The 62,169-nt window shown below is 33.9% G+C and overlaps 3 protein-coding genes across 3 annotated transcripts in view; 2 read left to right on the forward strand and 1 right to left on the reverse strand.

Annotated features, from left to right (window-relative positions):
- Positions 1–2,510, forward strand: part of Smp_164340 (afadin (af-6 protein), putative) — a gene marked incomplete at its 5' end in the record, with an annotated part of 78,555 nt that extends 76,045 nt beyond the window's left edge. The window contains one exon of the mRNA XM_018795298.1: positions 2,220–2,510. Within this exon, the coding sequence (XP_018646961.1) occupies positions 2,220–2,372 (153 nt within the window). The 3' untranslated portion in view covers positions 2,373–2,510. The remainder of the gene's footprint in view (positions 1–2,219) is intronic.
- Positions 2,511–13,836: 11,326 nt separating this feature from the next.
- On the forward strand, positions 13,837–28,588 carry Smp_164330 (hypothetical protein; the record flags this gene model as incomplete). Its single annotated transcript, XM_018795320.1, has 7 exons — positions 13,837–13,878; positions 16,798–16,863; positions 19,136–19,336; positions 20,724–20,816; positions 22,654–22,739; positions 25,752–25,821; positions 28,196–28,588. 7 exons carry the CDS (start codon positions 13,837–13,839, stop codon positions 28,586–28,588), a joined length of 951 nt encoding a protein of 316 aa, XP_018646963.1.
- Positions 28,589–38,985: 10,397 nt separating this feature from the next.
- On the reverse strand, positions 38,986–50,661 carry Smp_164320 (hypothetical protein; the record flags this gene model as incomplete). The annotated part of the gene is made up of 6 exons (XM_018795331.1): positions 38,986–39,074; positions 39,154–39,211; positions 40,640–40,691; positions 42,059–42,133; positions 46,032–46,321; positions 50,620–50,661. The coding sequence occupies 6 exons, from the start codon at positions 50,659–50,661 to the stop codon at positions 38,986–38,988; spliced, it is 606 nt and encodes a 201-aa protein (XP_018646964.1).
- Between the last annotated feature and the right edge of the window lie 11,508 nt (positions 50,662–62,169).

A 62,169-nucleotide genomic window follows, 5' to 3' on the forward strand; every position in this document is an offset into this window, starting at 1 on the left:
TTTGCACTCCTGATAGTTAAATATATTTTATGTTTAGTTAATTTCTGTTTTGCAAAAGTGATCTCTAAGTTATTAGGATCAATAATGGAAATAGGTTAGACAACCATTGTAAACTAGGAGGTACTAAATAGCTGCTTCATCCTAGAAAGAAACTCCTCACTGCTTTATGATTTCAAGTGGCTGTCTTAGGTCCGTTTATAGTCTTACTAATAATGAACAATGTCCACAAACCTCCATCCCAATAACCGATGTGTTAATTTATGGTTTCTTTCTTACCAATTTTCTCACTATTTCCAACTCGTATATATTATTTGTACAAAATTGTTGGAGAAATGTTTTCTTTCTTATTTCAACGAAAAATTCATTCTCGCTGTGCGTACAACTACTCATCTACTGAGAAGCCGTGACCAGTAGAGTCCAATCCGTGTCAATTGTGAAACATTTATCCACATCAGACATTGGATGAAGGGTTGCTCAAGATCACGGGTCGAGTTAAGTTAAACATTAACACAAATGGATCCCGGCTCAGTGATTTAGAGGTCGAGAGTTCGCGCGCAAAACGGAGGGTCCCGCGTTCGAGTTCCGAATACGGAATCGTGGATCTGCACTCCTGGATAGTCTCATACTAAGACAAAACGGACATCCAGTGTTTCCAGATATTCAGTGGTGGTCTAACTAAGATTATTTCATGATTACAATGGAATTCAACAACCTCCACATACCTCTACTGGCATCTATTTGTAAATATAAAAATACAGATCAGGCATAACAAAATAAATAATGAAATACTTTCAGTACTGATCTTGATTAGATCGACTCGTGATTTCAACTATGAAAATACTACACTCTCCACAAATCCTCATGCTGATGATTAAATTTTAGTCTATTCCTTTGACTACTTATTTTTGTTTTAGTACAGAGATCCTATTTTGTAAGTAATATATTTGCTCGTATCAAGATTCTAAGATTTTTTCGTTTGGAAAATTACAGAGCCAAGATATTATATAATTTGAAATGGATTCTTTTGTTAAGCAAATAGAAGAAGGAAATACAGAGTTCACTTCTTCCGAGGGACTTCTATGTTTGTTCAAGTAAAACGCATGAATATCCTGATATTAATAATTTCCTGAACATCCATTGATTTAACATGTCCAACAAAATTAGGGAATTCACTTGGTATTGTTTACTTCAATTTTTCCAATGCTGTTTGGGACTGCCATTGATCAGTCTGTTATTGACATATGTGTATCCTGTGCGGATTGTCTTGATACTGCCTTAAGTCACAAACATTATAAACAGAGATGGATGATGGCTATCAGTGGAATCAAAATTTGTAGGTGATATAGTCAAGTTATTATTCCATCCCAATTTACAATTAAGTTAAAAACCTATTCTGGCTGCCGGATATTCAATCTTTACTCTCAATGTTGTCCAATCTACATGTTTACATATGCTGTTTGATTTCCAAAGTGTTAATCATAAACTACGTAGAAACTGACAAATATGAATTTCATTTCAAGTTCCCACAAAATATTGGCACAATGAGATGAAGTTGTCATGATAAATGTCACAGTGGTAGATGTAATTACAATATCTGTGGTAGTAGAAACCATTGAGAAATATGAATCGAGAAGACAGAATAATTTTAAAACTCATATGGCCACACGTATATAGCCTCTGCCAGGAAAGTCCTACTCAATGCCTTCTCACACCACAGGTGTTGTTTACGAAATTGAGAGGAAGAAAAGCGAATGTCTGGTGCTTTAACTGGGTTGGTGGACACGGAAAGTTCACCTAGGAGAGCTGGAAAACCCTGATTCCAAACCAATGGTGCACATGGGTTCCAGTATCCTGAGGAGACAACTGGCGTATGAACTAATCGCTGGTCACCAGCTACCATGGGACTGCATCTCCTTACGATGCTCCACTGCCTTGTTGATTAGATCTTTAGGTCAAAGGCTCCGACTTGGCCCCCTAAAAAACTATCGGTTTCAGTTTAGGCACCTGGGTAGTATCACAGCCCTCACACAAATCAAATGAGATTTGTGTGGCGCATATATATCTGGTGCTTTATTGTACCAGTATTTATGTGTTTAAATAAAATAAGATAAAATACTAGGATTCTAAACTGAATAGAAAGAGTGATTTCTAGAACCCTCTTCACAAATCTTATAATTTAATTAATTTTCTTTCTATTTTATTCTCTCTATATATTTTAGGTAACAGTAAAACCTCCACCTAATGCAGAATTATTACCATTTAAAGAGAAAATGCGTTTATTTGCTCAACAAATTGGTGAAGATCTACCAAAAGAGCGTATTAAAGCATCTAGTCGTCAAAGAGAATTACAATCAGCTAATAATTTACATTAATCTAATTAATCATTCTCCTAAATTGTTTGTTTGTTTGTTTATTTTCATTGGATTCATTTTAATTCATTTAGATTTTTATCAGAATTAGTAAATTGTAGAATTTTTTTTAATTTTTAATTCTTCTATTTTGTCCTCCCCTCCCCTCAACATCACCACCACCACCTTTCTCTATGCCTTTAAATGCATATCAATCAATATAGTTTATAAAATGTAAAAACCCATACTGTATAACCTTTGGTTTTAAAAAAAAAAATTACTGATAATAATCTCTTCATTAAACTCATTCATTATTTTATCTTCCGTAACTATCATGGTAACTATTATCGTTACTATTATTATTATTACTAATGTTACAATTGTATGCTCATGCATTTCGTTGACTATTATTATTATGATTATTATTGTTACTCGTGTTTCTGTTGATACTCATTCCTCCTGATGATTTGTATTCCTGCCCAATTTTTTTCAAAAAATTTATCTCTTCCATAAGATCTTATTCCCTTACTCCGTTGTTGTTTTGTTTTTTACATCATCTCATATGTTATTATCTTGATCACACAAACAACCTCAATTTAAAGATGAGCTCGTTGTAATTTTTTAAAAAAAATAATCAGTTTTTTTTTAAAAAAATTAAAGATTACAATATGACTTTCCAGTGGCCTTGAAAGAGAAAATTTTGATTGGTTGAGAGACTTATCAAAATACAGCAGCAATTATTTTATGATTCGTTTTTGTCTCTCCCTCTCTCTCCATTTATCCGACCTTAAGTTTACAAGGTCAATGATTTGATTCATTTAAATAATTTCATATTTAATGAGAGAGGATTGTTCAATTTTTTGATCCGTTTTTTTTCTTCTTCTACAGAAAACAAATTCATTATGAATATTATATTTTATTTTTTGGCTTTTGTTTAATAAATACAATCTACCTTACTGGTATTGATGATCAAACTGAACTCCAAATTGTACTGATTAAACATTTTGTTTTTGTATGATTTTTAAAAAAAAGAAGCTTTATGGGTATTACATTTGATGGATAGATAGATAGATGGATGAATGGTTAAATCATTTTGAGATTGATGAGAACTGGATAAACCTATTTGTAATGAATACCCATTTTTCAATTTCTTTCCATTTGCCTTTTTTTGATATTAAAGATAATAATTCAAATAAATAAAACAATTGTAAATGTAATTACTGTTTGTTTTATGGAGGTTTTACAAAACAATGATTCATATATGCTTGCAGGTGGATTTTTCTAAGACTGCGTTATTTTGTGGAGGCTAATAGTTTGGATATAGGGCAAAACAGTTATAATGTACTGTTAGATACCTTCAGTTTTGATATCCGTAAGATTGAACACTATAACCTCCATCTATTTTTCGTAGCTCTAAATAATTTATAGGACGTTTTATTGAAGAGATCAAGCAAATAGAAATTGCGTTGATATATGCAGAAATGAAGAATATTTTGTTATGTAAAGAGTGAGTCACAATTGGAATCCTATTGTCAATATCAACACAACAACCTAGATACATCCAGTTAACGAGTTCCAACTACGACGAAAAGCATGTCGTGAATCCGACTTCTAGCTGCCATCCTATTTTGGTTGAAAAACAGTTATTTTTTATCTTTAGGAAATAAATTTTCTCCGCATTTTGACATAAACCTAATTCAGTAGATACTGATTAGTTTTTCACATCAGTTTAACGACTCAGTAAGAGAGAGTAATTGTATCGTCACTCAATCGGTCAGAATGTAGGAATGTCAAATCAAATAGAATAAAATTGTTAATGTTGATAGGATTCAAATAGAATGTTAACTTGGATTTGTATATATGGTAAGTGAACATTTTAAGATCTGTGATCAGAATAAATATGGGTCAGATAGGGTGATCATTTTATTCTGTGACTGAATCCTCCACCAACTCCTCAATAAACACTTCTTAGAATCAAACTTAGAATATAGAAGCTCTCAAGGAAGCATGTTAAAACTTTGCATAACTCAGTCTTTCTTACTTTGATTCTTAATATTAGAAATTAATATCTTTTCCAGTTGAAAAGTCACTCATGAATTAGTATTGTATACCGGGATGAAATTGAGTATCAAGAGTTCTATGAAGTTAACTCAATAATTATTTTTACTATTAGGGGTTTCAGATGTTGTTGAATTTTGTAGTTTACTTATAAGTTTACTTAGCCGTTAAAAACGGGAAAACTCTGAACAGCTCTATCTCATCTTAGGATGGAACTACTTACCGGTATACAATAACCTCACCAAGGGGTCACAACTAGACATACAAACATCCACGAAGGCTAAAAGACATGATTTCGATCCCAAATGAGGTCATGGACTCTGTCATCGTTGCATGTTCCCATACTATGATGTGTGCTACAGATGTCGGTAGATATTAATAGCATGTATCATCGATCGAAAGTGAAATGCCTGGCAGTAGAAGATTAAGAAGATTGAAGAAAAGAGAACGAGAACAGTGAATGATTAGTGTGGAAATAAAAAAACAATAAAGTCTGAGACGATTGATTGATATTTTGCAAATAATGTATTTATTATATGGTTCTCAGATTTCGCTATAATATTCTGTATTGTTGTATTCAAATACATTCGATTGTCCCCACTTGTGTTCTTGTTCACTACAATACTACGTCGAGATTACTGTCCATTGTTTTTCAGTGGTTACCTGACTAAGATCATCTCTTGATGTAAAGTATAATAACTATTTCCCTCCCTTTTATTTTGAGTATCTATTATTCTTTATACTAGTAAAACAACATTATCTTATTAATTACAATCTTATGCCATAAATATTAATTTGGTTGTCATTCGAGATTTTTGTGCATTTACATTGCACCTCAGATACAAGTATATACACATATACATACATAGACATGAAATGAGTTATATATAAACAGTATAATGATAAATTTCTTCCCCTTTTTACATTTTACCATAAAGAATAATTCATGAAATAAATACCTTTTGTTATTTGCTAGATGAAGGGAATAGAATTGTTTGAATAAAGTCTATATCTAATCCCTCTTTTTATGTTGTCCTAGCAACAGACATATATATATATATACCTCTATATATAAATATTTTAATTTTAACGTCTAGTGGAAAATAATCAATCAGACGGTACAGTAAGTTCTATTAATAAGGTGATGTTTTGTGAGATAAGAATGTTTTTATTATCATTATAACATAAATCTTAATTGAACAAATAGACTCAACTTATTTTCATTGTAGAATATCATGAGTCAATTGAAGCTAGACCATCGAATCTCGCGAGGTGGTATCGTGGATGCTCACTGCTGAGGAGTTCCACAATAGGACGAAACGGACGTCCAGTGCTTCTAGGTTTTAGATGGTGGTCTAGCTTCAATGGACTCATGATTTCAATTATATAAAATATATATTCAATTACCAGTTTAAGGTTTGTTTATATTAGGGTTCAATTTTTGTAATTGGTCAATCTAATTCACATATAGTATTAAACTGATCTTGAATGGTAAAAGATCTAAAACTACTTTAATCAGTGAAAGATGGATGAAAACTTGCATTTGGATTGTATTATTATTCACTTTTAAGTGTAATCAAGTGTCAAATATGTATGTATCATAATGCATTATTGTACTACATTAGCTGAATAATCAAATAGAAATTGATACAGTTGTTTCATTCTAGATTAAGTCACTACAATTGTAAATGATATTTCATCTATTTCGAAAGTTATATATTGGTCCTATTCTGGTGTCGGTTACTTATATCCACAAAAGTAATATATAATGATGGTCAAGCATAGAATGTTTTTAAGTAGAAGATCAATAAGGAAAGAACCGGGACGGAACGCAATTGGTATGAAAATGCATGTACAATGAAATCAAAGAAGATGGACTGATATTTGCAGAAGGAACAATCAAGATTGAGACAATTGAGTAATAGTTTGCAAATTAACTATTTACTGTATGGTTATCAGATTTTAGTGAGACAGTATGTAATTTTGTCCTAAAATACATTTGATTGTTCCCATTTATGTATTCTTGTTCACTACACTATCTATGTTCAAATTATAGGAATACTATGCTATATTAGTTTTAAAATGGAATGAAATATTCATTAAAGTCTTCAATCTGTTTTACTGAATATTTTGTAAGTAAATTCATTTAGTACTGTTTGTTTGAATCATGCCATTGATGTTTTTAGGACTGCAACCTGTCAGTCTGTAATTGGCATATATGAACACTGTGCGTATTACCTCGATATTGCCTTAATTCACAAGCATGATAAGCAAAGATGGATAGTGGCTAGCAATGGAATCCAGGAAACACGTTTCGTCCTATATGGGACTCATTATCTGGATGTTCCTGCATCTAACAGTTGATGTTCACTCTGGGACTCAGTAGCTGAGTAGATAACGTGATGGCGTTCGAAGCGAAATGTACTCGGTTCGAGTTCCAGATTGAACATCAACTCTGAGATGCAAATACATCTAGCTGACGTGTCCGAAATAAGACGAAACGTGCATCATGGATTTTACTGCTAGCCACTATCTACTTTTGCTTATTCTGTAAGTAATTTTCACATTTTAATAATAAATAATTTTTGTCATCATGATTGATGAAGATGATGATTTACAACCCAATTATCTACTCTTTGAAATTATGTAATTCTTTGAGTTGGATAGTTTAATTGGGGTAATTAGATTGTTATTTCAGATGACAATAACATCAACTACTGCTTTATGTTTAATGTACAGTATTTTTTTGTCTTGTAATTTTTAGACAAATAACAAACAAATATTCATTTACAAATATGGAACATTCTACTTGGAATCCAATAATCCATATTGACAACTATCGTATTGTTGAGTAAGTTAATTGTAAATGGTGATCTAACCAAAATAAGTACATAATTTTAAACTGTGAAAATTTCACAAATTCTATATATTGATAATAATATTATGTTTAATAGTTGAGTTCATGGGTCAATTAAAGCTAGATCATCATGGAAAACCTAGGAGCACTGGATGGCTGTTTCGTCCTAGTATGAGACTCCTCAGCAGCGAGCACCCACGATTCCGCACGCACAACAAGAACTCAAAACCAATTAGTCTCGAGAGCGAACGCCTAACTTCTAGACCACTGAGCCGGCTGGAACGAGCTGAGCTGGCTGACGAGTCTCAAATAGAACAAAATGGGCGTCCTGAATTTCATTTGTTCCAAATTACTTTGTATATTTTGGATACTTTTAACAAATAGTTGTTTTATGGTATTTGTACATAGTCTTTAATGTAAGTTATAGTTTAGACGTGCAATTCATTGCTGTCCACAAATTACGAGATAATCAACGATTAGTCCACTACTCAGTCCTACATACGGAGATTTATAAACTGTTGTTCATTTTTGTAACCTTATATGTGATATACATATAAACACGCGATTTATGAATCTGAATAGTGAAACTATACACGTAACCGTTTACCTAATTATCTTTACTAATTACTTCCTTCCATTCATTACAATACACCTACATACACTTCCAACGATCTGCTATGTATGTGAGAAAGGACTAAGAATAACTAGGAAGTTGTAATTAGCAGATCCAATGAAGTTCACACAAATCATGGATATATATAAATACGGGTGGGACTATAACTTATGGACGACCTTTGAGCAACATCCATCTACTTTCTAGGGTTAAGTGATGGTTACAGATTAGTGTGAAGAATTAGAATTAGGATTTGCAGTTGAACTTTAGGGTTAGAAATTATATTTAATGTTTTCATCACAAACTAACATCAATTATCATGCTGAAACGGTATTTAGCCAAATGAGTAGATGAATCTTGCGTCAAAATCTAAGACCTACTATCTTTAATCTGATTGGTTTGTCCATAAATTATAGTCTCGTCATGAATACGTTCTTTTCACTTAAACAAAGACATATAATCTGACTTTGATAAGTAATATATTCAATATCCTTCAGTAGTATATCTTGTTGAAAATCTCATACTTGTCATTTAATCTTGAATGAACGAATGAACATAGATATATGATGTATCCGAATTCACTTAAACTGTTAATTTCAGATAAAAAAAAGTTGAAAACCATTAGTCAGTCATTCAAAACGTAGAACTTCGTACGTACGTACATCAGTTCGAGTTACCATATCACATTAACACACAGGTGAAGTCGTCCATTCAAATCCCATAGTGGTAGAAGTAGTAAGAATACAAGCAGTAATCGTAAAGATTAGGGTTTGAAGATGTTATTCAAGGAGTATAATACAGTGAAATTTGGAAAGAAATAAAAGAAAAGGACACAAATAATTCAGAAGATTAGAATTTGGGAGAACACAAAGAGTGGATGTACCTTCGCCATTGCAAATGATTTTGAGCCATGTCATTCAAGGTGTCTAACCATCGGTTGATATCATCTCGCGAATCCCAACCAGGTAGTCTACACCTACCAACGTGGCTCAGTCCACTTGTCAGTGACTTCATGGATTTGTGCCACATTTTGGTCCAGCCACCCCCAGCTTTCCTCCAACCTACTCCTACACCATAAAACATTGCACGTCGGGGCAGTCGGTGGTTGGGCATACGTAACACGTGTCCCTGCCATCTCAACTGACCAAGTTTCACTACTTCATTAATCGATTTACCATCCTTACCTAGTACCCGTTTCCTAACAACTGCATTACTTACCCATTACTTACCATTAGATCAAGTATTAACCGTTGAATTCTTTCTCCTTCTTCCTCTTCTTTTCTTTTTCCTAAAGTGATCAACAAATTTCAGATTATGAAAATATATTCATGGCAACCTATTTAATTAAACAAGAAAATTATTATGATAAATTATCATCTCAATCAAAATATGAATTATTAGACAATATTAATGATAATAATGATTCTTCTAATGTAGAAACATTAATTCGACAATTTCAATCCAAGTCCAACAATAATAATAATAACAGTAATAATAATAATAGTAATAGTAACAACAGTAATAATAGTAATGGTAATAATAATAACAATACTAATGATGGTAATAGTAATAATAATAAGACCAATGGTAATAATGGTTGTAGTAATGATAATAACAATATTAATTGTAGTAATAGTAATAACAGTAATAATAATAGTAGTAATAATAAGAGTAATAGTAATGGTAGTTATAATAATAACGGTAATAACAGTAATAGTTATAATAATAGTAATAGTCATAATAGTATTAATAATAATAGTAATAATGGCAATAGTAATAATAATGGTAACAATAATAATGGTATTAGTAATAATAATAGTAATAATAGTAACAGTAATAGTAATAATGGTAATAATAATAATAACAGTAATGATAATAGTAATAATAGTAATAGTAATAGTAGTAATAATAATATGGATCCTCTTCAATTAATCAATAATAATCAGCTGACTATATCCAATATTTGGCAACAATATTTATTACTTAATAAAATACGAAAATGTTTATTATATAAAAAAGAAAAAAATTTTATTCATGATGATAATGAAACGAAATTAATTAGTAACAATAAAGAAAAACATTTTTTTATTTTATATTCAACAAATCAAAAAATCAATAATAAAAATGAAAAATTAAAAAATCATTATTATTTTACGAAAAAATTAAAACAATTAGAAATAATATTGAATGAATTATCGTTAGATAGATATACACAGAAATATATTGAAGTAAGTTATGTAATGGGGGGGTTGTTAATGAAGATGTTTTTTTAGTAATTTTTTATAATATAGTTGAAATCATGAGTCAATAGAGGGGGGGAGTCCCATAATAGGATGAAACGGCGATCTAGTGCTTCCAAGTTTTCCATTGTAGTGGTCTAGCTTCAACTGATTTATGATTCCAACCACCAAGGAAAACCTGGAAGCACTGGACGGCCGTTTCGTCCTATTGTGGGACTCCTCAGCAGTACGCATCCACGATGTATATGTACCCAAATTCACTTGTTACGAAAGTTTTATAAGCCCTGATAAATGGATAGCTGACGAAATCTCGGTTAAGTTTTACAAGTATACATTCGTTTTCTAATCAATAGGACAAGTATAGTGAAAAGTAGTTTGTTCTGTTCTATTTTTGTCACAATGAAATGTGATATTCTAATTTATGGTTGTGAAATAATGTTATAAAACATAAAGGATATTTATAGTTCACTAATATGGAATTATAAACTGCTTAAAAGCAACGCGCGTCCTGGATTCCACTGCTAGCAACTATCCACCTTTGCTTATAATGCTTGTGAATTGAGGCTATATCGAGGCAATACGCACAATATACACATATGCCAATTAGAGACTGACCAGTTGCAGTCCTAAACATCAATGGCATGATTCAAACAAACAATACTAAGTGAATTTAAAAACTTCACCCCATTGCACAAGCAAGTGGCTATCAGGACTCGGTAGATGAGTAGGTAACGCGATGGCGTTTGAAGCGAAAGGTACTGAGTCGAGTCCCAGATTGAACATTAACTGTGAGATGCAGGTACATTCAGCTGACGAGTCTGAAATGGGACGAAACTGGATTCCACTGCTAGCCACTATCCATCTTTGCTTACAATGCTTACATATTTTGGGAACAACGAATTAGCAATAGTGAGGTTAGATGCAACATGCTAGATAAAGATGGCAAACCGATTGATAAAGTCGTACATTTTCGTCGACCTAAATAGTTGGGAAACTTATTGCGTATCCGAAACTTATTTTTATCTTAAAAAAGCAATATTTCTTGATATGAAATTCGGACTGAAAGAGAACTAAGGGTGATGAAAACAAGACCAAGCATCAGCCCATACAATCATTGACTTTTGGATTAAACTGCTTAAGGAGGTATATGACTCGGTCCCGTGTTTTACCTTATCATACCCTGAGACTCTTAGGTCATATATTCCTGCTCACGTTGTTTTGGGACATGACAATTATGAATTAAACAATACAAATCACTAGGTTGCTAGCTATTCAAACTGTTGTTATATCTCCTTATTTTCTAACTTTAAACATTACGCAACCCAGTATATTTACTTGTTTATTACTCAATATAATCGGGTCTCATTTTAATTCTATGAATCCAATTTTTTGTCAACTTGAAATTCATCAGTAAAAATATACATAACTTAACTAGGTGTCAGTATTTTAGAATGATAAAATTTCAAGATAGCTTTCACAATAAATCTACTATAATCTGAAGAGGCGAGGCGAGGCGAGGTCGTGGATGTTCACTGCTGAGGAGCTCCATAATGGGACGAAACGGCCGTCCAGTGCTTCTAGGTTTCCCTTGGTGGAAAACAAGTGAAAATGAAATGACAACGAATTACAGTTTTCTCTTAGATTTCAGATTTCACAATAATATGAAACCATAGATTTGCATGAAATTAGATCCAACAATATTTTACTGATATAACTTGACTGGTAACGTATAAACTAATGTTATATATATATATCCGATTTCAGTAAGATTCTCATTTTATGCCGTCGGTAATAACTGTCTAATGTTCCTTGAGTCTTGATGCTTCACCAATTGATATCAATCTGCACTGGTGTATATATATATATATATATATATATATATATATATATATACATCCTAATAAGTGCTTGATTATACTTATTGTTAATTTAGGGGTTGCAACGTGTTGATTTAAAATGTGAAAAACTTGAATATATGATGAAAACAATGAAAGATACCCTTAGCTTAAAAATGGCTACTTATCAGAAGCATAAAAGTGAGTTGAAGTTTGAATAGTTCTATTTTTTTTTGTCATACTTGAGAAGAATTATCACTGATATACTGTGAATACTGTTCAATGACAATTTAAAAAAAGAAAGTCCTGAGTTGGAATCCCACATGCGGGATCGTGTATGTGCACTGTTGAGGAGTTTCATACTATGACGTAACGGCCGCTACAAGGTATAATGTATAAATTGTTCACTGAGAACCATTTCCCATATGTTACTAAATTGTATCATAAGACCCTTGAAAAAAAATGTATATATCGACTAAATCAATTATTTCCTTGAAAAAGCTTGAACCAGATTGCCAGGCGAAACGTTGAATTTACTTCAAATTCATTCGCTGAGATTTTACAAATATATTATTCCTATTTTAATGTCTTACATCAACTCGGCGCCCAAATACTGTGAAACTATTGGCTCTAATTTAGACGAAAGTTCTTATAAGTTTCTATATAATTTACAAATTTCACGCTGTTTTTCTGACATGTTTCTATTGAATCAATAAAGGAACTAAGAAGTGAACCAAACATTTTCAGGATAATTTTTAGCTTGAAAATTATAACACCGTCTACTTCTAGATTTTTTCTAAAGCTATTTCTATCGAGACGCTTCCCAAGAACTACTATGAAGCCTTCAGAGGCCCTAAAGGAGCCAGAGAGTTTCTATCCAATCAGAAACCAACTACAGAAAAAGAACCCATCAATGTCATTCTTCGAAATCCTATTTCAAGTAATAAATATTTGATGCAATAACTAACAAAATATTGATATCTCATAACTGAGCACACCTTCTAATGAATTGACACACAAATTTTTAGCGTATTTTCACAAATTTATCTGGCGAGACTAACATTTATGGACGAGCCAATCAGAAGCGTCTGAGGGATTCCAAGGTCACGGCGCCAATTTCAGTACCTGATGCTCATGTACGATCAGTTCATAGAGGATTTTATAGAAGACTTGACAATTAAGCGGCTACAATAAATGGGACTACTAAGAAGTTCCTTTATTTGTAATTGCGGTAATCAATTTACTCGTAGAGCTTGTGCAGACTATCGTGATGTTGTCCTTCGATGTAATATATGTTGAAGGAAAACGTTTGCTAGAATAGGAACCGTTATCGCTCGATCTAGATTGAGACTAAGGCATATTATAATAATTGCCGCGAACTGTATAATAAAAGCACCAGTAACATTGGCTGCAATAATCGCAGATGCTACTGAGGCTTCGGCTGTTCAGTGGTATGAGTATTGTAGGGACATATCCACAATAAAAATGATAAGCTTATACAACCGTAGTACACACAAACAATATTGAAGCTATGTGGTCGAGGCTGAGATGGTTTTTGTGACCTTATCATGGATCCAGTGACCGACTATTATGGAGCCATATGGATGGGTTCCTCTACCTTATGCATTACGATTTTAGAACCTTTGAAACTCTTTCTAACGTTGAATAGTTTTGGACCATATAAAATAAGTGTACCCACTCTAATTCTTTGGTGTTGTATAATATATTTTTACTCTATACTAAATGTCTTCTGATTGACTAATATTTCTCAAGGTCATTTGAGATTCGTTCAAAGGTCGTCGTCCATAAATTATAGTCTCGTCATTTATCTTGTTTTACAGAAAAACTTGATAATGAAATTATCAAAAAATGTAGAAATTTCTCAATGAAGGAGTTCAAAGATATTTCAAAGGAAACTACATTATCTGTAAGTTTCTATGTTTTCATTACGATGTCACTAACAAAAACTTCGTTCCTAAAAAGAAACATGTCCTTGATAGTAACCTCAGTAAAAGGATAATGGATCACTTCAACATCTTACTAATTAAGACATATTCATTTTTATAAAGATCTTACTGTCACCTGACCACAAGTCAATTGATATCATACATAACAAATAGCAAAGGTAATGTAAACTTTGAATCTATACTGAAAATGATTCAAAAAAGATGCTTTCCAAAATATAAATCAACCAACGGAAACCCAGACAAACTCACTGAAAGAACAAGTAATATAAACAATCTCATGCAACCGATCAATAACACTACTTATTACTTGATTAACTAACTGACCACCGCACCTCCTTACGATATAATCACCAGCTAAAATAAAAACAATACACTTACTCAACCTGTGAACGACCAATTGAATAATAACTAAATCACACTTACTTACTTACGCCTGTTACCCCTCATCGAGGAGCATAGGCTGCTCACCAGCATTCTCCATCCAACTCTGTCCTGGGCAATCCTTTCCAGTTCTTTCCAGCTGTTATTCATCCTTTTAATATCTGTTTCTATTTCCCGGCGTAATGTGTATAACTCCCCCTGTAGCTCTTCTAGAGTTACTGTCGGTCCCAAGCCCGGGTAAAGGAGGAGGGTTGGGCATGGGTTTGGCGAACCCATCCTGTAGAAAAACTAACTCGCTAAAAAAAACGCTAATCAGAAAAAATAATTCAAATAACTAAATCATACTCACCTGAAATGATTACCACAAAAATCTATGATATTTTACTACAATTAGATAAAGCTACAATCATTACAAACTAAAGTACAAAATAAATCACACACTGAATTAAAACATGATCTTGTGTTTTATTCCATCTTAACTGCTCTCAATCTTCCAATCATAAAACTGTGAAGTTTAGGTGACTGGTAGAAAGTATCATTTACCTTTGACTCAATTGATATGATTATGTATATATAAGGTTACAAAGTGGTTCAAACGACCGTGAATAACAAGGAGGTTTTCGTTTATTTAGCTTCCATGTTTAATATCGATGAATCACCGATGTCTCTAAGTAGAGATCCAGATATATGAAACAAGTGAAAGAGAAGTATTAGGAAATTAGTATGAAATTATATCCGTTTTAAATTTACAATCAGCATGTATAATTAAAATACTCTTTGTAACAAATATTTGTTTTCGAACTCCTTATAATTATAGCGATACAGGAGAGCAAACTGTTTATATATTGGTGAGGGAGTCTTAACTACCAGTAGGTACTGTAGCTGAATGTGATACGACTTCAGAACTGCTGTCATTTATAGGACAAGACGATAATTAAATTCGTTTTAATATGCATTTGCTTGGGCTATTGTTTCCTCAAAACCCGTTTCCTGGTGGTGATTCGGCCTACATGACCAGGTAAAGTATAGGTATGCCTAAAGTGGATGTCCACGATCATCATCCGAAGCATTTCGATGGAAACAGTTGTACTGTGTTTGAAAATATGCTTCTTCATCATATTCACCATTGCAATAGCTTTTGATAACAAGCTTGTTACATTTAAGCAGCACTATTAGTATAACCACACTCATCCAGTCGATATCTTTCAAGATCCACAAGTGTCACAGGCTCCATTCAATTGTTGCATCTTACATATAGGCTACTATATTATAAATAAAAATCCTGTAGAGTAGTAGCATCGTTTGTGGTCCGATATGCTAGGAAGCCTAAAGTATATTTCGCTATTACAGTTTGCCATGCTGACCTACTGACTAAGATTGTTATTGTCCGGAAGTTACCAATTAGTGATCTCACTGATACGGATAGATCTACAAATACATTTGATAAAATAACTGTGGGTTATAATGTATTTGATTATTCAAATGACTTGACCTGTGTATACAGCAAGAAAGTGCGATTAGATTTTTTACTACCATGATGACTGGGTGTTAGTTAAAATAACCTTTAATAACCTTTTTTTAATCTCCCCTCTTTCTTCGTCTACCAATATTTATCTCCTGAACAATCTCATTGGTGTCCGCGTATTTCTTTCATTTTATTTCTTAGCATACTGATTGATTTCGTAATCACTCATTAATTCCATTATCTTTACATAACCTCCTTTTTCTTTAATATGAGTACTAGTAAATATAACATTCATTATGCTCTGTATTACTTCTTTTCAACATATAGATAAACACATCAATCTTAATTCTATTTATTTATACATTTTGTGACTTAAATTCACTTCGTATTGTTTACTTCAATCTTTCGATTGATGTTTTGGACTGAAATCGATCAGTCTGTTATTGTCGTATGTGCATACTATGCGTATTGCCTCGATATTGCCTTAATTTACAAGCATTACAAGCAAAGATGGATAGTGGCTAACAATATCAAGGCAATACGCACAGTATACACATATGCCAATTACAGACTGACCAGTTGCAGTCCTAAACATCAATGGGAATATTCAGACAAACAATACTAAGTGAATTTAAAAACTTCACCCCATTGCACAAGCAAGTGGCTATCAGGACTCAGTAGCTGAGTGGATAACGTGATGGCGTTTGAAGCGAAAGGTACTGAGTCGAGTCCCAGATTGAACATCAACTGTGAGATGCAGGTACATTCAGCTGACGAGTCTGAAATAGGACGAAACGCGCATCAAACTGGATTCCACTGCTAGCCACTATCCATCTTTGCTTAACATGCTTGTGAATTTAGGCTATATTGAGGCAATACGCACAGTATGTACATATACCAATTATAGACTGACCAGTTGCAGTCCTAAACATCAATGGGAATATTCAAACAAACAGTACTAAGTGTATTTGTCTTTAGGTTGTGTAAATTTACATAATTAAAACATCTACTCTATTTTCTTAATCAATTCCAGTCGGATGTGGGGAAACAATTCACAAATTCACTCAAAACAATCTTGGGACGTAAACAATATTTCCAAGTAAGTTGATAACTTCAAAAATTACTATTTAACTTCTTATTTACATTGCTTAATAATCTGTTCTTATCTTATAACTGAAAGTAAATTGTTTAGCTCTTCAATGATACAAGAAACCATAATTATAGCTGACTCTATCATGGAATGTAATGACAGGTCTATATTCGATAGAATTGTCTCATATTTGTATTAGGAAGATGCATAAAAGTTCTCGAAAATACACTGAGAAGCAACTTATTCATTCATCATTCAATAAACATTTTGCCAGAAACATCTACAAAGTGAAAAGTCATAGTTCTGATTGGATCATTACCCACATTTCTACTATGTTTAGTAGCGTTCCAGAAATTTCCGGAAAACCAAGGTCATCTAAAATACTCTAGATTTTCTGTAAATAAACGAACCCTGGAGTAAAACGTTTTTTCCATATTTCTCGCCCTTTCTCTTGTGTTCACGTTGTTGTGTAGATTTAACGTGTGTGTTACTAGAGAGCTTAGGAACCGAATCTAACGTTCAATTAGAAGACTTATCAATGTGTGTTCTTTTAAATATGTGAGAGCTAATAATATCTCATTTATACAACCGAAATATAACCCAATGAAATTCTTGAGTGGATAGCTATGATTCTAAGAATGTATATTCACTGAGATATACAAATAAACAACTAAAATGGTAAATGTCTGACCACTCCAAGTATTTTAAGTTTCAATGAATTGTAGGAATGCCAGAAGAAAAAGTATGGTCTGTAATTATACAGAAAATTACTACTTAGTAAATAAATATCACTAACTACATACATTTTGAAGAAGATAGTCAACATCATACGAAATTTCTATGATGGGTTGAACTGCAAAATCGTGCATGGGGGACAGCTCACAAACTTTTTTGAAGCAAAGACCGGTGTCCGGTAAGGTTGCATACTCTCACCCTTTCTCTTTCTCCTAATGATCGACTGGATCATGAAGACGTCAACATCTGGAGGGAAGCACGGGATACAGTGAACAGTAGGATGCAGCTGGACGATTTAGACTTCATAGACGATAAGACTCTTCTATCGCGCACGCAACAGCAAATGAAGAAGGAGACGACCGGTGTACCAGCAGCCTCAACAGCAGTAGGTCTCAACATGCGCGAAGGGAAAAGTAAGATTCTCCGATACAACACAACATGCATCAATGAAATCACAGTTGACGTAGAAGCTTTGGAGGATGAAAAAACCTTTACATATCTGGGCAGCATCACTGATGAGCACGGTGGATCTGATGCAGATGTGAAGGGGTGGATCAGCAAAGCAAGAGCAGTATATCTACAATTGAAGAACATCTGGAACTCAAAACAACGACATGAAAGTTAGAATTTTCAATGCAAAGATCAAGACTGTTCTACTGTATGGGGCGGAAACCTGGAGAACTACGAAAGCAATCATCCAGAAGATATAAGTGTTTATTAACAGTTGTCTATGCAAAATACTTCGGATCCGTTGACCAGACACTATCAGCAACAGCCTACTGTGGGAGAGAACAAACCAGATTCCAGTGGAAGAAGAAATCAGAAAGAAGCACTGGAAGTGGATAGGACAGAATTTGCGGAAATCACCCAACTGAGTCACAAGACAAGCCCTCACATGGAATCCTGAAGGCTAAAGGAAAGGAGGAAGACCGAAGAACTCACTACGCCGAGAAATGGAGACAAATATGACAAAAATGAACAAAAATTGGATAGAACTAGAAAGGAAGGCCCAGGACGCAGTGCGTTGGAGAATGCTGGTCGGAGGCCTATGCTCCATTGGGGGTAACAGGCGTAAGTAAGTAAGTAACATACATTTTTAACCAATCTCAAAATACAATAGAAATATTGTTAAATACTTTATGCTGATTGATTCAATGAGATTTTAAGTTTTCCAACGAGATTATTTAGAACAAATAGCAGTATAAACTCAGTGACTGACTGACTTAAATGTTAATTGCTAATTTAAACATTATCTGTCTCCATGAAACGTAGACTGTCTATACAAATGTGGTTAGTTTAAATCAACTAATTATATTTGAGGGATATGAAGAATCCGTTTTTGACATTGATGGTTTCATTCTTCATCGGAATAAAGTGGCAGTCATGACATTGAAAGCATTTATTGATTTATGTAAGAGTTGTTACAATCCATGATGGCTGAACGGTGTTCATTCAGTTTTGTATAATGACAGTCATGTATTGTTTCAAAACCACTTTTCACCTTCATTAACAAAATATACTTTTTATTATTTTCTATTCAATTTAGATTATTAAAACTTTTCATTTGGAGAATCTTTACAATCAAATGAGCGTAAGCCAGCGTTTAGCCCAAACTACTTTCAAACAATGGAAAAAGCTCAGAGATGAGAAACATACAATAGAGCTACACTCAGAATATATTCGTTTAAAGAAGAATAATAAAATTCATCATAACTTATGGAAATATGATATACCTGACACATTGAAGGTAATTTGTTCTAATAATCTTCCATTATTTTAACACTCAACTAACAACCCCTACTTCATTCGTGTAAAAATTAATGGTAAATACAATTCAGCTGACCATATTGAAGTTCATAGTGTGGTGTTCAAACAACCAAAATTCTTGTTTCAACTTAGGTGTCCTAAAACATTAAACCACCAATTCACGTTTAAGCATCGTTTGAGCTGTAGTTAACCGCAGCTCTATATTATTATATGCCAAGTGTAACAAAATCACAGGATACTGGATAGAAAACACAATCATAAAGGAAGATAGGACTTGAAATAAAAACTATACTCCAATATGAACATGTCTATCAAACGAACGGAAAAGTGATCGGTATGGTACTGTTCTAGTGTACAAGAACACGAGTGGGGAAAATCGAATGTTTATGAACACAAAATTATAGAAAATCTTAGCAAAGTCTGGGAACCAAACAGTATATAATTCTTTTGAAAAATATTAATTAATCGTTTCAGACTTCACTGTTCCTGCATTTCTACACCCATCACTCTTTGTTCGCGTTCTCGTTCTCTTTTCTTTGATCTTTTTAACCTTCTGCCACTAAGCATTTCACTTTCTATTGATGATACATATTACTTATATCCATCGACATCAATAGCACACACTATACTCGTTCCCCTTCAAAACAGTCGTGCTTGCGGTGGTTCTGCTCGCCGTGCCATATTATTCTTTACTGCAGTCTGTCCCACGCTCTCCATCAAAGTTTCGAGTCTGCGGCGCGCTGACCATCATAGATCCGTCTACCAGCCGGTGTCCGATGTCCGCCCAGCAGCTGCACGTCCCACTGCTTCTCTCCGTCGACAGCACCCACTAAAGCCAACGCCCCCCTCCATAACGCTCTACTCGACGTCACCTTCCCCCACCAGACCACTCCAATTAGCACCTCAGCTCCAGGTCCGCAACGGCGTCCACAGAACAAGACCCTTCCACCCCTCCTGGTTGGCAGCGACACCGAATGAAGCAAACGGGAACACCAGTGGGGAGAATTGAATGTATTTGAACACAAAATTACAGGACATCTTAGTAAAATCTGAGAACCATACAGTAAATTCTTCATTTGCAAAATGTCAATCAATCGTCTCAGACTTTACTGTTCCTTCATGTCCACAGCAATCTTTCACTGTTCTCGCTGCCAGGACTGATGAAACATATTACTTATATCTATCAACATCTGTAGCACACACCACATTGTAATTGAAAACTAAAATTATTTCAGTTAACTTCAGCCTTTATATAAATTCTAGTTTCAGTTTAATTAGAATTCAAGTTAGCTATTAATTTTGATTCATCATTCTTAAACCAAATAAGTATGTTTAAATGATTCATATGCATTTTCTTGTACAATTAGACGATTGAACTTGAAGTAACTGACTTTGAGAATGCTATGAAAGCTATTGATAAAAGATTAAAAATTGATAGTGGGAATTTCAAAATAACAGATGTAAGTAGTCGTTTTTATTTTATGATTGCCTCCATAAATGATAGGACGTTGTACTGTTAATATGAAGATTAAAAGTCATAAGTTTAAATCAAGAAACTATAACTGTAATACGACATGAACTTGATTTTCATTGTATGTTCATATATCAATTAGAGGACCAATGAACTTATTACGGAGCAGTAAGCAGTTATTTCTTTCTAGGCTTCTCAGGAGTACATACTAATGGCTTTCAATTATTATGTGTTGTAGTGCCGTGCTTCGATAATTGATAGCCTCGATAACCGTTATAATACAAGTCTTAACGGTGCATAACATCAGAAGGCAAAGGGAAGCGGCAACCACATTTTTATTGATGAATGATGCAGACCAGAAAGTTGTGAGCACATGAGCGAATGTTAGCGAGCGAAGCATACATGACACGTATTGGCGATGGCTGGGAAGCCAACTCGAGAGCGAAGCGAAAATAATGCGTATTGGAGATTGGCTGTGAAGCCAACTCGATTTAAGCAAGCGTTAGTCAACATTTATAGTCAGGCAAAAATGAGTGACAGACATATGATGAATAAGATACGAAGTGTACACATATACGCTCATATAAAAAGCACTCAAGGTTAATAAGCAAATGATGAACAAGATCAAAAGATGACTCAATGTACAGGTGAATTGGCTTGGCCAGTAGCTAGAATAAAGTATATGGGCTTAACATGTAAACTGATACTACAGTGTTTAGAACTATCATGATGTGTGAGAAAGCCAAATGTTCGATGTCTTTTTATGTATGAGTTTGTTGATATACTGGGCTGAGAAGTCTCAAACTTGAATAGTAAATTACTCAGATGTTTATCCTAGTTCATGATGGAAACCATTTTCAATCTACGAGAATGACTAGCAGAATAATCCAAGATGTTCGTTTTGCTTAATTTGAAACTCACTACTTAGATATACATACATCCCAGAGTTAAGAATTACATTGAAATTCTAATCTTGACACTATATTCCAAATGTCCTGAAACTTTAAATTTAAGACACCCTCCCATAAAGCTTACATACTTAAGTAGATTGATCACACGCATTTTTCAATATTACAAATAATTATGAACATGACTGTCGAAAAGTGCCCATTATTACTGCATCCAGCTTACCATATCAGAAACGACACGATTAGTGAACAAAGAACAATAACACTATTTTGTAGTTGAATTCATGAGTCAGTTAAAGTTAGACCACCATGGAAAACCTGGAATCACTGGACGACCGTTTCGTCCTAGTATGGGGCACATCCACGATCCCGCACGCACAACTCAAACGCAGGACCTATCAGTCTCACGAGCGAACACCTAACCTCTAGACCACTGAGCCGGCTGGAACCCGACTGTGTTATTGTTTAACTTTAACCAATCCAAGAAATTGTGCCACCATCCACCATTGTCTTCAGTGAGTTACTATCTCACAACAGACTTCGTTGAACTCCACTGGTCAATCCTTCTCACTAGAACTCCAGAAAATACCTCTTGTAGACGGTCACTAGTGAGCACATGAGGGTTATTATCAGATAGGGTTTTGTGGAGCTTTTGAAACATTTCAACGCCTAAGAATAGTTCAAGTCAATAAAACAGCTAAATCATGTTACTAACTAAAACTTTCCAGTTACTGAAATATTCTTTTCTTCTAATCCTATTCACTCTTTAAGTTGAATGATTTAACTACTTAAACCCATATGTTCTGAACTAAATTATTCAACTTATAATATGTAAATCCATTTGAGTTATGAAACTTTTCGATTATTTTAAAAATGCCTATTGATGTATTACAATTGTTATATTGTATTCCTTTACAGATTTTAGAAATATTTACCGGTTGGTATTTAAATATCAGTTTATTTATTGTATTGGCTGCTTTGGCTGAAAGATTTTACGGTTTAGAGTAAGCTTTATTATTATTGTAGTTTTCTTCATTTGTTAGATTGTACTGGTCACAGATTGATTCGAGTTTGAATAGCATTCCAAGAGCATTAAACAGATTTTCTTTAAATCTAGTTTGAGAGTCTTCAGCAGTGTATATTTACGATCAAATCTAAGACCGTTGCAATCTGCTGAAAACGCTTAAAAACTGGAATGACTGGGTGAGTGTTCCATGAAAAAATTCCAACTTCAAACGGTTTATGACAGAGCACCTTAAGTGGTCAGTGCTGATATGATTATTCATCTGAAATAATTTTTTTTTGAAAAATCTAATCTAAAACTAAACCAATTTACACAAAGCTCCTTCAATTGGAGTATAATTATTTAAGAAATTATGTTTTGTAATAAAGACATCAGGCGGAAAATATCATTACTTCCCTTGGTGAGATGGCAATAAATTGCAACTCAAGTGAATGATTCAGGTGGAGTTATGTCCGCTGAGCTAGATGGTTTGGTCGTAGAGCTTTCATTGTTCTTCTGAACAACATCATCAGTATAAACTTCAAGTAGTGGTGAAGTATTCGAATTTCTCTGCTTAGTTCAAGATTAATTTGATTGAAAATGATTAGAGAATGAATGTATTCCTCTCCTTGAGCAAACAAAAAGTTATATTTAATACAGCTGAACTTGTCATTTCGACACATAGAAGAAGGAAATTTCTTTTCAGTTAGTCTCTCATCATGACACTACGCTGACATCTAACAATAAAAAGTGAAATCAATACAAACTTAGTGATAATACATCCGTTTTTAAGATTATCATCTGTGTTTAACTTGTCAAAGAACAATTAAAATAGATCATTTTATACGTTATCATTTGATAGATGCACAACGTTATCTAAACATAGATGAATCATCTCAAGTGATCAACTATATCCTACCAAATTATCCATATGGTTTACGTAAACATCTTTACATTAGGGTTGAAGTCGTCGATATCCATTTTAACAAATTAGGTGTCTGCGTTCTTAGGAAACTTGTCTAACCGTTCTCTCTACCTTGGACACTGATGTAGCCGGTACTACAGTGAATTTCAAATATCTTGTTATTCATTATCTTCTATTTTTTTTATTTACAAGATTTCTAAAAAGCATTATTTCATTAAGAAGTTGATAAACCGTTAGTAGTATTCTGCTAATAAGCTTCAATTAAGCCCTTAACCTATAGGCCTCACATCTATTGACCTATAATCCAAAAATTTACAATACTAACTTTGGTACATTTGTATAGGCTTTTGATAATTTAATAAGGAACAACTGATGTGTAGTTTCAAAAGTCTACATCAATTATGACTATAGGCTACTTAATTGCATATATATATTTGACCTACTTTCCTAGTCGATAAATAAAACATATCTGAACATTCACTTAGTATTGTTTGTTTGAATCTTCCTATTGATGTTTAGGACTACAACTGGTCAGTCTTTTATTAGCATATGTGCATACAGTGCATATTGCTTCGATATAGCCTTAATTCATAAGCAATTGTAAACAAAGATGGATATTGACTAGCAGTGGAATCCAGGACGCGCGTTTCATCCTATTTGGGACTCGTCAGTTGGATGTACCTGCATCTCAGAGTTCATGTTCACCCTGGGACTCGAACCTAGTACATTTCGCTTCAAGCGCTAACGCGTTATCCACTCAGCTACTGAGTCCTGATAGCCACTTGCTTGTGCAATGGGGTGAAGTTTAAATTCACTTAGTATTGTTTGTTTGAACATTTCTTCACAAAGTATCGAATATACCTAAAGGTCTATCTACAGGAACCCGAGTTTATTCCATACACAAATCAATTTGTTGTTGGTAGTAGTAAAACACAAGTTAGTTAATATAATACTGAATACTTGATCAGTATTATTATTACGTTTAGCATCCACTTAACAATATATTCTCTACATCTTATTGTATATCTTCAAGCATAATAAAACGTTTTTGGTAAGTAAACAGAACAATAGATATGAATTAAAATAAGCTGTACAAACAGACAAACAATATTGTTTTCAATTAGATCTTCATTACGTTTCACATTAGCATATGGTAATACTTTTGTAGTGAATATAAACCAATCATGACAATTTATGAGTTGATCTGAGCTAAACCACCATTGAAAACCTGTATGCCGTAACCAGTGGAGTTCAATCCGTGTCGCGTAGAGACAGGTATCTACTTTAGACAATGGATGATTGATTGCGCAAGACCATGGATAGTTTGAACTTAGACATTAATATAGTTAGAAGCTGGCTCAATGATTTAGAGGCCATAAAATTCGCGTGTGAGACGAAAGGTCCTAAATTCGAGTTCCGCGTACGGGATCGTGGATGTGCACTTCTGAAGAGCCCCATTCTAGGACGAAACAGCCGTCCAATGTTTCCACGTTTTCAATGGTGGTCCAGCCTAAATCGGCTCATAAATTCCACCATTAAAAATTATTCCAATCTCCACGAACCTCTATTCTAACTTATGAATAGATAATGACAATGCACATTAAATCACAATGAGTGAAAAAAAATGTAAATAAGGTGATTATAGAAGATTTTTAAATTATAGTTAATGTCCTTATTTCTAACTACACAAGTGGTTTAAAATGCTAGGGAACACAACATCCCTCGAGGTCATCCATCAATTAGGTTAAGTTGTTTTTCTGTGTTAGCTAGTTGATGATTCAGTTAATGAGCTATAATTCCTGATGATGTAGTAGTAGTAGTAGTAGTAGTAGTAGTAGTACTTCTGCAAAGGTATACCAGTAAGAATCAGCACAAATTTGAACTGTTTCCATTTACAAGGTTTCACAAGTTGAATATACTGCGTTTGATTTTCACACATTTCAGCACTCAATACATCAACTTCTTAACAAATCAAGTAATATCATATATTTACATCCATTTTGATTAACATTAAAACTCTATTTATTAAATCTTTCATCTTATAAACTGTCAACATTCAATTTTTGTACTTTTTAAAATCTATTCTAGATCAATTATTGGTAATAATGTACATAAAATTGGTACACAATCATTGTGTATGAAAATAAGGAAAGCAAGAGTAAGTGTTGTAATAATAATAGGAGTTATCAAATTATTCATTTACTTAAATGAATTTGACTATAAAGATCTAATCCATTCAACATGTAATTGAATGTTATTTACAATGTTCAAAGAAAAACTGTACTCTTTAGTATAAGTATAATGTATGGATATACTGAATCAGAATCAAGAATGAGATATTATATAGTGAACGAGGATACAATTGAAGACAACTGAATGTATTTGAAAACAAAATTACAGAACATTTTAGTCTAAATCTGAGCAGTGAATAGTTAATATACAAAATGTCAATCAGTTGTTTCAGAATTCGTTGTTCTTTCGTTTCCACACCAATAGATTTTTGTTCTTGTTCTCTTTTCTTTGATGTTCTTAACCTGCTGCCTCTAGGTATTTCACTTTCGACTGATGATATATACAACTTATATCTGTTGACATCAGTAGCACACACTTCAATTTAGTTGTTTTGATAAAATGTTAAAATCATTTATAAAAAACAATGGTGTAATATGTTTAAAATGATGACAATAACCTATTTATATTGTCATCATAGGCTTAAGTTGTTAATTTTGAATCAAAATTTTCCTTTTTTTTCCCCGTAGATTGTGAACAATCCCCCTTAATCCTGACTATACCGAGAATGATGAATTTATATATCGTTGTTTCTTTTTATGACTTACAAGCAGAGTAGCTAGTAAAATATGCTGTTTCGTTCTTCTTTTTTTTTTTCCGTGAACTAACTATAAACAAAAATTATTTTTTGATTGATCAAGACACGAACACCGTTGGATGCCGGCTCAGGGGTCTAGAGGTTAAGCGTTCGCGCGCGAGACTGGTAGGTCCTGGGTTCGAACTACACGAGATGAGGTCGTGGGTGTGCACTTCTGAAGAGTCCTATACTAAGACGAAACGGTCGTCCAGTGATTCCAGGTTTTCCATGGTGGTCTAACTTTAACTGACTCATGAATTCAACCATAAAATGATCAAGAAACTTAAAAACTCATCGGGTTTTTTATTTGAAACACTTTCTTATTATTATACTTAGGTTATTCAGATAATTGAATATTTTCTTAAAAGAAATAACAGTGAGATATTAAATGATACTTCTAGTGATTTATAAAATTTTCCAAAGTAGTATGGATCAAAAAGACAGAAATATAAAAGGAAATATAAAATTCCTCAAAGAAGGCTAAAATAGGCTCTGAAAACACTGAGACGCATCTTATTCACTCAACATTCAATAGAAGATTTGCCAAAAAACATCTAGAAATTGAAAAGTCACATTTCTGATTGGATCAATACCCACACTCTTACTATGTTTAGTGGCGTTCCAAAAATTTCCGGAAAACCAAGGTCATCTAAAACACTCTAGATTTTCTGTAAATAAACGAACCCTGGAGTAAAACGTTTTTTCCATTTTTCTCGCCCTTTCTCTTATGTTCACGTTGCTGTGTAGATTTAACCTGAGTATTATTAGAGAGCTTAGGAACCAAATCTAACGTTCAATTAGAAGACTTATCAATGGGAGAATAGAAAATGAATACATTTACAGATAAAGCAACAAACTAAAATTTAGAAATAAGAGAATATATGAGTTTACAACAAATAGTTTAACATTATATATTCAAAAATGTTATGGGATAGGAATTCATTCATTTATATTACTGACTACCTATATCAATATGTTAACGAGCTTCTAAATTAATCATACATATATAATCTAATGGTTGAATTCATGAGTCAATTGATGCTAAACTACCATAGAAAATCTGGAAGCACTGGATGGCTGTTTCGTCCTAGTATGGGAGTCCTGATCAGTGCGTAACTACGATTGAGCTCGCAGGATTCGAACTATTAAATTACTATAATATCCTCAAAAACCCTTTCTGAATATATATAATAATTTATAAAGATTTCGTTATGAAATACCAGATATTATTATTTTATAAACATAAAAATTGAATGAAATATAATGTACCATTTTGAAATTACTATTACTGTCGTGAACAGAATACGGGTGGGGACTATCTCACCAAATTCTGATAACCATACAGTAAACAGTTAATTTGCAAACTATTAATCAATTATCTCAATCTTGACTGTTCCATGTGCAAATATCAGTCCGTCCTGATTTATATGCCGTTGGGGCGTTATCGACTAACGGTTATCAGGATGAGCAAATTACGAAGTTTAAGGATAATATCGAATATCGACCACCACAACCAATTTCCTGGGTTACGATATATAGACCAAGATACTTTAGAATTTCAAATTATTCAGCAGCATTCGAACCGTTTTATCTTCTAACTTATACATATTACTTACAATATATCAGTAGTAACGAGAATATATTTATTATTTTTACATTACCATAGGAATTATTCATACTAATCGGAGGATTGGATAGAAAACAATATTTTCAACAATCTTATGTTTTTGAACCAATTATCAAATTAAGAAGCAATGAAACAACCAATAATTTAAATCCAAACGATGGTGACCCAGCTTCATCAATTTGCTCTTATAATAAATCAACTTTTCAAAAATCTAATCCATTTGGACATATTGAAGTGAAAGATTTAAAGGTATTCTTTCATGCTGCTAATATATCACAAGTTCATGTACAAGAATTGATTACATCATTAGACCATAAAAAGAATGGAACAATTGATTTTGTTACATTTCTGGAGTATCTTCCCTTTTTTGTTGAATCCCATCAACATATTATATATAATCCATATCTAAATAAAAATATATTCAATGTATAAAAGTAGTTGTTTTAAATGAATGATTTAGTGAAGACTGGTGTCATTTTATAGGTTTTATTTGTCACTGATTGATTGTAGTTGGGGTACCACTGAAAATCATGAGACATCAGACAGATGGTTCATTTAATATGGAAACCTTTAGCAGTTAGCACTAATGACCCACCTAGCGATCGAATACAGAAACTTTAAGTGACTCAGCAAACGTTTGAATTGAAACCGGAGGATCCTGGTCTAGATATCTAGTGGGGTCATGGGTACAAAGTGACGGATGATCCTTCACTTTGATAAAATAGCTATTCAGAACTCCGTGGTTTTACCGATCGATGCACATAACTTTGTATGCTAAGCGTCCCATATAGTAATAAACACTACTACTATTAAGTGATACTCTAAATAAGATCGGTCTGCAACGAATAGAAATCACATGTATGTTTTATTTAATATACTACGCAAAATTATTTGATAAATTTTGATGTTGATTTGTTCTCTGAGCTGGATGGTTGGGTCGTGGAGCTTTCATCGTCCATCCAGCTCAGAGAACAAACCAACATCAACATCACCCACCTGAGCTACAAATCTTCTCCACTATTTGATAAATTTTTGACAAAACTAGTTAGAATTACATACATACTATATGAACAAAGTACTTTGGATATTTTATGTTTGAAATCAGTTGTGAGTGAATCAATAAAGCAGCTCTCATGAATGCTAAATTGTTCGACAATGTAACTCACTTATTGCCTAGATTTAATCTCAGTCTAACTGAACTTGCATAACCTTCTTCCTCAACATGTCTAATATAAATACTATAAACCTTCAGAAACACAGCAAACTAAATTGAATAAAGTTGAGACACACCTCAATCTATTTCAAACGCTAACCATAATGTTGACAAAAATCTACGTTGATAAAGTTGTATTACCTATTTTCCAAATGAATACTTGTGTTATATTGTTGTAGATCAGAACGATTGGCACTGATTGTTCAATCTCACCATTATAGACATTCATTGACTGGAAGCTCCAATCAGATTCTAACAGTATAATTTAGACATTGTAACTTTTCTGTTTCATGTATTATCAGTAGAAAATAGTGTGAATTCAATAACTTCTTATGAACCCTGTTATCAGTGAAACTTAGAACTAAGTCGTTAGACATCACGTAATGGTTATTCTGTTTGTTTCTCTGAACGATCTTTTGTATTAAATCATTGTTCATTGTAAAATTCATTATACTTAAGTTTATGCCCAATGATTGGTTCAACATATACCTATCAACTCACTTTAATCTTATAAATTGTGTTCAGATAACAAGTACGTTTTACATGCTACACAGATGAATTACGTCTAACGAGAAATATCATTAAAAGCATACTTTCAGCTTTGTAATAGAATTTAGTTATCCGATTATATAAGTCATTGCGATACTGAAGCTCGAATTAGGATTTAGTTATGATTATAAGTATGTAAGAAATGATCATCATCACCTGTGTGCTAGTTACAAATGATCTAAATGAATATACACTTCAACCGAAAATCTTTACCCGAGCTGCATTACTTACCATCTGTTTGCATAAATGTGTAATCGAAATATAGCTATCCAAAACAGTATTCTTAGTCGATCTTTAATTCTCAAATTAGTGCTATCAGCTTTTAGAATATAGGCGAAAACAAGTGGGATGAATATCTTATCACTCCTCGTCAATATCAAGCAGGACCAACAACGAGCACCACATTGCATAGCACGTTTCGTCTGCAGGAAATTCTAAAACTGATATGACTGATATCCTTGGACATTTGGACGTACTCGAATACGTTCGCTAAGTCGCCATAATTTAACTGTTTTCGACGGTGATCATTGTATTATACAGAGTGATAAAAGACGAAATGAGAAACGATAGAAGCCTTTGATACTTTGTCGCAGATTAATGACTCTTGATTACTTGGTGATTGTAATATCATCGTGAGAAGGATTATCATACTGTGTTTGGACATTTTGGTCAGTGGGGTTGCTTTAGTCACATTTATTTCGTTCTTGTTGTTATTTCGGCCCGGGTAAAACAGTTTTATCAAACTTTATTGATATTCTATCAATAACAGCCAAGCTTGGTATGTATCACTTACAGTAGCTATCAATCGAGGTCTAAAGAACGTCTGTCTTTATCTATTTCTTCTGTCGATGTCCTGATGTCATGGAAAACTGTGCGTAGTTTTGAAAGCGTGCTTCGTACAAGATATTTAATAATAACTGGCTTTAGCTTATCTGTTCTTCTTTGAATAAGTTAAGAAGTTTTAGCCTTCCAATCATTTCAAGTTCTCGAAGTGCAAAGTGAAAGTTGTAGAAAAAGACTGAAAGCAAGACATCGATTACTACTAAAGATCTAGCTCCAGAATGTGTGGGCCTGAAATTATCCGTGCAGGGATAGCTGGATTGCATATCATATCAACTTCCTTTTCGATCCCCAAGTTTCAGATTACATCCTCGAGCCAAACTTTCACGTGAACAGAATACTTCTGAACTAAGTATTCACTGGATAAGATATAGTCTGGTCGTACTGGTTGTGAAATTCTTGTTTTATTACTTATTAGTAATCAGGAACATCCCATTTTTGGATTCGCATTGATTAACTTGATTGTCAACAAGCTAACTATGTCCTTATTGGTTAAAACGGATTTTACATGGAGAGTTATTTTGAACTCTTTATTTTTACTTTCGACTGGTTTACGACTGACTGTTGTTGTATTACCACCTTGAATGAACGCTTAACTTCAACTACTTATGATTTGTCATAGAACCACATATATTATTTATATATACTAATGTACAAACATTTCCGAATAACCAAGACAGTCTTGTGACTCGAAAAGACCTCGGGTACACTATTCAAGTGAATTCAACTGTGATTCTTCTCAGTTTGACATTGTTATTTCAAATATCTTCACCGAAGTAACCTGAATCAAAACAAGGAATAAAGAGATGATAGTTGGCGAGAAGAATATATTTGATTGTAGGTAACGGTACCGCAACGCAGGATTTTTCAAATGACTAGTTGAAGTGTCAGAAAAGTCTCACCACAAGTCGAAACGTTATATAGTGAAGATGTTTGACCAGGTGCCTTCATTCATTAAGGTCAATCTATAGCAACCATCCTACGATCAATTCCGATTATGGTTAATTTTGGTTAAGCCTTTCGATTAACTTACTTAACAGGCCTGTGTCATTTGGATAATAACAATAACAATTTGCCCTTATTAAATTTGACTATAAATTGCCTATGTAATTGCTTGCTACTCACTTGCTGCTCGCTCGCTCGCTGATCTTCGCTCAGGTGCTAGTAGCTTTCTGGCCTGAGTTATTTGACAATTAACTGTAGTTACTGCCTCTCTTTGCCTTCTGATTTTATGCACTGTTAAGATTGGAACTATAACGGTTATCAAGGTGAACGATTAACGAAGCACGGTACTACAAATCATAACAACTATGTTCAACAAAACTATTTGTTTTAAGGAGCCATTTATCACTAAACACTTATCTGGTATATGGCTGAAGAATCTTTATTTATCTTATGTACATTTAACTTTCAACCAACAGTCTTATAAAATGCACCCATGTTTGTATCATTCACCAAAGAATAGTTTCTAACTTGCCTTGAAAATGCTTTCTAAACTAATGAATAAAACTTTCCAATCTTCACCCTCATCTCAGTAGACACTTCAAAATAGAATATCTAAGGAGTCATATCCGTATCAAATGAATACTGTTATTTTTTGTTTTAAAAAGCAAAGTGATTTTTATCAGTAATGTTATATTTGCCTTAACAACAAACTGATGATAATAGTGTTCCCTTCTATTGGTTTTCATTGAATTCCATTCCAGGTAAAATATACTTCATTAATAATTGATTATACTGTTGAATTTTGTCAACTGAAAGTCTATCTGAACAGAATGTCTAGAAGATGAAAAATATGTATTCAACAATTTATGAATATACAGTTGAAATCATGAGTCAATTGAAGCTAGACCACCAAGGAAAACCTGAAAGCACTGCTTGACGGCCGTTTCGTCCTATTGTGGGACTCCTCAGCAGTGCGCATCCACGATCTCGCCTCACGAGATTCTAACCGAGGACCTACAAGTCTTGTTTTTATCAATAAAAATATTATGAGACTTGAATATGTTTATCAGAAAAAGTCAACTGAAATGAATTATTGAAGAACTCATGTTTGAATGACCAAATTTACAGCTTATACATCACTGTCTATCATATTAAGTGATAATTGATAAAGATATGTAGAAGTTAGTCTTCTAGTATCGATCTAGCTCATATAGTTCTCATTCTTATTGCCCCTCAGAGTTTATTGATCTGATCGCTTCCATCATTATGGATCACGTAGTATACAACCAAGTTATTTTCAGGAATTTATAAAGCATATTTCAAACAATCATCCTGAGAAAGGAAGTAACAGCGAGGTTACCTTAACAACAGATGATTCAGAATAGTCAGAAAGTGTGTGTCACTTCAGCAAACCTGACACTAAAGTATAGTATATATTGTCCTAGTGTCCGATTGAAAGTTTAGTCCCTCATGAATCTTGAAACTAGTTATAATATAGATAAACAAGAAATCATTTATATGACGTAGCGAATGTCACCTATCTAGTGAAATGTTCAGAGATATACAAAATGAGACTATTACAAACACAATACTGAGCAGCATATATATATATATATATATATATATATGGTGGTTAGCATTGAGATCCAGGACATGCGTTTCGTCCTATTTGGGACCCGTCAGCCGGATGTGCCTGCACCCCAGAGTTGATGTTCACTCCGGGACTCGAACCCAATGAAAGACTGATCAATTGGAGACTAGAACATTAATGGAAACATCCAAACAAACAGTACGAGATGAATTAAAACTTCACCGCATTGCATAAGCAGGCGCCAAACAGGACTCAGTAGCTAAGTGGATAAAGTGATGACGTTTGAAGCGAACGGCACAGGGTTCGAGTCCCGGAGTGAACATCAACTCTGGGATGCATACCACTGTTTTATTTGAGGCTTACCATTCATATGGATAATTTGTCCCTTTATAGATGACTAGTTTATGATCTTAGTTTTCCTAATTTTTTTTAACCATTTCAAAGTATTCATGTCAAAACTATTCTGAGAGTAATTTGACCTAGACTGTAAAATTACCGAGAAATAAAGAAAACATTGGATAGCTATTTCATCCAAGTTCGAAACTCCTTAATGGTATCCGCTCAAAACTTTACATATCATGCAGTCAAAAGATCATCAGAATTTGTCACAAAGAAAATAGGTTGAAGCATCTGAGTTGGAATTTAGTACTTCAAATTCTTTATCTTCAGTCAAGTTGCGATCAAACACTATCTTCATACAACTTCATCAGTGAGTTATTGTCGTTTGATTACATAACCTTTTTTTTCTTTTCTTCAACTTGGAGAAAACGTTTCACTGTTCAAGTGTTTAAATCGCTTTTCATAACTATTAGTATTTTTTATATTTTTCTAGTGTTTATCACAAATAGATTGTAACTACAGAACTACTAAGAAGTAAATAAGTAATAAACAATTGATTCTTCTCAGTTTACGATGTTTCCAACAGACTGTGCTTGTGTTTGGAACGTTTGATGAAGATGAAATCTTTGCCGGGAATAGTCTTGATATTCTTTAATCCTATAACTAATGATATTCATGAAAAAATTTGTTAAATATCTTTGGTAAGACTCACTAGTATTGTGCAATACATGTGTCTAACATGCGAATTAATTTTGTTTTTCTGTCTTTTGATAATGTCTGTATATAAAAGAAAAAGAAAAAGGCAAATTAATAATATTTCTCAGCCAAGTTTGCTTGCAGACAATAATGGGATTAAAGAAGTGTGTTATGTCTGATTTAGAACTTCCCAGCTGAATGTAACTGGATCACATTGTTGATATTCATACGGAAACTCGAACCCATTGGTTCTTTCTTCAAATGCCCTGTGTTTTCCATTGAGGGAATGGCCATCATTTTTTTCGACCAAAATGAATTTTAAATAATTTATAACAGCTTGAATCATACCGTTGTTGGTGCTAAGGTCTCCAATTGCTTAGTCTTTTTTCAGCATACATGCATCCTGAGTGGATTGTCTTCATTTGGCCCTTAAGTCAAATGCACTTTTATGGAAAAGTTGAACTATGGTCAGCTTGTAACTTAATGGTGATGTGACTACAATCCGTTTAGAATCCACATGTGCCAAAACAACAGTTATCAAAGGTAAGATTTCTACCTTTACAAATTACACTAATATGTAAAAGTCATTACAAGATTCTGCGAAAACTTATGACTTTGAATGATTCATTACTATTAGTGACATTTGTCTTATGCTTGATAGGGTTAAACCCCAGTTGTTGTAGATTCTCCTAAGAACTAACATTGCGTGCATTCTGCTGAGATGTTAAATAACTATAGGTAATTTGTAGGGCTAAACATGATTTTTTTGTAAATTCGATACACTAGCAGAAGCCTCTGCATCAGTAGACCTCAACATACACAAGGGAAAGAGCAAGAATCTCAAACAAAACGTGGAGAACATCAATTCAATCACACTTGATGGAGAAACTCTAGAAGAGGTGAAAGCTTTCACATACCTGGTAAGCATCATCGATGAACAAAGAGGATCTGATGCAGATGTGATGGCAAGGATTAGCAAAGTAAGGACAGCATTTCTACATTTGAAGAACATATGAAACTATCAACCAACATCAAACACAAAAACTTCAATAAGAACGTCTAGTATACGGAAATGAAACTTCGAGAACTACTACGACCATCAACAAAATGTACAATTATTTATAAACAGTTGTATACTCAAGATACTCAATGTCCGTTGACCGGATACCATCAGCAACAACCTACTGTGAGAGAGAACATACCAACTTCCGGATGAAGAGGACAAGCACTAACATGGAATCCTGAAGGAAAACGAAAAAGAGGAAGGCTAAAAAACAAATTGAGTCGGGAATTGAAGGCAGTCACGAAGATGATAAATAGCAACTGGAAACAACTGTAAAGGATTGCTCATGAGAGAGTTCAATGGAGAATTCTGGTAGGCGGCTTATGATCCTACGCAACGGGCATCAGGCGTAAGTAAGTAAGTACACGATAAACGAACTCACCGATATTATCATCAAATCCTCACCATCGCAATTCGCTCTAAACTTTGAGTGACTATACTTTGTTTATTCGTTAATCACAAACTTGCGCCTCCTTCAAAACGAGACTACATTTTTATTGATTTATTTTATCATGCTCTTGTTACTGTTCCACAGATTGTTTTATTGTTTCCATCGTAAATGAATGTTTTATTTCACACTTTTGTACGGATTATATTTATTTATATTTTAAAAACAGATTGTAATCAGTGACTATATATCTAGTTGAGTGTTTTGAGTATAACCCTGAAACAGTTCAGGGACTTACCACAAGAATTCATCTGTAGGCAAAATTAATCTAACATGTAATATTATAATGGCAATAGTCAACATTTGTATATTTGTGTCACGAAAAGTAATACAATGAATCAGAAGAGGTTTTTGTGGAGATTTCAGTATTTTCATAGTTGAATGCATGAGTCAATTGAAGCTAGACCACAGTTTCATAGTTGAAAGCTTCAATTGACTTATGCTTTCAACAATGAATCAATCAGAAATCAGCCTGAATGATAGTTATAAGTGAATGACCAAGAAATAGTTTACAAATCTAAGGAATTAGAAATACACCATTGGAAAATTATGTATCCATTATCATAATTACATACTATACCTCACAACATAGGTCAATAAAACTGACCTTCAATTTTCATCCTTTCAAGTATATACTTTAAAAATGAAACTCCTAACATGTATTCAACAGTCTTTTGTGGAACCTAAAGTACAAAAAATGTTATCAAACAATTTTGATAATCGAATCTAATACAACAGATGTTTTATCATTCAGAGATGAAGATAAATTCAATACAGGAATCCAACACAGTGTGACAGCAGTCAAAAAGAAGGAGGATTTCTATTTTTCATTTTAATGAATGTAAGACTATTCTTCAAATACTCAAAAATGATTATCTGTTTGTGAAACTGTGTTAGTATTTATAAGCAAAGATGGTTAGTGGCCAGTAGTGGATTACAGGAGTCCTATTTGAGAGTCGTCAACTGGATTTAGCTGCATCTCAAAGTTAATGTTCACTCCAAGACTCGAACTCATTACTGTTCGCTTCAAACGCCATCACGTTATCCACTTAGCTACTGAGTCCTGATAGGCACATGTTTGTGCAATCGGGCGAAGTTATATTCACTTGGTGTTGTTTACTTGTATCTTCTCATTATTATTTAGGACTGCAATTGATACAAGTCAACAACACCAAGTGAATGTGTTTGTATTTGCTTGATTGAATTTGAAAATTATTTTAACGATATATTCTTTTTAGAATGATTCAAGAAATTGAATATTTTGGTTATTTACCTTTAAATGTCTATTAATAGAGAGTATAACGTATTTCTAAAGTGGTTGATCTCATAGTTGTATGGTGTTTTTCATGATGGATTGACTCCATACTTTAGTTATTTCATGCTTGTTTGTGGCTTTTCAACAATGAGCACTCATGAGTTTGGTGAGAATCTATCTATTTGCCCATCGATAAACCTGTTACTAATTCAGTAATCTAAATATAATCCATTCACATTGGGTAGACTTGAAATCATAATACTGAAAAAAATAGCATCAAATTACTGTGAAACAGTTTTCCACTAACTTATAATTGTCATCATCCAAGAGTATATATTCCAGTTTACTGAATCATCGAACCAAAAACGTTCAACTAACATATACTCATTAAACGTTACCAGGGAACTTCAGAAATTCCTAAAACGACAACTAGAAGTAAGGCTAATTTTTAGTCAGTCAGGATACAGGTGACATAAATGAATAATTTATGTCATAAAAACTCAAAACCAACAAGGTTGGAATCAATAAAATGTGCTTTTATGAAAGAAAAAATATCTATTAATACCATTAATCAGTATGGGGTTGTAGAAGTTATTATGTTTTTATTGAGATCATGAACCGATTGATGTCTAACCTCAACCAATCTACAAAATTACGCGACCATCTTCCATTGTACTGAGGTAGATACCTATCGCTACCTGAAACGAATTAGCTCCACTGGTCACAGCCTCTCACTAGAACTCCCAGAATTCCCTCACAAAGCTAGTCACTAGTGAGCACATGTTAATTGTCAGTACTGGGTTGTGTGAATTATTATGTTTTTGATTGAGATCATGAACCAATTGGTATTAGACTACTATTGAACACCTGGAAGTACTGGACGACCATGGATTAGTTGAGGTTAGACATTGACACCGTTGAATGCCAGATCAGTAGTTCAGAGGTTAGGCGTTCCCACGCAAGACTGAAGGTCCTGGGTTTGAGTCCCGCGTTCGAGATCGTGAGTGCGCACTACTGAGGAGTCCAACAATAGGACGAAACGGCCGTCCAGCGCTTTCAGGTGTCGAATGGTGATATAACAACAATCGGTTCACGATCTCAATTAAAAATTTAGTACCATCGAGTTTAATAAAATAACAACTTACTGATACTGTCGTGAATATCAATAAAATAATAGGATAACTATAGTTTATATAATATTTCCAAATTCCTATTAGTTCACTGATCAGTTCATTGCCTGAAATTTTCAAATAACAATTGTGAAAATTAAACAAAAGTACTACATATAGAGGCATATTGCTATGAGAGTATTCATAACATAGTCAAATTCAACCACAGATGAAGTGATATGTAAGATCGTAGATGTTATTCAAAGCATACTATTTCTTATTGAAATCGTGAACAGATCAAAGTTACACCAGTATTGAAAGCCTGAAAGCACTGAAAGGCCATCTGGTCCTAGTATGAGACTCCTCAGTAGTGCCCATCCACGATTCTGAACGCAAGAATCAATGCACGACCTTCGGTCTCACGCAAATGCCTAACCTCCAGACTTTTGAGTCAGCATCCAATGATGTTTGTGTTTAACCTCGAATAATCCACAACATTGCACGACCATCGTCTTCGGTGGATTATTGTCACACATCCGAGTGAGATTAGCTCCACTTGTCACATCTTCTCATTAGAATTTCGCAAATCTCCTCTCAAAGCTGGTAACTAGTGAGCACATGATAATTTCTTGTACGAGTTTGTGGGGATTGTTGGATTTCATTTAAGCCACTCTACTTTTCATTTCGTTAAACGATCCTATCAGATAGTGTATCGTGTAATCAACACCCGACAGACAGAGTAAATCTACTTCCCATTATTGTAATCACTTTATTTTACAATTTAAAATGCGTAATCAAGTAGAAATAGTCTTAACTTCTTAAAACTCATAACAGTACCATGTGTTAACTTGATATCTTTTTGATATTCCCCTTTGCAAGTAAGTTAACAGATTTTCATAACTGTTTCAATCAGAACTTTTTCAGTGTAACTAATGATTACTTGACTTACCATTTAACTTTTCCAATGGTCTGCGAAGAGTACGCATAGTGTTACGTAATACCTTTTTCTGGTGAAATTCAAACAATATTGTAAGATGAATTATTTAGTGCAAACATTTAGCATAATAAAAGACTTCCCTAAGTAACTATGAATCTAGTTTAATGCAATATCGTCTAATTCAATATATAATTCATTTCTTATCATCTGGATGCATGATTGATAAGAAGTCTATCTTAGTTAGACATCATCATCTTAGAATGTTGTTCGGTGAAGCTAAAATTTCTGAACTCCTAAATTAGTTTCCACTACTACCTAGTTGACGAATGAGGAGAGTGTAGATACATCACCTGTCCATGCTCCCATGTCTACTCAAGATCAAGTGGATCTTAGAACATAACGATAGTTTGAACAGTTTCAGTGGATAGTTTGTTTTGTATTCGAACACTCTCCCACTCGGCATTTCACTTTCGATTAGTGATACATACTACTTGTATCTGTCGAGATCAGTAGCACACACCATAATATCAATAGCTAAAGCAATAAATATTTACAGTAAAATGTAATGGTCGCTAGCAGTGGAATACATAAAGCACGTTTCATTCTAGTTAAAACACATCAAATAGATTCATCTCAGTGTTTATCTTCATACTGAGACCTGAACACAATGCTAAGAATTCAGTACTCACTACTTCAGAGAACAGTGCGTTATCGTTTAAAACTAATATCGCTGAATTAGAGTCTTAGTGTGAAAGTGATGTCCAAACAAATAAGAAGAAATATGATCTCAGAGTTTCCTAGTCAGCCACTAAATTTGTGATTAAATGACATTATCACAGCAGTTCTTTCAAGATGTACATATACACACAAAGATTAATCATTTATTTAACCTTTACAATGAAAGAATACAGGACCTTACAGATATTAGTTTGAATACTTGCCATGGCATAAAATGATTATCTGAGTAACTGACAACCGTCAGTTAGCTCATAAGGCAAGTGTAGTCTTTCTCATCATAAGCAAACTTTTACTAAATCTCGCAACTCATAGAGTTTGATAGTATTCCATTAATTTCTTAGTTGAAGAATTCTGGATGGGTACTTATATTTCAGCGCACAAACAGTAACCAAAGTTGAAAATTGTTAATCATTGGTTCGTATAGTAACGTCCAAGTTACAAATTACAGATTTAAAGAATTAATGATCTTTACTGCTGTATATTAATTGGACAATGAACTCTACTGAGATTTTTGAATAACCTCTCATTTTCTACTTGGTAATATAATGAGAGAACAGTGCTTCTAAAACATTACTAATCACCAAGGACAAACTATGTTATACTACAAATTAATTAAGATTTTATAATCTCAGTTATGAAAATCATGGTTGATCAATTTAAGGTATTAAACAGCTTGTGTATTTATGTTTTCATGTTTAATGATGTTTGTGTACATATCTTAGAGGTTTTATCGCAGACATTAATAATTTGTTCAACTTACTTCACAATATTCAATAACAGTAGCCGTTTCAATTCCAGAGTTTATCAGTTGTCTATATGAAAATAACAGTCAAAATTCATCAGTTCACATAGGATCGTCGATAAAGATTTCATAGTTGAATTCATAAGTCGGTTAAAGCTAGACCATCATGGAAAACCTGAAAGCACTGGACAGCCGTTTCGTCCTAGTAAGGGACTCCTCAGCAGTGCTCATCCACGATCTCGCGCCAGAAGGACTCGAACCCAGAACCTTCATTCTTGCGCAAGAATGCTTAACCTGTAGACCACTGATCTGGTATCTAATGGTGTTAATATCTTACTTCAACCAATCAACGATATTGAGCCACCGTCCACCATTTTCTTCAGTGAGTAACTGTCTCACAACAGACACAGTTGAACTCCACTGATCCCATACTAGGAAAAAACGGCCGTCCAGTACTTTCAGGTTTTACATGATGGTCTGGCTTTAATCGATTCATGAATTCAACTATTAACTTACTACAATCTCCATAAACCCCTATTCAGATAAAAATATGTTTAAAACGATTAAGGTTAACAGTTGCTAGATTATAAGAAACATTAACGACATAGATTAAATGAAGTTTCAATGAGCTATAGGATTTGATATGTCAATTTTACTTCAGTAGTTATGTGTATGTGATATTTTTCACGGATTGATCTCACTTGAGGTACCCTGTGAAAACCAGGAAGTACTAAACAGCTGCTTCGTCCTAATATGATATTCTTCAGAAGTACGTACTCACAAACCATCAAAAGACCAAATCCAGGACTTATAAAAAACCTAGTTTAGGGTCTAATAAGACATATTTTTGTTTTATTCTTTTCATGTAATCGACAAGAAATATTTGACAAAGACTGCAAACATTTTTAAGGTATATGTAAGGTTTTCATATAAAATAAGATAAAGTTATGATTTCTTGAACTGTCATGTAAAGAAATTAAAACAGAATTTCGCTGTTACTACTAAATGATAATAGAACTAAACGCAGTGAAATACTAGTCGTACAACAAGCCTTATAAGCAAAGATGGATGGTGACTAGCAGTGGAATCCAGAACACGCTTTTCGTCCCATTTCGAGCTCGTCAGTTGGATGTAACTGTATCCCAGAGTTGATGTTCACTCCGGGAGTTTAAACTTCACCACACTGCATAAGTAGGTGGCTTTCAGGACTTAGCAGCTAAACGGATAACGTGATGGCGTTTGAAGCAAACGATACTGGGTTGGAGTCTCAGAGTGATCATGAACTCTGAGATGCAGACACATCCAGCTGACGAGTCTCAAAGAGAAAGAAACGCGTGTCCTGCATTTCAGTGCTAGCCACTATCTATCCTAGCTTATAAAATAGATTTTGAATTAAATATTTGAGTTTCTTTTTTTAAAAAAAGGAATTGAACGTACCTCATATTTCTGACGGCTTCACTGATATCTAGATCTGGTTTACAGAGAATGATATTTATTATAGCATTTTGAACACTACAGAAAATTAAAACAAGAAAACGTAGTAATATTCAAATTAGATAAAATATACAGTGTTGATGTTTACATTTCATGAACATGTTATAAAATGGGTTAGAACCATTCAAATTCCATAAAGATCCCATATCTATATAATAAGTTAAATATGTGTCAGAGAGCTATGTTCAGTAAGTAAGCTGGTTTGTTAAAAAGATTACTTTGGATTTTATTGTCAGCATGAAGTACTTTAAGTTTTGAGGAAACTGATGTTTTGTGTGATTCACCCTCGTGTTATATCTTGTGGCCGAGTGGATGACTTGCTAATGTGTGACTTGATGAGACCGCCAATCAGGGAGCAGCGAATTATCGAAAGGAACAGTAACACACGAAACCGTACGAGCAGTCTACAGTGCTAACTGATCCTGCGATCTGCTTAGCCCAGCCAGTTAAGTCCAAAACACCAATAACAGCCTCAGTGGTATGAATCATTGTATTTCAAACATACTGAGTTTATATACCAACCAAACAGACCATATCGACCCATAAAATAGATAACAACATTTGTATAATATTTAGCCGAATGTGGCTGTGAATAGTAATCAATAAACTGATGATAACTCAAGGATCGTATAATAATAGTTCAAAGGTCAAAATAAAGTTAGTGATAAGAGGAAACGAATATGATTAGGTTGATTACAATAGAAAATATACATATTATATTGACCAATAAATAGTCCTCAAAAGTTACCATTAGTAATTCTCTTCGGGATACAACACCTCGTATCCTCTTTCTCAACAATCTAAGTTGCTTCCACTGAGCTATTGTTGATGAACGCCGTCTAGTACGACAGCTAAGTTCAAGGTTTTATATAAAATACCTCTAGCTATCTAACATTTCAAAATAGCATACTAGATGTTAGATAATTTAAACAAGTGCCCACATTTCAACTTCATCGATAAAATTCGACTAGCACTGAAAGGACTAGACAAATATGAAACTGTCTACTACTACTACTACCACAACTCCGTGAACATAAACATATATTCATTCGGTATTCAACATACAGTATTCGATTACGGATTGTCATGTAACTTTTTCACAATATAATTTATAACAATATCCAGAAGTTTTCATTAAGAACTCATTTTGTGAGTATGGTCTAATATTATTCTCTTACAATATTGAATTTTATTGGTTGTTGTAGAGACGGTCCACAGGTGAACTTGAGGAGGCTCTAAGAAGCTCAGAAGGAACCGAACATATTCCATACAATCAGCTTTTGGAAGAATATTCCAGAATCACTACTTGTAGCTTCCCTATTGTGCAAATGCATATATGTATATATATATGATCTCATCATTGAGGAAATCACCCAGTTGTGTCACAAGGCAAGCCCTCACATGGAATCCTGAAGGCCAAAGGAGAAGAGGAAGACCAAAGAACACATTACGCTGAGAAATGGAGACAGATATGAAAAGAATGAACAAAAGTTGGATAGAACTAGAAAAGAAGACCCAAGACAGAGTGGTTTGGAGAATACTGGACGGCGGCTTATGCTACATTGGGGATAACAGACGTAAGTAAGTAAATAAGTAAGTAAGTAAGTAAGTAAGTAAGTAAGTAAGTTAGTTAGTTAGTTAGTTAGTTAGTTAGTTAGTTAGTTAGTAAGTGATATACGATCTCATCCTGTGATATGATACCTTAACATAAAATCCAACCAAGTCAATGTATCAAACCATTTACAAATTTTACCACAAAAAATATTAATCACTTAACAATAGATGAAATCAATTTTTGACAGTTTGAAAATGAACTATAGATACTTAACTTTGAATAAACAGATTGTTATGTCCTTAGCTTATACGATAATCACAAAACATGATTGTCTATTTTAGATACTATGATTTGTACAACCAAACTAATAATGTATACACTAGTACAAGCAGCGTAGAGTTCTGATTGGTCCTTTTTCCGCTAAACCCTAACTGTTAAGTTCAAAACATTAATCTCCGCCCCCCCCCCGATACAAATCATGTATTTCAAACATACCTGATTTATATACAAGCAAAATCAGGCCATATCATACCATAAAATAGAAAATAACATTTGTACAAGATCAAGACAAAAAGTGGCTGTGATTGTGAAGGACTGTTATTAATAAATTGGGAATATCTCATGAATAGTAAATCAAATGATAATAAACAATAGGTCAAATAAAAACTTATAATGCTAAGAATATGAATATACATGTAATATAGTTACTTAAGAACCGTGCAATATTAATCATCTAATCGATTCTGAGATATCCATTGTATTCCGTGCTTCCCCTCAGATGTCGAGGTCTTCATAATCCAGTCAATCACCAGAGGAAAGAAGAAGGGGGAGAGTGCACAGCCTTGTCTGACTCCGGTTCTTACTGGAAATGCATCTGTCAGCTGTCCTCCATTCACGACTCTGCACTGTAGTCCATCGTATGAGTTCTGGATAATGTTGGCAATCTTCTCAGGAACTCCATAGTGTCGAAGAAGTTTCCATAATGTCCTCCTGTCCACACTGTCAAACTCCTTCTCATAGTCAATGAAGTTGATGTATAGTGACGAATTCCACTCAATTAATTGTTCCACGATGATCCGTAATGTCTCGATTTGATTTCCACACGGTCGATCCTTGCGGAATCCAACCTGTTGATCTCGAAGTTGTGCGTCTACTGCGTCCTTCATCAGCGTATAATATTAGTCCATAAGTAATTCCTAACGGTTACCATTCATTTATTCTCATCCGGATATAACACAGATTATATATATATATATATATATATATATATATAGTCTTTACACAAAAATGTAGAATTACCACTTAATAACATTACACTAGTTAACCGATTTGTTCTTGAATTTTCGAATCTAAACATACAACATTATTAGAATCGAACAAAGCTGAAAATCACTTTGAAACTCTCTAGTCAATATTTAAACACAAGCAGTTAAAGCAAAGAGTCTACCGATAAACGGCCATGAAAATCAAATGTACATGTTGAGTTCTTGTAGTTCGTGCGTTTCAAAAAACATTAATTGATCGATTTTCATCTTTGCAAACGTTTCGACTCAAATTTCCTTCAGAAAACTAATCGTCATCATTGTTATTTCTGTTGACTTGATAGTATAACTTTCTTTACTTCCTTCATGAAAGTAGATTCATCTACATAATATTTTTATGTCAACTAATACAATCATGTTAGAGCTCTAAAACAAATGAATTCATTATTATAGTTGTATTTTAGTTAATAGAAAACTCCAGGAGCCGTATTTCATTCTATTTGAGACTTTTCAAACTGACTATAGTTTTGTCTTATTGTTAATGTACACAATAACGCTAGAGCCCAGTATCTATCCGTTCCATAATTTTAAACCTGTTATATCTAGGTAACGACTAACTTGTACCAAATGGAATGGTCATTATGTATCTTGAACGAGTGCCTCGATATAGTCCTAAATATCAATGACAACATAACTTAGGCCTTTCAGAATAGGTGAATACAAATAACTGTAATTAAAGTTTTGTTAACTACTTATAAGTGATTTTTCACAGTTGAAATCATGAGTCAATTAAAACTAGACCACCAAGGAAAACCTGGAAGCACTGGACAGCCGTTTCGTTCTATTATGGGACTCCTCAGCAGTGCGCATCCACGATCCCGCCTCACGAGATTCGAACCCAGGGCCTACCAGTCTCGCGCCAGAGCACTTAACCGATAGGACTAAACGACCGTCCAGTGCCTCTAGGTTTTCCCTGGTGGTCTAGCTTCAATTGACTCATGATTTCAACTATGAAAAATACTGAAATCTCCAAAAAACCCTTTCCGGTTATAAGTAATATGAAAGAAAACAACTGAAATTACTAATTATTACAGCTTACATTAACCAAGATTCACTTTGGGACCAATCATATATTCCAGAATTAAAATTAACACCTAATCTATCATCAAGGTTAGCTCTATGATATTCAGTTTCATTTGAATGGAGCCATTTTTCATCATCATTATTACTGTCACATTCACAAGACAATAAATCATTTGTTGACCAGTATTGATTATGTACCGTTGATTCATTTGATTTCTCCTCTATAGGACTTTTATTCATTGTAAACTGATTCCCCAATCGGGAATTGAACCATACAAGTTTGTGATTGTAAGCATGAGATGTTTTCTAATAATGGAAGGTTAGAAAAAATTGAATGAATAAAAATGGTACATATACATGAAATACTCACATTTTATGGAGTAGAAAAATGTTTAAGAAGAACAGCTTCTTTTCATATTCTGTTTTCTCATTTGATTGTTGTTAACTAGAACCTTTGAGGAGGAGTTCAGTTTTTCGAGTGTTTTAATCTTGTTAGTAAATGATAGTTCTAACAAGTGAAAATGACTTCGGAAACTTGTTTCCAATTCATACTACCCCACTATCCTTCATTGTAATCTAATAGATTACTTTCTCTTCTATTTGATTGTTTTTGTTATATACTCTCAAGATTATAGTGATGATAGTATACACAGATATTATCTTATTAAGATTTCAAACGTTTCCTGAATAGTTGAAATCATGAGTCAATTGAAGCTAGACCATCAAGGAAGACCTGGAAGCACTGGACAGCCGTTTCGTCCTTTTGTGGGACTCCTCAGCAGTGCGCATCCGTGACCTCGCCTCACGAGATTCGAACCCAGGAACTACCAGTCTCCTGAATACTTATAGTTTTTCTCTCTCTTTATTTCAACTACATGAGGGAATCATTATTGATAAAATGTTTTTGAAATGAATTTTTGAGCTGTTCACTAGTTTCAGAAGATATCTTCCAATTGTTCGAAACTTAAAATAATCGTAAGTGATCTCCAAATGACACAGAATCTACTTATGTTAATTTTCTGATTTTTTTTAATAAGTGTCAAAGAAGAAACCTTAATATAGGGTTCCATACTAACTACCTCCAGACCCCTAAAATCTCAGCACAGTGAGCATGATGCTGAACCATTCACATTAATGAACATGTCTCAAAGCGATCAATTTACCATGAATAATACAAAAAGATAGGACCAACACAAATTCAGTTTTTGATTAAGATCATGAATCGATGAATATTAGACCACCATTGAAATCCCACATGCGGGATCATAGATGCTCACTGCCGAAGAGTCCCATACTAGGACGAAACGGTCGTCCTGTGCTTCCAGGTTTTCAATGTTGGTCTAACATTCATCGATTCATGATCTCAATTAAAAAGTGAACAATCCACACAACCACACAATGATAAAAATCAGTTACTGATTAGTGATAGGTCAATTATCACTTTACACACCCATTTTTATGATAAAAAGAGTTAACTGATAAACCTGTTGAAGATATTTCTTCGCCAGGTCTAACTAAACAGTGGAATAATCAAACTTTGTTCGAACAACTATAAACCTGAATACTTTCGATTCCATCTGTCATCAGACAAAACAAAAACAAAGGTTAAACATAAGTCTTTGTTTATTAAATATATCTAATAAGAACCAAAAATCTCAATCGGATAGGCAACTGTGTAACGTTCAAATCAGAATGAGTATGTGTCGCCATTGAATTTGCAGTCAAGTAAAAAAATGCACATTGTCCAAGAGTTCATGCAAATGTTTAAGCTTTATGAATAGCACTAAATGCCTTAGGGTAACGTAACTATTGTAAACCAAGAAGTATTTAACGGCCGTTTTGTCCTGATATGGTAGTCACCAGCAATGCATCCGCACGACCTCATGGCCTTCAAAATACGCGTGAACCCTTTACCTCTAGACCCCTGATTCGGTATCCAAAGGTGTTCAAGCCCAAATTCAATCAATACACGATATTGTGCAACTATATTTCGTTTCCTCCCCATTTTTCCTCCCACTCGACATGGTTACAATATGCTTGTCACGGTTTCTGACTAGAATTCTAGGAATTTGCTCTCAAAGCTAGTTGATAGTGAACACGTGGTCACTGCAAATGTCATCTACTTTCAAAACATTCTCAAACCTTCAACTTCTGGCTTTCATTTATTTACTATTTACATTTTCTAATCAGTTGTTTACTTTGAAACTATCAAAATTCCCATCGTAATATTACAAAAGTATTATGAAAAAGAATAGTGATAAAGAAGCAGAACATTTGAGTAAAGATTAAATACACCAATTGAATTTCAAGGATAACTTATACCTATCACTGAAATTTTCGTTTGAAATAGTAGAATGTGTTGATATCTCCAAAACTATTGAAACGAATAACTATATACTAGTGTTTTTAAACTATTCGACTGTTTGAATTGGATAAAGGTTAGTTTTACATTGTTCATCTTGGTCATAAATGGACTACACAGATATCAAAATGTAGAAATCATTTCAGTTAGATTATCCCAAACATTCTTTCTACAATTCATGACAAGCATAATTATCATAAACAATGTCATTTAATTGTATAAAACCTAATGAATCGCTATTAGTTAGCCTGGTATTCAGAAATATTGTGTGGCTGTCCAACTTATTACACATCACTTCAATAGATGGAAAAATAAGAAGCAATTAACAGGATAAGATACAGAAGGTTCTAGAGTTCTAAGAAAGCAAGACAAATGAAGAAAAAAACATCAAACAGTTGAAGATATTAGTAAAACTCCAAATTTGAAATATTTCTTCTGTTAATGACAAGAAGATTTGGGAAAAGAATCTATCCTCATAAGTGTAATCAGTTTATACCATTACTATACAAGTCTAAATTATAAATTATCAGTATTACTTAGATTTTGTGTAACAGCTGTGTACTTATCCATACAATTCAAGTCAACAATCATGAATTTCAAAAATTATTATCAATTCTTGTTTCTATCACTTCTAATGTGGTATGGGTTACTGATATGCACATAAGTAGTATATGACTATGGTCGGGCATTGAATGTATTTCAGTAGAAGATCGATGAGGAGAGAACGGGAACGGCACACAAATGATACAAAAATGCATGAACAATTATAATCGGAGACGATGGACGGATATTTGCAGAAGAAACAGTCAAATTGAGACAATTGATTGATAGTTTGCAAACTAACTGTTCACTATATCGTTCTCATACTTTAATGAGATATTCTGTAATGTTGTGCTAAATTACATTCGATTATCCCCACCCGTGTTCTTGTTCACTACACTAACAGTTTTTCAACTCTCTTCTTTAAATACTTTTATGAACAGTCACAAAATCAAGAGTTATATATGTCAAATCTTTAAAAAAAATGTAATTTTGCGCAGACAATCAAGTTAAGCTCAACAAATTATAATCAAGGTCATCACATTATTTTATGACACTAGATTTAATATTGGTAAAAACATTAACAAAAATTATAAGGAAAGATGGATAGTGACTAACAATGGAATCCAGGACGCGCGTTTCGTCCTAATCAGGACTCGCCAGCCAGATATCCTTGCATCTCACAGTTGATATTCACCCTAAAACTCGAACCCACTGCCGTTCGTTTACAAACGCCATCATGTTATCCACTTATAGCGGCGAGACTATAATTTACGGACGACCCTTGAACGAATCTTAGTGACCTTGAGAAATATTACTCAATCAGTAAACAGTCAGTATAGAGTTAATATATATTATAGAAAACCAAAGAGTTAAAGTGGATACACTTCTTTTATATGGTCCAAAGACTTGTAAAGGTTAACAAGAGCTTCAAATGTTCTAAAATCGTTATGCATAAGGTAGAGGAAATTATCAATATGGCTCCATAATAGTCGGCCTCTGGAGCCATGATAAGGTCGCAAAAACTCTTTCAGCCTCGACCACATAGCTTAATATTGTTTGTGTGCACTCCGGTTGTTGTGTCCACAAAATGCCGTTCGTGGATAACGACACGACAAATATATCCAAGTCTATGTAAGCATCTGTACGCTCTCCAATCATCCGTATATATTGCAGTACCCAGTTGCAGCCAGTGTTACTAGTGCTTTTATTATCCAGTTCGCGGCAATTGTCATAATTTGACTTATTCTCAAACTGGATCGTACGAGAAAACCCTATTCTAGCAGACTTCTTTCTTCAACACATATTACATCGAAAGACATCATCATTGTAGTCTGCATAAGGTTCATAAGTCATTTGATTATCACAATCACAAATAAAATAACTTCTTAGTAGTCCCATTTTTTGAAGCCTCTCAATTATCACGTTTTCTCTAAAATCCACTGTGAAACGATTGCACATAAGAATCAGGTAATAAAATTGGCGTTTTGATCTTGAAATTCGTCAAAGGCTTCTGATTGGCTCGTCCATAAATTATAGTTTCACCCTTATAGCTACTGAGTCCTAATAGTCAATATCAAAGCAATACATTCAATACACACAGATACCAATAAGTGACTGAACAATTACAATCTTAAACATCATTATGAACATTTAAATAAACAATCCCAAGTAAAATTAACAAACATTCTTAAATACATACTTCTTGAACACGTTTTCTATGATCAATTATAATTTTCAACATGACAATTAAAACAATTATCCTTAAAATAAAGAAAATAGATTGAGATTATGGTTGTTTTAATTTGTTTTTCACTCATTAGAAACATTTTAAATAGTTAAAATTGAAAAAAAAAAATTTCTACAATTTTTTTTGAAATGGTTCAAAGGTTCAATGTTAATATTTAAACAAATTAAATCATTCATTATATACTATAATTGATCAAAGTACATTAGACATGACGTTCTGAATATATTGGTTAATGTGATAAAATTCGTATACATCTCTTGTTTGTTTCCTTATTACATAGAGATTAATTAGATGTTTATCGTGTATATAATGAAATTGGTTAGCGTTGTTTTAGCGAGCTAGTTTTTCTATAGGATGTGGTCGATAACCCCTATGCCCAACCCTCCTCCTTTACCCGGGATTGGGACCGGTAGTAACTCTAGAAGAGCTACGGGCGTTAACTGGAACATAATGAAATTCATACAACATTATTGAATAAAAGTCATCATTCCTCTTTTTTTTCTAGTATAAATAATTTAAAGAGATAATATTTACCATGTAAATAAATAGTTTCAAGTGTAAGTTCTTTATTGTTTTAACCTAATTGTCTTTATAAATTACTATTATTATTGATTCAAAGATAATATAATGGTGATAAGTATACTTAAGAACCATTATTATTCATTTAAACACATAAATATTTGTACAAGGGGGCATCATATCTGTATGTGCCACACAAATCTCATTTGATTTACGTGAGGGATGTGATACTGCCCAGGTGCCTAGACTGAAACCGATAGTTTTTTAGGGGGCCAAACTCAGAGTCTTTGACCTAAAGATCTAATCCACAAGGCAGTGGAGCATCGTAAGGAGATGCAGTCCCATGGTAGCTGGTGACCAGCGATTGAATCATACTCCATTTGTTCCTTCAGGATACTGAAGCCCATGTACACCATTGGTTTGGAATGAGAGTTTTCCAACTCCCCTAGATGAATTTTCTGTGTCCACCAACCCGGTTAGAGCACTGGACATTCGCTTTCCGTCCTCTCAATTTTGTAAACAATATCCCTGGTGTGAGAAGGCAATGAGTAAGACTTCCCTGGCAGAGGCTATATACGCGTGGCGGTGTGAGAGCATTTGGAGAGGGAGAGCGTACTCTCCCCACTCTCGGTCGTACCAGGGCATTTGGGGGGCGAAACTACTTGATAATCATTGTTGGATATTTAAGTTCATCGTTGTGGTGTGGACGTTATATGTCAACATCACGTATACTAGAATGCACACGTTCTAATCAATTTCGTTCACAAAATCCCCTGAATATTTTGATTTTCTGAAATTGTTTCTCACGTTCAACCAACCGATGTAGTTATTTGGCTCGGGTATTTACTGGACTGATCATATGTATGTTAGATAGGTGTTGGAGAGGAATTAGTTTTATTATACAGAGAATTAATATATCTGTTTTTATAGAGTTGAGATCATGAGTCAATTGAAGCTAGACCACCATCGAAAACCTGGAATCACTGGACGCCCGTTTCGTCCTATTATGGGACTCTTCAGCAGTGCGCATCCACGATCCCTTACTCGCGAGATTCGAACCCAGGACCTACCGGTCTCGAGCCAAAGCCCTTAACCGATAGACCACTGAGCCGGCATCCAACGGTGTTAATGTCTAACTTCAATTGATTCACGAAATTGAGCAACCATTCACCAATGTCATCAGTGAGTTACTATCTCACAATAGACCTGGTTGAACTCCACCGGTTACTGCTTCTCACTATTGTGGAGTTATCAAATATCTGGAACGTAATAGTTTTATATTGTTCTTATCGTAGGCTTTCATTTTCATTCATTGAGTTGTTAGGTGTTTTATTGTTCCTTAATTACAGTTAATTAATTACGGACCTATTTCTCAGTTTTGTATCACATATGACTAAGTAATGTACGGTTTGCAGTGGATTGTGGTTATGTAACTGATGTGAGTTTTAGAGTTAGAATAATAGAAAGTTAATCGGCTTACCACCTTTGTGTTCTGATTGGTTACTTGGGTTAGGAAGAGCCAGATTAACTAATAGAAGTTTTAAGTTCCATTCATCATCTTTCACGTTTATTTAGATATTCGTCTAAAATGAGGAATGTCATTTATCCAAAAAGCAAAAGACGAACTAGTTCTGATTGGACTTCGTAATTAAGTGACTTGATTGAACTAACAATATGAGAAGCTTTGATGTTATAAATCATGTATACTTTTATGATTTCATTACAATTGATTGATCATTGAGCAGAGTGATCAATGTATTTATTTATTCCTTATGGTGATAATCGAATTCTATCGATCAAGTTTCAATCTGACCACTGGTCTAAGCGACTCGACATCGTGTGCACAATGTTGAAATGTAATCTAATGGTTGGTTGTAATCGACAGAAAACCCTGAACTAAAGTTTCTTGTTATTTGGCACTCACCGGCAAGATGTACCTATAGTCTTGAGGTAATTAATACTCACCCAACTCACTGAGACACAATTCAGGCTGAATGACGTAATTGGATCCGCCAGTGGACATCAGTCCTCTGAAGATCATAAACCCCGAGTAGGATGAAAGGTAGATCCCACCGTTTCCTGTCAATTAACTATCTCCAACCACCTAACATTAAACCAATATATTATTAATCTTAGTTTTCCGTTTTCCTTTTGTGTACAGGCAAATAATCGATTCAATTTGCCGAGAAACTTTATATTCTACCGTGTCAGTGCTCGTCCTTTGTTGAATAGTGATAGTAGTAATAACTGTGTTGGCTTTGGTGGTATTCCGTCGTCACCTTCTCCAACTAGGAATCTTAATCGCCAGCATCAAAATAATGGCAGCATTAAAAATTCTGTGATTTGTGAATCCTCTCCTTTTGTTTTATCAGATACAGATGTTAATAAAGAGTAAGTTTGTAAGTGACATATATGTGATTGACGGTGATGGAGAGAAGGGGCGTCCCAGTCCGTTTAACCTTTGTCCTTGAGGAAAATAAGTTGTCGGGTGTTGTTGTTGGTAGATAATAATCGAAGTATTATTGTAATTATTACTGTTTATTATTATTATTATCATCACAAATATTATTCGCACTGTTATTTTACTCTCCTTTGTTTTTCTCTTGTTATTGTCGTCATTGTTATTATTCTAACCTACTTACATACCTACCTACCTACCATCTTATGCCTTTCATACATTACATATGTCACTTCATTAAACATAATAAATTCCCTTCGCAATCAAGCACGATATACCAAGGGTAAAATTAATAGAAAAGTAATATTCTTTAAAATAACACACACATATACTAAATTACCCCCCTGACTAACATTGAATGATGTAACATATTATATTATCCCATAACCCATAACTATATAGATATACTTGAAAGGAAAATCGTCTATTATCATCACCATTAGCCCTCAATAATAGCTTGAGAGAAGAGAATAGAATGTTATTATTCTTATTTTCATTTTATTATTCTTCTACTTCGTCTGATTTTAGACTTTAGGACAGTTCATTACCACCATTGAACTGTGTTGTTGTATATGAAACACTTACCATTAGTTATTCTTTATAATTGTATGCGATCTATGTATGCACAAGTATTTGTTAAGCGCCTGTGTCTTTCTTTTACCGCTTTCTCCCTATATGGAACCATCTATAATACATATATATGTATTCCCTGTTTGTGTATGAAATACCCCTTTCCTCTTATTCATCTTGTTCAAGAGGTTATTTACTCTGTGTTCTTTAAGCGCCTGGATGACTTCCATCATGAAACCTACTTGTGTCTGTTAGTTCTCGATTGTTAAATCTAATCACTTGTTTCAAAAGTTGTTTTTGGCTTTATCACACACGCACACACACACCCTTACCATTTATTCACATATTCATATCTTCTATATTATGTTCTTGTTCAATGTTTATTTTCAAATGAACAACTGTGTATAAAGCTATCCAGTTCTCTTATCGACATTATTATTCTTATGATGATTGTTATTGACCATGATGACAACATTGATAATGTTGATGGTATTTCCTTCTGTCTCCGTTTAACAACATAAACTATGGCAAGCAATAGAATTCCTCATAGATTTTTCTTATTCTCTCGTCTATTTTCAATTTGACATGTATAAATTATTGACTATTGTTTATGTATGTTAAATACTGTGTGTAGATTTCTCCTAACCTTTTTTTTCGCGCTCCTCTTCATTGTACCGTCATCACTTCAAAATGGGTATGTATACATACACTTATCCAACCCTACTTATATATACATATATAAAAAAATTATTTTTTACAGGGTTTTATATATATATATATATATATATATATATATATATATATATATATATATATAAATAACTATCTCACGTCATATTGGTCTTGTATTATCTAGAACAAATACTAAACCTATAAACTAGCTAATCCTAACTGATTGTTTGGCAGTTTCTGTTTTCTGACTAAACAAACTACACATGTTTTTGTTTGTACTGAAATGTTGTCATTAATATCATTATCATCGTCATCATCATTATGGAAATCTTTATTCATATTATGATAACAAATACAATGATCAGTTAATAGACTTGTTGAATGAATGGAATGGATCAATGAATTTCCAACTAATCTATTCATTGTTTTCAGCTTTCTCCTTCATCTTCTTCACCATCGTCTCTATGCTGGTATTGCTTATGTTTGTGTGTGTGTTCATTGTCTTCTTTATGTTACCCAGTAAAATACATCAATGATTTGACCATTTCAGTATTCCTTTTTCTGTAGATGAATTTTATTTTGTGACATTGTTCTTTTTTTGTTGTTGTTTTAACGCTTCGTCGTTTATCCCTTCCTTTAACTGATAAAGTTTAACCGGTTTTTTTTTCCTGTATACAGATTACAATTAATAATCATCTATCGACATGGTTTTGCTCCCTGTTCGATTATATAAGATGATACTTTGTATTTGTAATTTATTCTGTACTATATAACAAACTGATAAAGTGTACCCATACACAGATACAACAGATGTGTAATAATGATAATTTCTGTCATAGTCTATATTTGACTTTCTTTCTTTCTTTTCTATTCGTTTGTCAATCTTCGTCTTCATTCGTGTTCTTTATTATTTAAACACTAAGATTGATATACAACGATGATAATGAACAATTACACAAAATTTTTTCTCATTTCATATAACAATGAAACTCATTATCATTCACACTCAGATAATAATTACTATTCAATTAAAAGGATTTTCTTAGTTAATAAGTTCAAGTTTTTCTCTTTATGAACAGATTGGGTTTTAGTCCAGTTATAATAGAGAAACAATTTATGTTTTACATTTTGTACACTTGATATTCGCTAATATAACTAGATTGAATAGATCATTAGTGTTATGTGACAAATATGGATCTGATACTTTGAGCCAGATATATATATATATATATATATATATATATACCGCACAAATCTCATTTAATTTTTGTGAGGGCTGTGATACTGCCCAGGTGCCCAGATCGAAGCAGGTGGTTTTTTAGGGAGCCACACCCGGAGCCTTTGACCTAAAGGTCGTGAGGAGATGCAGTCCCATGGTAGCCGGTGACCAATGATTGATTCATTCGACATTTGTTCCTTCAGGATACTGGAGCCCATGTGCATCATTGTTTTGGAATCAGGGTTTTCCAACTCCTTTAGGTGGACATTCCGTGTCCACCAACCCGGTTAAAGCGCCGGATATTCGCTTTTCGTCCTCTCAATTTCGTAAACAACAGTAATGCCACGAGAAGGCAGTGAGTAGGATTTCCCTGGCAGAGGCAGTATACGCGTGGCCATGTGAGAGCATTTCTAGAGGGAGGGTGACCCCTCTGCATTTGTGGGCACTTAAGAGTTATGCATCTTTTGATCTCATATTAAGATTATTTACAATAAAATCAAAACAAAATGGGGTTCCATGTATATTGTATTAACTTTTTTTAATAGTTGAATCCATGAGTTGATTAAAGCTAGATCACCGCGGAAAACTTGGAAGCACTGGACGGCCGTTTCGTCCTACTATGAGACGGATAATGTTACATCCTAACAATGTAATCTCCACCAGTGCATATTCGTGACCTGACTAAGGACCAAAACTAGGACTATCGGTCTCGAGCACCAACACTTAACTTCTAAACCATTGAGCTGGAACATCTTTTGTCTGAGGTGAATAACTGTCTCACATTTGACATGGTCGAACTCTTCTAATCATGGCTTTTCATTGAAAGTCCTGGAAACAGATTTACGAGTTAGTCATCGGTGAACATAGGATTATAATAATAATATAATGATAATTATTATTAATATAGGGGTTTTGCTCGTAGAATCGATCGAATCAGCTACATCCAGCTGACGAGTCCCAAATAGGACGAAACGCGCGTCTTGGATTCCACTGCTAGCCACTATCCATATCTGCTTATAGATAGCTTTTTACTTTGAACACCTATATAAATCAGTTTATCAGTGACTCAGTGATTTATGACGAAAGAACTGTTGTTAAATCTAAAAAGAATTCTATTATTCTCAAAATAAGTCAGTCGAATGACAAAGTTTCGTCTAGTGGTACAAAATTTTATTTACTCAAAATGTTTCGAGTAATCACACTACTGATTAATATTAAGTAGAAAAAGTGAATAACTAAAAATAATTGGCATCATAAAAGTAATCCATATAAAGTTGTAATATATGTAAACTGATTTAAATTGTGAAATGATTCAATCGAATGACATTAAAACTATTAACTTATATTAAGATCTGTTCATCATACTATTGTACTGTTGACAAAAAAATAAGCTACAGTGATATATAAATGAATGATATCCTTTTCAGTAAATTCACAATTAGAAGTTCAAATCATTAGTCAAAAGGAATACCTACATTTGAGAGGAATACATCTTCTTAAATCCTAAACATGAATTGAGAATTATAGGTGATAGACGTTTCTTGTCGGTTTTAGACGATTAAATGAATAGTACGCAGTGAATACCTAAAATGAGCTGTTCGATAAAACAAGACGACCAGATTACTTATTAATAATAATAAATACATGTATTATATAATAGTTGAATTCATGAGTTGATTAAAGCTAGACCACCATGGAAAACTTGGAAGCACTGGACGGCTGTTTCGTCCTAGTATTGGACCAATGGATTTGTTGAAGTTAAACATTAACACCGACGGATGCAGGCTCGGTGGCCTAGAGGTTAAGAGTTCGTACGCGAGACCGATAGGTCGTAGGTTCGAATCTCGAAAGTGTGGTTATGGGTTCACGCTGTTGAGGAGTCCCATACTAGAACGAAACGGCCGTCCAGTACTTTCAGGTTTCCCATGGTGGTATAGTTCTAAGAAACTCATTATTCACTAAAATCTCCACAAAACCCCCTTCTGGTAACATGTATTGTATGATTAATATAACAATTTTAATGTTAGTCATATTAGATTGGTTTAATCAGAGATTAATAAATGGTATGAAATCGTATGAATTGAGTGACAACAAAACTGAAATAAGTATTGAGTGGATTTCATGCTAAAACATATTGGAGATGGAAGTATATTGAATTATTTCATAATAAATATTCTGGCAAAACTGTACAATACCTATGACCTTCAATGGTATTTCAGGCAATCAAAAAGTAGTATTTGATTATAAAATAGGTTATTGTAAGATACAGTAACATTGCAATGGATAAATAGTTTTGACATTAAATAGTGTTGAATTATTTATTTATAAAGCTTAGGGCAAGGAATTAGGACTTACTTACACCATTTATCCCTCGTCGAGGAGCATAGGCCGCTCACTAGCAACCATATCTGCTTCCGATTCCCGACGTAGTGTGTTCTTCGGCATCCCTCTTTTTCGTTTCCCTTCAGGATTCCAAGTTAGCTCTTGCCTGATGATTCCCGTAATGTATGTCCTATCCACTTCCAACGTCTTTTCCTAATTTTCTCTTCAGCTGGAAGCTGGTGTACAATTATAGTCGAGAGTTAGAGCTAAGAATTGTGGTTTGTGTGAGAGAGTACTTTTCAGCCATAATGATAAAGGATTATGCCGGCAGATATTAAAACCTAAATGTCCAAAAGTCTAAAGTTACCATGAATAATCAGCAAAACATGTGGGAATATTATGTACCGGAGCACTTTAGATAGCACACAAACACAATTAACTAAGTGCTAATTTTCATCAAGTACATCAAACTGAAAACTAACTTTCCAGATACAACCTGCGTTAAGAATAATTGTTTATTGCAATTTATTTTCCACACTATGTTATGTTCACCGTTTGGTTGCACAACATAAATATACATCAGAGCTAGATATACGCCATTCTTACTTAGGTTTTATTAAGTTACAAGTTATCTGTTATTGTGTTATGAATTTTAAACAAAAGTTCAAGAGCTAATATCTTAACTTTGATCGACATGCTTGTTACCATACTGTTTGTGAAATCAGACAAGATAGTCAAATAAGAAATCAAAACTGATACTTCCGAATTTTCAGAATGGGGATTTATGGAAATTGATAGTACTTTTAACAGTTGAACTCATGAGTCTATTTAAGCTAGACAACTATTGGAAACCTGGAAGCGCCAGACAGCCCTTTCGTCCCGGCACAGGATATCTCAGCAGCACAATCAGAACCCGCACGCGGGGCTCGGACCCAGAACCTCCGACCTCGCGCACGAACGCCCAAACCTTGGACCACCGCTTGTTCCCACTAATTCATAATGATTATCACTATACGTCGTTTTAAAATAGGTGATTTATCTCGGCCCCGTAACTTGAAACAAGATTCAAAAAAATGCGCAAAATCAATACTGCCCAAATTACGCTACAGTGAACAAGAACACGAGTGGGGAAAACCAAATGTATTCTGGGCACAAAACTACAGAATATCTTATCAAAATATGTCAACCATACAGTAAACAGTTAATTTGCAAACTATCAGTCAATTGTCTCAATCTTGACTGTTCCTTCTGTAAAAATCATTCCATCGTTTCCGATTCTTATTGTTCATGCATTTTCATACCAAATGCGTTCCGTTCCGGTTCTTTCCTTATCGACCTTCTACTGAAATACATTCTCTGCCTGACCACCGTTATATACTACTTATGAGGATATAAGTAGTTTAAAAAGTTGTATGATACAATAAAAAAAGGAAAAAAATTTTAATTTCTATGAAAAAAAAACCATTTTATGTATCCTTATATTTAATGATTTGTATTTGACCTGATAATATCTCATATGAACATTGTATGCATGTTTAAACATGAATGAAACCATGTTATTGCTTCATTTATAAATTCTTACACTTCTGAGCAAAAGTTAAAGGACAGAAAAATTACAACATGATAGAAAGCAATCAATAATTCTTCACATTATTTCATCACTAAAAGAATGTCAAGAAAAAAACAAAGCTACTAAATAGAAGGATTTGAGATTCATTACATACTATGGTTTTGAAAGTATGGGAGACCTTAAGTCTTCAGATCATGTAAACTCTTAAAATTTATCGGTACTTCATGAAATATTTTGTTGAATGATGAATTTGTACAGTTTTAGTGTTTTACTGAAACATAGTAGACCTGGATTTTCAATCAATGTGTTGTTTTTTTTCAAACACCGCCTTATTTATTTTGGTTTGAGTAATTGGATAGTGTCATTAGCTCCTATACTTAGGTGTGATGGTAAACTGAGTACATGAGTTCGTACTTGATAAATGAGCCTTGTTATTATTATTATCTCGAGATAGAATCTGTGCTCCAAGTTCCTATTTCAATTATGAAGCAGATATATGGGGAAGAGCAGAAACTAAGACAAGCATACGGGTTTGTTCTATCTAGATTTTAAAGTCTACACGCTACAACTGATTGATCACCGAATAGTGTCCAGTGTTATGTTTGTCTAGTTCCTTAGTATTGATCAAGTCTTTTTGATCAAGGTGCACTGTAGCCAATAGTCTATATGAATCAGTATCGTCATCACTATATTAAGATGTTAGATGGTTAGAGGTACCATAATGATAATGTATCACACAGTGAAGCTGGGTGACATGGGTTCGAATTCTGCAGGAACAAAAGTCCACTTATGATTAATGATGCGTCTTGGTAACGAGTGTCAAGTACCATGAAACCTATTTTCAGGGTTTCCTAACAACTACTTCAAACCAGCTGACATCTCAACACAGTGCACGCAAGGTCTAGTCACTTAGACTAGTGACCACTTTGCAACTTGGACGATAGAATTTGTTCAGTACAAATGGACCAAATACATATGAAATTGTCCACTACTCAATGATCAGTTAATTGTAAACACCTCAATTCTACAAGAAGCAAGTGGTGGTCATGGTCTGCAGATTCTCAATGCTTAATCAATTACACAAAATCCATTGGCATACTATATTACTAAAAGATTGAATACCAATAGTACTCACAAATCAAGTTTATTTTCTGAATGCACAGACTGACCCCTATAAAAGTAAATTATATGGACTAGTTCAATAATTCACTAGTAACAGCTCCCCTAAACTTGTGCTGCACTTGCACTGTGATCTTAAAACAGTATAAACATTCAACAATAATCATTCAAGATTTTAGTTCACCCCTTCTAGGGTTATTGCCGATCTTAGGCCCAAATAAAGGAGGAGGGCTGGGCATTGGATCGGCAACCCATCCCATAGAAAACAACCTTGCCGAAAATACTCTAAGCGGAAAAAAACTATCTAAACTATTTAAACTTTGTTCTGGGAGTTGAAGGATCTACATTTAGAAGAATTACGACGCCTCATGATGAAAGCCGAGATTCTACGGAAATCATGAGGCCGATGCCTTTTCTGATAGCCACAGCAACAATCTTTATAGGTATGTGGAATGTCCGGACAATGACAAAGACTGGGATAAATATTCAAGAAGATGCGGAAATGAGTGTTACGTCCTCGAATCTGTCTACCCACTTTAGTGCCGAGTATGACTTGTCTAATGTAGATTAAGACCTTGACCCGATAGACTGACTGGCTTAACCTTGAGGCTAGTATGCGTGAGTTCAAAGTGGGGGTAGAGAGATGAAAACTATTCTATCCCTGATTGGCTGGCAAGCACGAGAGAGAGAGAGAGAGAAGACAAAGACAGCTGGAACACTAATCACTTTATTCCAACCCCGATCTATCACTCGAATTCCCAATTCAGATTAGGGTGAAAAGTTACATGAATAAATAGATGAATAACCTGACCACAACGTACAATAATAAGGAAAATACAATTGTATTTTCACAGTTGAAACCATGAGTCAATTGAAGCTAGACCACCATCGAAAACCTGGAAGCACTGGACGGCCGTTTAGTCCTATTATGGGACTCCTCAGCAGTGCACATCCACGATCCCGCACTCGCGAGACTCGAACCCAGGACCTACCAGTATCGAGCCGAAGCCCTTAACCGATGGACCACTGAGCCGGCATCCAACGGTGTTAATG

The sequence above is a fragment of the Schistosoma mansoni genome (genome assembly GCF_000237925.1).
Source record: "Schistosoma mansoni, WGS project CABG00000000 data, supercontig 0179, strain Puerto Rico, whole genome shotgun sequence".
NCBI classification, from domain to species: Eukaryota; Metazoa; Platyhelminthes; class Trematoda; order Strigeidida; family Schistosomatidae; genus Schistosoma; species Schistosoma mansoni.